Below are 72,089 nucleotides of genomic sequence, written 5' to 3' on the forward strand. Positions count from 1 at the left end.
AGACCGACCTAACACACCACCACTAGGGTCCGGCGCTGCGAGCGCCACGACACCACTGCCAACCCATACGTCTGACAAGTTGGCAACTACAGGTGTTTCAATTTTTCTTATCACCATCTGTACATATATACAGGGTGCGGAAAATGTCCCGGAACGAAATATACAGATCAGCAAAAGAAAAATAAGATGTTTGGATAGTTTCGAAAATGCTATCCAGTGATACCGATCACAATCCCTATCCCAACCCCCTTCGGGGGTACGAGGGGTAACTAAAATTTTAAATGGAAACCCCAATTTTTTATAGCACATTTAGATTCTCCAGAAAAGTGACAGCGATTAGACCCAAAATTAAAAACAGTGCCTTCGCGGATCGCACTTGAATCGACACACACAAAAAAAAGGGGGACTAAAAGCGTTATGAAAATGTAGCATCTCAGTATCGTACTGTGTGGCCATACGGTTACCATACTGGGCTGTGGAATCAGAGATGGTGAGTTCGATTCCCGCGCAGAGTAATCATTTTTCATGTGAATTTTTATACCCAAATAATGAATTCATACATTTTAAATTCGATAAAAATGATGTATTTGCCCATATTAACTAATTTGCAAAAAAATAGAAATCGCGACAAAAACTGTTTATTTTTGATATAAGTATTACCTGACCAGGATAGCAGTGCGATTTTGGGAGGATGGCGCTGTTGTTGTGTTTACATCAGTTTATTGTCAAGCGCGATGAGACAGGGGAGCGGAAAGTTTCACTCTGCAGTGTATCCAGCCGTTTTTAAAAGTTGCAGTTTAGGTGTTATGCATAGCCTAATCTCTTTCCGCCTAATAAAGAACGCCGTAAGTTATGTGATTGTAGTGAACCATTCCAGCAATAATAATGCAGATGTAATGTGAATAGTGATATATGAATGAAAATTACCAATTTAAGAACAACACAGCACAATTGACAATTCAGTGAGCTTCTACCGTGTATTAAAAAAATGTATAAAAGTTGATTACTATTTAATCGATGCCATTATACAACAGGAGCAACCAGGAAAAAGGCTGGTCTCGTTAGTTTGTTCGCAAGATAATATATATTGCAGAGAAGTTATATTTTATATTTTTTGTTGTTGATGTTTTTTGCTTGTTACTTAAGATGTTCTGCAAATAACTTCTATAACTTTTGAAACTGTTTGTCTTAACTTGAGCCAAGGGCGGATACAGGCTGAATATTTGGGGGGTAGTCGTTTGAAGTCAAATCAAGGTAAGAGTGTATTGAAAAAAAAAAAAAGTTAACAACTTTAGAAAAGGAGAAGTAGCTATTGTCAGCAATTTCTAGAACAGAAATGGTCACCTGCGATTTCGAAGGTGGACATTTTTTGAGCAAGAACGCCAATGTAAGTAATTTCTTGCAATTTATTATTTGACTTCTGCAACGTAAAACAAAAAAAGTAAGGCATATCTATTTTAGGTTTTATTTTACATTTATAATACAAACATGAAAATTCTTAGGTTTTATTTTTTTAAATAAAAAAATCCTATTCTGACGGCAATCGCCCTCTGGATCTGACCCTGACTTGAGCATATGCGTGAAGTGGTTTATTACATACAAGACAGAAAGAACTGTGATAGATTGATTACAAGAATCCGGTTAGAAACATTGCTGCTTGCATTTTAGTTCCGAAACCGGCCGCCCGCACTCGTTCGCTGGTGAGGTAATATCCCTATTACTAAGAACTACTTTATAAAGCTAGTCTGCAAAACAATTATCGAAATTTGTATTTTATGTAACTTCAAAAAAGCACTAATTAAAGTTAAAACGTATGGAATTTATTTGGGGAAATAAAATAATAAATATTGCCTGGAACGGGGATCGAACTCAGAACGTCTGACTCCGCCATTCAGTACGCTAACCGTACGACTACAGAGCACGGGACTGACAATTCGCATTTTCGTAACATTTAGCTGCACCACCTTTTATTGTGTCGATTCAAGCGCCATCTGCCAAGACATTTTAAATGTTGCATCATATCACTGTCACTTTTTTTTCGAGAATTCAAATGTGGTATGAGAAATAGGGCTTTCCATTTAAAATTTTAAAGTTACCCCCAGTACCCTCGAATGGGATGGGGATAGGGGGTTGTGTTTGGTATCGTTGGATAGCTTTTTCAAAACTATTTAACACGTGTTAGTTTTGTTTTGCTGATGTTTATACTTCGCGAGATATTGGACCATTCGAGAGTTTTTCCGCACCCTATATATATATATATATATATATATATATATATATATAATGCAATGAACTTCCTTCCGAAGGTGATTTCTAACATCGAAGTAACTAAAAGAAAAAAGTCCTATGGATATATAGCATATTCGGATTACTGAGAAAGTTAGCGAGGGCTGAAAGCGTAGGAACGGTAGCTTAGCGGTTGAAAACCCTAGAGATGGCAGTGTAAAGTCCAGACGTGGCGCTGGTGTTCAATACCTTATTACTCCGATAATACACACAGGTGGATCTTGTGTTCAAGACGCTATAGTAATGTAGTTCATTGTGCTTCAAGTGTTGAATATGACATGGAGCCGTGCTCGACTAAAGCACGGTGTGCTACTGAATCCGCACACATGCTGACATGCTATTCATGCAGTCATGCAAATGGAAACGGGAGTGAAGCAGCATGACTCTATCAGGCTAACAGACGCCAATCAAGATATAGGATGTATGTAGCAATGCAGCCCATGTGGATGCTGGTCGAACTCACCGTGTATGAACAAATGTTATTGAAGGAACGTGTTAGGTGCTGTGGACAATGAGCCAGGTACGAGTTAAGTTGATTTTGAGTTTAACGTCCCGTTCAGTAGCGAGGCTGTATGAGACGTGGACCTACTGATTAACGTGGAATCCGAACCGCATGACTTCCCGCCGGGAATGAGAACCCGGGTCTCCGATGCCAAAGGCACGTTCGCTAACCGCTTAGCCACGACGGAGTTCTGAGTCAGGTGAGAGTACGAGGGAGTTGTAAAATACATGTTAGTCACATATCTGTGTGCATTACTGGAATATGCTTTGTACCAATACTAAATGCAGAGGGTACAAAGACTGACAGAAGTGGATTTCCAAACACGTGAAACATTCTTCCCGTGTTTCTTTCAACAGATCGCTACCATCATACTGTTCTAGGCATTAGTACTGTTCACTGACGAGGCCACGTTTGGAAGGGATGGTATCGTCAACGTTCATAACACACATTTAGGTAATCAACATGTCCATGGTGCGAATACCACTCGTTATTATAACCAATTTAGACTCATGTATGGTGTCGTATTGACTAGGATCAACTGATCGACATATACATACTATCCCTTACATGTGGTAATGTATGATGGGCCTCCTGCTTACTTGCATGTTGCCGGGGTTTGAGCAACTTCCAAATATGTTAAAAAGGGGCGTGGTGGTCGTGTGCATTGACCTACCTGCTCTTCGGATTCATTTCACTAGATTTTTATCTGTGGGAATACATTAAGTGTGGCATATGCTATTCTTCTCAACAACCTGTAACAGCCTATCCACAATGCCTATGTAACTGTTCGCCATGACTCAGGCATCTTCGAAAGGGTTCCCCAATCCATGATCCGGCGTTCTCATGAATATATTTCTGTCCATGGCAGACGCTTTGAAATCTCCTGTGATGTGCCCGACGACGTACCTTTGTGTCTAAAAAATAATATGTTGTACGAGGAAGACTATGGGTGATATCAATAAAAATAAGTAACTACTCCTGAGAAATCCTGCTCGAGAATCGGAGTAACTACACCTGGAGTAATCTCCTCCCTCAATTTTGTATCAATAAAACAAGCCACTACTCAGATCTAGACTGCTCCAGATTTATGAACGTTCACTCGTGTTTCCTCTGCGCGTAGCAGTGAGTCGTATCAATAAAAGAAGTGATTACTCATTTCTCCCATCCGTCGCGAAGTCATTTCGTTGTTTTTAGCCTATGGCTTAGTATCCTAAACGCCACGGAAGGGGCAAGTAGCAACGACAGTTTCAATAAAAGTGCATTTGTGGATATTATAAAAGAGTTTCCAGTAGTACTTTCGAAGTCACAGTTACCAGAAAGTAAACGAAGGAAAGCCGAAGCTTTGAAGGCAATTACAGCGAAGTGTAACGAAATATCAAATATACCTACGACTGAGACACAAATTCAAAAGAGAATCTTTAATATTCGAGCGAGAATAAAACAAAAAGAAAAAACAAAGAAAGAAAAAAGAAAGAAAGGGAAACAAGAAAGTAACACTGAAACCATGAGAACGAACCTATTGGAGCTGATGGATGCTGATTTGAATCCAGCAATATCAAGATTAACACGACAAGCGCATATCACGTGTTGTCCAAGGTCTTTGTAGATTGTTTGGCTTTAAGAACGATATCAGACACTTGGCCCCTTTGTTTTCTTTTTTAAAAAAAAGTTACACCAGTCACATCATAAAGCACGTCCATCCGATTGTATTTTCCACACCATACGTGTCCCCTTTCACCTTGGCATAAAAAGATATATTCTCATGTATACACCCTTGCAATCAACGTTGAGTTCATTTTGAGTTTAACGTCCTTTTCAGTAGCGAGGCTATATGAGACGGGATCCACTGATTAACGTGGAATCCAAACCACATGAGCTCCCGTCGAGAATCGAACGCGGGTCTCTCATGCCAAAGGCATGTACGATAACCGCTTAGCCACGAAGGAGCTCTTCCTATTAGCGTATTGGTCTCCAAAATACTAGGTTACTTTATTGCCACGTGTGTATAGTCAAGTGCTCCGATAGCACCCGGAAATGTATATTGTTCTTGCCACTCTGCCTTTGCTGTTTGCATATTACGTACACTTCCGGAAACAATCAATTTTCAGATTTCGCAGTAATCTTATCCATTACACTTGTAGTAGTCATAGACACAGTATTTTGAGCCATACCAGAATCCCCTGACATTCCGACCTGGAATCCCGGATTACTCACGTAACGCAAGAAAACCCGCATCTTTTTGTCATTACGTAGTGCACCACCCCAAATTTAGGTTGATTCTCTTTAAAAAAATGTTGTGCTAACCACTCTACATTTTCTTTCATGAACCTATAATGTTTTTGTAATCTCCATTTGCAACATTTCTATGCAATTTATAAGTTTTTCTACGTAGCAAAACAATCATATACTCTGCCATATTTCGCACGGAGTCGCCTATTTAGCTTGCTCCACAAATTTGAAGAAGTTACTAGCATCACAGAGGAGTCTTTGATTTTTATTGATATCAAACGCGGAGTAGTTGCTCGGCTCGAGAATAGAGGTGTGGTTACTTCAAAAGGGCGGGGCTCCTCCGAGGTCAGCCGAGACGAGTAGTGCTCAGTTCTCTTTTTAATTGATACCAATGTGAGTAAGTACTACAAAATTGGGAATAATGAGTAACTTCTCCGTTTTATTGATATCACCCTGTGTCGCGACTTCAAGAATAGTTTCCTTCATGGGCGTAACAATGAATAAAAGAATGAAATGAAATGAATGTAATTTAGATTGGGATTATTTTTATCAACCACTGTACTCCACCCTCGTCAGCTCATTGCTAACCTTAGACAAGTCTCTCATAATAATCTTTCTTTTTCTTCAAAAGATGGTATGTGGATTCGCTTCCCTTGGTGATGTGGTCGTGAACACACTGACTTCCCTTAAAGGAGCCACTGCAAGTATATGCGTTTTCGTTTTTTCAAGCAACCGACAAAACCATAGATGATCAAATAGTATCTATTTCCTGCCTTGGGCATACCTTGAATGATGTTTTATTGTGTGCGAAAGTAGTTCCTAAAAGTTCGGAAAATATCGGAGTGAAGACAGGCAAATATTGAAAACTAACACAAGACTGCTAATCAATATTTAATTGTGTTCATTGTAACCAATGAACATCATATTCTGTATAAATTTTCTTTCGCCTCCCGCTAGGACTTTACAGAATTTTTGTTATATGCAGAAGGAAATCAGCAATATGTTTCTGCGTGATTCAGCCGGATTAACACAAAAAAGCGCCAAGTACTGCGCGCCCTGAAGTCAGAAGACACAACAGCTCTTATTCCTATTTCCATGTAAAAATGTAGAAAGTTGTGAAAAAACGAAATGCTTCGTCCCAAAGCTTGTGACCATTAACTGGTTATTAAAAACTGGGGAAAGAATTTTTGGAAATTATTCAATTTCAAGTTAACGTAAGTTGCGCTTCTTTCTTTCGTTGGTACGCACCGTGACATCCTTATAAGACGGTCAACTATTAGTTCCTTCGTAACTGCGCAATATAAATTCAAGAAAATAAAAATCTAGAATGGTCATATAAAAATTCACTATACATGATTTGCAGTTTATGACATTTTTCTGCATTCAACTTTTTTTTTTTTTTTTTTTTTTTGTCATGGCGTAAAAGTGTGTTCTGTGTTCACATAAATAAGTTGTTTACGTTAGAAAAAATTTACGTCATCAAATAAAATTTACCACCTTAAAGTGCTTTTGGTTATTTCTAATATGCTATGAAAAGCAGTGAATATTTTGCGTTTATATGTGTCAATGTCCATGCTAAGATACATAAATTTTAGCATTTATGCACTCGCATTTTACTTCCAGCACCAGTCAAACAAAATTCTATTTACTCAATTCTAATCAAAGTGGACTCAGTTATTTAAACAATTTAATAAATTAATATTAGGAATCCAACAATTTAATCTTAAATCTATATTTAAATAATTAAAAGCAACTCATGGCAAAATTTAGGATAATGGTCATTTTGTATAATTATGTATCAGCCGCTCGTCCTTTAACAATCCGAAGTTTTAAATATAAATCCATAATGCATTTCCGAAATTACCAATACTCCTTCTCTGTCCTTAGGCAATCACTTATTTTGATTGATGAAATAAACAGGTTCCGGATAAGCAATGGCGTGTGAATCGAGCAGTTTCTTTCTTCCTTCCTGTAACCAACATGTGTAAAGGGATTCATACTAAATTTGAGAAAATTCCTGAATATATCACGCCACCACATACGTCAGCAATGACGGGTTTCGGTAGAATAAAGTGAAAAAATCCCAAGCTTCGTGTGTGCAGTGCAGTTCGGTGTAGTTCAGTGAGAGTCGAGTGCTACACATTGAAGCGTACATCAAATTTCGCAAGGAGCCTGCAGTCAAGTTCTCAAGCAAATATATTTATGTTTCTATTTTAAATTACTTCTTGGTTTTGCAAGGCAGCCTCGGAGGAAAATCAAAATAGCAATAAAGTAGTGAAGAACTCTCTATACTAACTCACTTCAGTCTGCTCAGTGGTATAAAGCGATCACCTCTGGTGTTTGGGGTCCCGGATACAAAACCTGCTCCCGTCAAGTGAACTTTGTGGTGGACAAACACCGTGTGAGTGGGTTTTCTCGGGGTTCTCCCGTTTCCTCCCACTTCTTTCATTCCATAATTTCATTCATCTCTCATCATCACCGTCTCCTTTAACCTAACCGGCATAAACGTGGGACGTAAAACTCAAAAATTTCATTTCATTTTTTCAGTTGTCCGTTGCAAAGATCACCGTGCAGGATCAAGTTTACGTCAATCTCTTACGTCCAGAAAAGCTAAATTACAAAACCACAATACAAAGTCCAGTAAGTTAAACCTCTAGCAGAAATAAGCAAGAAACTTTGTGCATTTTTTCTACATTGGTAAAATACTAAAACTCTATTTGAGTTGAGTTGATTTTGAGTTTATGGTCCCTTTCAGCAGCGAGGTTGTATGAGACGTGGACCTACAGCTTAACGTGGAATCCGAACATGGCCTTCCGCCGGGAATCGAACCAGGGTCTCCTACGCTAAACGCACGCTACACTAACCCCTTAGCAACGAAGGACCTCTAAAACTATTACTATAGGGAACTAATTGTGAGGATAAAATCTACAATAAAAGATGTAATGTATCTGTGATAGGTAAGACTTGCTATATATAGATGTTTATTAACCCAAGACGATGACATCGGAAGACGGATCAGTACATTTTAATCAATGTATAGTTTCAGATTTAAATATTGATTTATGTCTAATAATCACCTGTTTAGCAGAAAGATTTTCCACAGTTTCTCCCATGAATATGATCGTACACCTGTATATGCTAGAAACATTGTACTTTTTATATTTTAGAATAAAAGTTTTACCAGAAATTTCGTACGGATGTACAATCTAATGCGTGTTACCTCATGCTGCATTTTTCAGTGATTTCCTTCCCACAAACTACTTAAGAATTAAGTCTTTCACCTGTATGATTTAATGTGTGATTTTTCAAAATTGATTTGCGAGTGAATGTCTTACCACAATGCTGACAAGAATGTGGTCTTTCCCCTGTATGTGATAACAAATGTTGCTTTAGACTTGATTTTAGAGTGAATGTTTTCCCACACTGCTGACATGAGCGCCCTTCATCACTTGTATGCGCTAAAACGTGTTTCCTCAAACCATACTTATGAGTGAATCCCTTTCCACACACATGGCAGCAAAACGATCTTTCATTCTTATGCAACAATGAATGCAACCTCATATTACCCTTTTGAGTAAATATTTTGCCACACTCTTTGCATGAATGTGGCTTCTGCCCTGTGTGTACTAATGTGTGTTGCTTCAATGCTGAACTTCTAGCGAATGTTTTTCCACACTCCCTACATGAATATGGTTTCTCTCCTGTATGTAGTAAAGTATGCTTCGTCAAAGACGTTTTATGTCTAAATGCCCAACCACAATAATGGCATACATGTGGCCTCTCACCCGAATGTATTACGGAGTGCTTTTTTAAAGTTGATTTATTAGGAAATGTCTTTTTGCAGTCCGGACATGAGTGTTGTGTTTTAACTTTATGAGTTAATGAATGTTTCTTAAATGCGGATTTCTCAGTGAACATCACGCCACACTCATGGCAAGATTGAATATCTGTCCTGAAAAAATTAACAAGTTTACAATTAATATTACATTATCATGAGTTGTACAAAAGTCACAATATCAACATATTTACATACATAAATTATTGTATGAATGGTAGCCACAAATGAAATGCTTCTCCTTTAAACTGCTTTTGGTTTTATCGTAGGTCAGATGAATTCACGCTAGATTTTTTTTTAATATTACGCATTCTACGTAAAATTTAAAAAAAGTTCTGACCAAAGCAAAGAACTAAAAATAGATAACGGTCGATTAGTAATGATTGGTAACTGTAACAGCCTACTTTCGTGAATGTTATTTTTATATACAAAATTTTCGGTCTATAAAATGAATTCGACAGCAAAATACCAAATGTTGTATCTAAGAAAAATGGGCAGATTTCGATGTTTCAAAATCGTAAATAATGGTCGTATAAATATGCAATGAAAATTTGTTACTTAAAGAATAATGACGTACTTTCAAGTACGCAGGATCTTGCGTGTCAATGCTACTTCTTTTATGATGTGTGACCGCACTGAATTTGACGGAGAACCATACAAACATTTTTTCTCTTTTGTGGCTGAGTACGTATATAAGTGATCCCCTAATGGGGAAAATTCTTAATTCTCACACTGGTTCTTTCTCATATAAACTTTCAGGATGAAACTCGGATAATTTTCTATATATGCTATATTTTCTGTCTTCAGGCGTATACCTAATTTAGGAATACTTACGTTGTGAAAGTAATATATCTTGTCATTTAAATACTATATACGACATACGTGCTTATCGAATAAAACGTTTAGTGGTTTATATGAGTATTATCATCTCTGAAATCAAAAACAAATTGTAAAATAATAATAATAATAACGGTTTCATTGGGTAGAAAAATAACATATAAAAGAAAAAATACAATTTTGTAGGCAGAAGGGCACTTTCTCTTCAGGTTTTTATTTAATGAGACTAACCGAAAATGAACGAATAATGGATAATTTAATAACATGGAGGATATTAAATGCAATAACTAATTACCTTGCACAAATCTTGCCCAAAGTTACTGCATTCAAAAAAATGGAACCGAATGAACTATAAAGGATAGCGAATTACGTAGGAGAGTCCAATATCTTCCTCCTCGCTAATTATTCTACTCAGTTCTTTATTTCCTAGCAGGGGAAAAGCTCAAGCCGTTGCTACAATATCTGTCTATATATAATGATGTTTGTATGTGTAGGTAGGTGTGTAAGCATGTTCCACCTTAACTTCGAAAGTCATCGAGTTGTTTCAACCAAACTTCATACACGAATGATTTGCCGTGGAGTAGGACAATCGAAGTGCTACAGAAGGCTGTTTCAGCCTTATGGTAGTGAAGTACAGACCCGTGCTCTAGAGTGTAAAACCCCGTTTCCACCAGCGATCATGTTCGATGTGAGAGCCCGTTGGTGAACGATTGCACGACACCTTAGTTTCCACTGAAGAAGACCTCTATTGAGCACTGCCAGATCAAATTTCACCCACTCCTCCTTGCACACTTTCCAAAGGCCACCAAGTGTGGTCGGACGACGCTTATTGATGTTCCGTTTGAGGAGGCCGAAAGCACAGAAGTCCATAAGGGATGCATCTGGTGACTTAACGCAGATGTCTCGAAATGGGATAGCCTTTACACCTGTCTCCTGTTCCATACGGGTCATGAAGGCCACCGTTCGTTTGGCAATATGGCTGCTGGCCTTGTCCTAGTGGATGAACACTTTGTCAGTGTCATTGCCATACAAAGCTGGGGCATGTTGGCGATAGATGGATTCCAGTACATGCTCGATATAATACGCTGCATTCACCTTGACATTTGATAACACCCGGTGTATCGGAAGCTTTCCTACGTACAGAAACTCGTCACTACCATAAATCCCTTTGGAAAACTCTCCTTGCAGGAGCGAACCCACTTTGCATGATCGGTTCCATTACTACGGCGGTAGTAAATTGGACGCATCTGCTGGGATCCTGTCAAACAGACCCATGCTTCATCTAAGGTGATCACAACGCCATTTGTCACCTGCCAGGTAACCTTCATACAGCCTTTTACATGCCACCCGCCGTTCTGCGATGTGCGTTGGCTTCAGAACATGGACCCGCCGCTTGTGTGCACTTCTGAGTCCCAAATTGTCGCATATGATTCGGTATACAGTTGCAGTTGACCGTCCAACACGCCTCGCTGTCACGTTGGGTGGGTAGATTCTCTTGGGTCAAAAACCGGCGGACCTTGGCAACGACGTCTTGACTGCGTTGTGGAGCCGGTTGCTTCTTTTGCCCCTTTTGACGACGCATGGCAATGGTTTGCTCTGGGTTTGCATTGCGATGGATGGCTGCATTAATTCTCTTATCAGACACTGTGAAACCTTTCTTCTTGGACTGTGTTCTTATTCGGCTATAGCTATTCGTATCAGACATTTCATTTCATAACGGTTGGTGTGTTCTTCCTTCCTTTCTGGGTCATTAACCATAAATAAACAAACACACTTGCTATGTTTTTTTTCTTTTTTCTATTACCTACTATTTTATAGAAAGAACGGTTTTAACCAATATGACATACAAATGCTTTTGCTTATCGCAGGCTTTACCATACTTTGCTGTTCAAAAAAAAAAAAGGTTTTTTTTTTTCATACGTTCGTATCAACCTAATTCCAGTCCGACTAGTAAAAAAAAAAGATTTTTTTCTCCAAAACTCATAACTCTAAAACTAATGCACTCATTTTCTTTTCAATATGCACCTGCTTCGAGGTCCCGAAGATGTCACTTCAAGATGCCAGTTTATTCTCCAGATCCCACCTACCAACGGAGACACCACCTTCCTGTGGGACACCACCTTCCTACCTTTCCATATGCAATTTCCAGCAATACTCCCAGCTGTTCCAGTTTGATGCAGAATCCAAGAAAGACGATGCAGCCTGTAGAACTACCAGCAGTTCCAGTTTTCTGCAGAATCTAAGGACGAGATGCAGCAGTCCTGCTTCCAGTTGTTCCAATTCCTGCAGAAGCCCAAAGAAAGATGCAGCAATCCTGCTTCCAGTTGTTCCAGTTCCTGCAGAAACCCAAAGAAAGATGCAGCTGTCCTGCTTCCAGTTGTTCCAGTACCTGCAGAAACCCAAACAAAAAGATGCAGCTGTCCTGTTTCCAGTTGTTCCAGTACCTGCAGAAACCCGAAGATGCAGCCATCCTGCTTTCAGTTGTTCCAGTTCCATTTGGTGTACACTCCTGAATGGTATGCGGTCGGCACTTCTTCCAATCATTCCACTTTGCCGTCTCTCTGGACTTTCATATGGATTCCCTTTGTGTATCAGTGCAATTTCCCCAAAGTGACCACACCTATTAGTACTTTTTATGTGTGTTAGTGTTTTTTTATATTAAAATTAACTACGTCACTGGTTCAAAGGAACAGATGACGAAAAGACTTTTTTGAGCCGAGGAATAAGACATTCTTTTATTTTGTGATATTAAAAACTGAAGTATTTTCTTAATCTTCCGGAGAAACCAAACAATAAACAAGTAAAAATGAAATATTTTAAACAATGTATTGAAAAACATCCTGGTAAAAATAGTGAAAGTTAAAAACAAATATTATAAACACGGAAGACTTTCACAAGGGAAAATAAACAATCCTATTTTCTAAAATCCGAAATAGAAAATGAAAGTATGGAAATGAGTATATAAACTCTAGAAATCTTACAAAAATCATCACTACTTCACTTCGCATTCACATTCACAGCCTTCAACGTTAACTCAGAAGTTCGGATTCTCTTCGTTCAGAGCTTCAATATGAAGTCTCTGAGTAGCGGTCGTCAGGACATTAAGTATAAACTTAGAAAGAAGTATAACTAATCTATGGTATTGTATGACAAGTTAAATCATCTATTAGTAATTCACGTATTTTGTAGTTAGTGTTTGTTTCTTTCTTTTAGTAATATACTTGTGTATCTGACTTATAAGTAATTGTTTCTTTTATTCTTAATATTGGTCAATTACATTATGCGTTAGTATCATTTTCTTCAATTTCATTACAATCTGTCTCATCTGAATAAAGCGTCATGACCATTTGGGTAAGGTCTCCATGTGACAGGCAATTCTCCTTGTGACAGATAATTCTCCTCATAACAAGCAATATAGTCAATGCAATATACTATAATTCCACTATACTACCTGTTCCATTCTTGTGGTACACTAATTCACTTTCACCTCAAACACACAGCACAGAATCAATTTCAATTTATATATATATATATATATATATATATATATATATATATATATTAAAACGAAGTAAAATATATTTCGAACAAGCGAAACTTCCGACAAAATTTATACGAAACATTTTTGTAAGACAAGTTTAGACATTGGAATAACTTGAAGTCATAATACATATATACGAATGGAGACCAAAACTTTAAAGTTTGTAAGGAGTTCCAATTTCATTATTGTAACGATATGGAGTAAATCATACCTACGTATAAACTAAAATCAAAGCAGCGCAAATTAAGTTAACCCAAATAGTACAGGACGCTCTCCTAATCCTAATGTTATTGTTTGTTGAGGTTTAGAATCCTATTTTCATCACTTCAGGCTTATAACACGTAGACTTACAGTTTAAGGTGGAATCCGAATAATCGTAAAGCATTCAATTCTCTCACAAGGGGACGCATTCCCAAATTTCGTTAAATAACACATTAAACTCCAAACGGGTTCCAGAATACATCCATCATGTAATGGTCTGCCGAAGCACCGAAGATGTCATACCACAAACTAATTCCTATTGAAAGCATCAAGGAGTCACAGATACAGTACAATAAATATTTCATGCGTCTCCAAAAATATCGCAAACATAAACGAGGAGATTCTTTACTTACGTAATTAGACTAACCACCAACACGACAGCTAAAATATATTTATATTATTTCTAATTTTCAAATATTCGTGAACAATTGAACAGAGTAATAGTAAATGTGTAATGCCACTTTATACACTTCGGCTAACAACGCACCTTAGAGCGAGAGGAGTAAAATTACATCATCAAAATTAAGAAAACGACAATAATACGAAAAGAAACTATAGTTCTTACGTTAGAGAATAGGCTAAAATATGTTGAGACAATAACAAGGAATGAACGCTGTATTTCAAGAAGTATACAATAATAGAAAACGTTGAAACAAGCAAGAAGAAAGAAAAGATATATTACTTGTATTGCGCTGGCCGAAAAATTCGTTCGGTTCTTGTGTTAATTAATCAGTTTCATTTTCACAATGTTTCCAATCTCTCAAGTAACTTCATAATTTTTTAATATTCTCTACATTTTTAACGTATTTCAACTTTCATTGATTCATCTTTATGAATTAAAACCTGCAATGACTAAAATACAGGATAAACCATTTATCTTGATACGCCCATATAACATTTAATCTAGTATAAAATGATGAAATTTCGAACCATGGAAATATCAACCGGAGGACGTACTTTACAATACAACTAGATTAACAGTGTTGCCAACCAAGGAGATTATATTTTTTCCAATCGCAATACGTTTGATTATTTGAAAATTGAAATCTACATACCAAACAATAAAACAGACTATGCAAACTAACAAGCTACAGTATCAGGAACACAGAAAAGGAACAAAATCTTGGAGATTTCCAGAACAGTTATAACGTATTGAGACGGACGAGGAAATGCATATCCAAAGTACTTGATGCCGAATACAACGGTTATTATATTACATACTTGAAACAATTAGGAACAAAGCTAAAAGGAACTGAAAATTTGAGTTTCTTCGAAAGATTTTACTTCAACAACGTCCTTACATAAGTATCACATTCAATTACGTAGATGGTTATGGATAGACATAAAGATAATAATGCCGCTTACAACAATTTGATATTGCAAACAGTTCCGGAGATATGCAAAAATGGTAAAAATCTCTGTTTTGCTTGAAATAGTGTATCTTAGAAAACCTTTTAAAATGAATGCTTCTTTCTTTTCCTTTTATAATAGTGCGATATTAGTTTTCCGTAGGTGTAATTACAGTTCTCAGAATTACATAATATCAAGCAGTTTTGAAAACTTTACCAGTGTTTACGATAACTCCAGAAAGGTTTGAGATAACAAATTGCAATAATCAGAATTAAGTTCTTTACCTATATTCAAAACTATCTCTGTGATTGGATCCGGTACTCAACTAAGCAGTTTTCTTTTCAAATAAAATCTTTATGAATTTCGAATTTTCAATCTCTTGTTATATTGTTCCTCTTCATTCGAAATCATATCATGTTCATAGTGTTAGATATTACATTACTTTAGATGTGCACTGATCCATCCGTTTCACTTGCGTTATTATGACTAGAGGTCAATACATTGTATGTTTGTGATACTGTATTGTTCCTAGTTTACAACACTAAATAACAAGTGATACTGTACGTTTCGTTTGAAATATGTAATAGCTTGATGTAGTACCCTTTGAAAACGTATAACTTTATGATAGGTTGGGAAGAGTGCTAATCTGGTTGTATCGCAGAGTATGGTAAACAATATCTCAGTGTCCATATTGTCATGGTACTAAACTTTACAATTTTTTGCATATTAATTGAAAACTTACAAGAGCGTATTAAAACCAATGGTCCACTCTGTACATGTAAATTAAACATAAATACTATGGATAAATCAGTTCCTCCCATAGTTTGGCAAGGTCAACACACACAATAAACTTGCGTCTGATGTAACACATATGTGTCAGTTTTGTACTTCTAGACACTTTCATCTAAATACTGCTTTCGGTTGGTCTAAGGATACTAGTGGTTGGAATGAATCACTCGATTTTCCAATAGACTGTAACATAATATATCCTTTAATTTATAACATAGGTTAACTCTTAGATGTTAATACTCAGAATTCATATTGCTTCTCTCATAATCTCTTATCTTTCTTAATTTTTTGCAGCATCAGCTGTTCGTCCATTACAATCTTTCAAGGCTGGGTACTTATCACATGATAGTAGATATGTTTGATCTATTATAGTAATTTCTCTACCATAAAAATTCTTTAATACTTTTTCAGCTTCCTAATACTATAAACGTTACGTTTAAAAATCTAATTCTTTTCTTCTCTCTTGAGCAGTAAATTAACTACACAAAACAGCGCCCGGTTGGACGAGCTTATTTTAATTTACACACTGATTCGGCAAGTATAAAAATACAAATTAATAAAATATTTCGTCTTAAATTATATTAAGCAAGCGCCATGAGACTTGTTATGGAAAACCAAATGAACTTACTTGCCAACCGAATACACATCCTTACTCAAATAGCCAGTACAGAAATTTTCTAGAAACAGCTTTTTCTTTTTTCTTTTTTTAGATATTTTTCTTAGAAAAGCGACAACACTATCAGCCACAATCCGTTCCAGCCTTCGCAAAAGTTCCTAGGCAAAACACGCCAAAATTAATTATAACTATGATGCCTATATTCCAAATTAAAACGCAAATTATGTATTGCGTTGATGTAAACTACTAAGAAATGAGTCTTTATGGAGTCTAGAAATAATATAAAATTTGCAAAATACCTTTGAACGTCAGCCCCAGCTTCGCCAACCAAATTATATCCTGTTCTGTTATTTGATGACTCACATGATTCTGAATAAGTATCAATAGCACAAGACTCGTGTTCGTTTATTTTAAGTTTTGAGTTGGAAGTCGAATCGCAGGTTACAGTGTCACTAACTTCCGGATTGCCTTCAGCGACGAGTTGTAAATTTGATGGTTTAATTTCTACAAACACTATATCCGTTGGTTCAGGCGGTTCCTCTTTAATATCACACTCGTAGTTTTCAGCTTTGGTAAAAATTTCACATTCTGTAGAAGATACCTCACATTCTGTTTTATTTTCGTCTCCCATCGTAACGTAAATATATATATATATATTATATTAGTACGCAAAGTAGTTTCCACTAGTTATTTACATTTGAACATGACTTTCGAACTCAAATTCTCCAAACAGCGAGTCACTCCTTGTTTCTTTGAAGACTCTTCAACTCAGAAGGATCTGAAAACAGAAAATTTGAATTAACAAACCATCCACATAACGTTTCGCAACGAAGGGAATACTAAGAATGAAAAAAAAAACTAATTATAATATGACTTGAATATCAAAGTGGGAACTAGTTCACAGTAAATATTATTATCTAGTACTAAATATAAAACTGTCTTCGGCTCATGATGTGATTAAGAAAACTAATGAACTCAATTAAATAAAACATTATTACGAGGGCCACAACCTTGTTTCTCAATAGCTAGAAACTATCATTTTAATTACTTACATAGTTCTATAGGTAAAACAAATAATTTTATGTATCAGATACATCAAGCTGGATTACGATTTGGCTGACTTTCATTTTTTTTTTCTCAAAGTACTGCTTGCGTGAAATCTTTTACCAAAGCTTGGTAAAAGTACATATTTGTGAAGAATAAAACGCATGAGAGCACGTAAGTTTCACGTTTACGATATATATAGATTTTAGTGGCTACAACAAGTAGAGAAACAATTACAAACTCTCTTATTAACTAATAATTATGTAAACCAAATGGCAGTACTGTATTTCACGCACTAATCATCTTCGCCAGTTTCATATTTAAGTACTAATAAAAGAAAAATAGGTGTCTATGTTAATGTACAATAGGAAAAACTTAAGAACCCAGCTACGTTTTCTACTTTTGACTGCATCGAAAAGAAATTACGGCGCTGTAATTAACAGGCTAAGGAAAAGCCCCAAAACTTTAAAGATCAGTATTTAAGCCATTCAAAGAAAAAATACTTTAAAACTTGTAATTCAAGAATGTTATCACATATTTCAGTAGTTTTCCGAAATTTTGCTCAATTTAAGTTGAAGCTTGCAGTGCTAATGTTATTCCATTTTCTTGAATTATGGAAGTGAAGTAAAAACCAGGATGGCTGAAATTAACCATTCATTTTAATTTCACATGGTTACGTAAAATTTTTAGAAAGAGATCTTTTTTCTTACATGTGCAAAAGATAAAATATAAACACGAAGATGGAAAATGAAGATTAACTTCCTTTACGGAAGAGAAAAGGAACAAAAAAATCAAAACATATCTAGGATGTAAGGACTCCCTGCTTACAAATATTAATTGCATGGAAATTATTGAAATTATTGCCAGAGAACAGCGGTTTGCGGGATCTAAAAAGCAACTCAAACACTTTTTAGTTGTTGATTGTTAATTGTTCTTTTTGTTGCAAATGTTCAGTAATAAAGTTTATATGAATTTTTATTTGTTGCAGGTGTTCAGGAACAAAGATGACAACAGTACAAGAGAGAGCGTGGTGTGTGGTGTGGTTGGCTGAGGTTGAATCACCAAATATCATGCAAAGGAACTTCAGACGAAACTACGAAAGACACCCACCAGACGTCAAGACCATTAAAACATGGTTTGAGAAGTTTTTAGCCACGGGAGTGTCAACTGACAGCCTGGCTCTGGCAAAGCACGAACGTCTGAGGAAACTGTGGATAAGTTCAGGTAGGCCTTCTTCAGAAGCCGAACAAAGTAAGTTCGCAGAGCATCACGCGAGCTGAACATCCCAAGTTCAACCGTGCGTAAGGTGCTCCAAAAAAGACTGCGTTTGTATGCACATAAGGTGCAAATCATTCTGGCGCTACAGCCCGATGACCTACCAAATCGAACCAGGTTTGCAGTGAAGACTCTGGAAGGATGCTCCCGATTACTTCGGGAGGGTGATTTTCAGTGGTGAAGCAACCTTCAACACATCACAAAGGATGAATTGTCACAATGTGCGCATTTGAGGTTCCGAACCCCCATACGTTGTTCGTGAATATGTCATAGATAGCGAGAAAGTGAATTTGTGCTTTGAGATGTGACAGAATTATCGGACCATTTTTCTTCATGGAGCACAGAATAACTGGTTCAGTTTCTTTGGACATGCTTGAACACTGCTTTTTCACAGCTACTCCCTTTGCAACCAAATGTTATATTCCAAAAGGATGGTGCCCCACCCCACTGGTGTTTAATTTTTCGTAGGGTTTTAGAACAAACGTTTCCACAGCGATGGATTGCACGTGATGGACCCACTCCTTGGCCATTGCGATCTCAAGTTCTATAGATATATATAGATCAAGATCTATAGATATCTTCCTATGGGGCTATGTTTAAGATAGAAAAAATGAAATGAAATCTTTGACTTTTACGTCCCACGGTTATGCCGGTTAGGCTAAAGGAGACGGTGGTGATGGGAAATGAACGAAATAGTGGAATGAAGAAAGTGGGAGAGTACGGGAAAACCCCGAGAAAACCCACGCATATGGTGTTTGTCCACCACAAAGTTCACTTGGCGGGAGCAGGGTTTGAACCAGGGACCCTATGCACCAGAGATGAACGCTCTACCACTGAGCCACCGCGGGCTCCCTGTTTAAGATAGAGTCTACGCCCCACCTGTAATATTCATGCTCTTCGTCAGAAAATTCAAAATTGAAGAATCCACAAACTCGATCACACCGGAGATGCTACACAATATATGGCGGGAGATTGGAAATCGATTGGACATTCCTAGAGCTACTAACGGGGCCCACATAGAAATGTATAAATAAACCAAAACTGTTTGAGTTGTTCTTCAAGACGCCGCAAACCGTTATTCTCTGGCACTAATAGTTTCCATGTAATTAATATTTGTAATCACGGAGGTTTTATGTGGACACCTTGTATGATAAAGTTTTTTAGTCAGCTTCAATAGTACAGGAAAATAAGACTTCTGGTGAGTCGAACTAGAAATAAAAAAAACACAAACGAAACTTGTTGGAATACGTATACTATTCACAGTATTTGCAAAGTATTGCTCACAAAACTTCTAAAGAATCCAATAACATATTTAAGAGAATGACGTCATTATGACAGGTGTCAGAATCCACAGGATCATCTTTAATCCAATAGAACTTATAGAGCGGGGACAGAAACATTATTTTTCCTCCATACTCAAGGGAAATAATTCCAAAAGTCAGAAAATTCGCTGCTATACTCATACTGATATATGTTTTTCGATATACTATCAGCAAATAGAGAAAAGGCTCATTTCATTTTTTTTTTTAGTATTTGAGTATGAATATTCCAGTAATTAAAAAAATACTATTACACGTTTTGATTTTATGATGGTAGCTCCTTTCAAGAACTTTAAAATGCTATTATAATAATTTTAATATCACTAAATATGAAAGTTACAATATTTTTTTTTTAAGTGAAATATATGGACTTTCTTACGACAGATTTCTTACGTCCATAGGCATTGCTAACACCAGCAATAGAATAGAATATTTTTTATTGTCATTAAGCCTATGATTAGGCAGTGAACAACATCAAAGGATTGTACACTCGGCAGCGAAAAACCTGCAACATGAGCATGAAAGTTTATTGTGAAACCACAGTCTTTTGCTCCAAAATAAGTGTGAAGGGGAGGACGCCGATGACTTCCTGGCGTGATTCGTGCCAGTTAGACGTTATGTTGATTCCCTGCGCTGTTACGCGTAGTTTCACAATAAACTTACATTGTCATGTTGTAGGTTTTTTGCTGCGGACTGCACATGGCATGCTTTAAAACACTAAACTAGCTACTTTCATACTTTACAATGGATAAATTTCATATTCAAAGATATCACCAGTGGACAAATAATTTTTTCGCTTCAAAAAATTCATTAATACTATAAAAAGGCAAAGCCACTAGACCTTTATATATCTTAGCTTTAAATTTTCCAATAGGCAAATAATGCATATAAATTGGTAACATATTCATAAATATTATGCCAGCAATAATATAACTTTAGATAATCTACTATAAGGTGTATCAATTAGTTTGCTCGATTTTGTATTATGTGTATGTATATCTTATCTAAATAACATCGTTTTGTGTAGATCAATACTACATAAATGTAAAGATTAATTACAGTCATTATTTTTAGTTGAAGAATGGTAGCTTACAATGTTCATTGAAATATATACCAGTAATTATTCTAACAGCCTTATTTTGTAATAGTAACACATCATTAATATAAATACTGTTAACCCAAAATATTGAACCATACGCCCTTATACTATGGAAAAATGCAAAATATGCAGTTCGTAGATAAATATCTGGCACTGTAATTAAGGATCGCAAGAAACATATTGTATATATGGTTCCAAGGTTAACTTACTATCTAACATAATGCCAAAAAATTTTATGTTGTCCATACTAATATTAGTGTAATCTTCAAGTGTAAATGTTATCTGTTTAGTCTTATTTTCGTTAAGTAGGAAACCATTATTTCCAAACCATTCCGTCGCTTGCATCAGTGTAACCCTACCTTGCTCGTCTAGGTTAGTCAAATTATCAGCTGCGTTCATAAAAGTTGTATCATCAGCGTACAGAACAGAAATAGCTTCAATACTTAATATACACCATTCGCTGCTAGTATTTTGAATTTAGCGTTCAGCGTTTATGTCGAGGAGGAGACGGTGATGCTCAGACGGATGATGATCACGGCATGATAAAGATAGGAAAATCCCGACAAAACAAATGTACACGGTGTCCGTCCATCAAAAAACACCTTATCAGTACGATTGTTGGAATTATCACGTCCAAGAAACTAGTAATTTCTCTTTGGGTAAAACCCGTATTTAAACTGGCAAAACCCTATAAACCCATCTCTAATAAATATATGCCGAAAACTTAGAACAATGTTATCACAATTCGTTTCTTCATTCGTGTTTCTCAGGACACTTTTATAACTTCAAAATTGCCTTAAAATATGTTTTTATGAAGACGAGATCTCCACAAAAAAAAATACTACTGAAAAAAAAATACATTTGAGGACCTTACATAACGATTCTTGTTCACGATTAATATAATTGGCTGTAACGAAGTTCAATTCTAATCTGGGGCAGAAAGCAATATGACAACGTTCTCTTTGCCTTTGTAGTACATTCTCATGTCTTTCTCGATATGTCAGTTAATTGAAATCGGAAACGGTTCACTTAAAAAAGGATTTCTCAACACTACATTTGGATAATTACACACATTCTGGCGAAAAATTAGTTGAAAAAAGGGCAATATAATCTAATCTTATGAGGACTACAAATGCACAAATCAAAACTTTCTTGTCTGTTGTATTTAATATTTTAATTTGAATCCAAGACACAAGAAACACTTCATTTATAAAAGGGAATTACCAACGATCTTGTGATAAACACACACACATGAACGAAATATGGCACCTAGGAAACAGGAGACTAGGAACATTCTAAATTCTTCTTGTGTATATGGTGCAGCATGAGCAAACCTTTATTATAAACAGAAAATTATTATTTAAGTTATGCATTTTCTGAGGAAAATGTTGAATTTGTGTAGCTACTGCTCCAGACAACTTATTTGAATATCATGGTTGATGAGTCATTTCCTTCAGAATGAAACGAGCTTTCAAACAGAATCATAACCATGTCTGCACGATGTATGAAAGAAGGGGAATGTAGTGTAAAATACGGAAATATCTTCCAGAAAAATCCCTGGCGAAGCCTCTACCCAGGTATAATAACATAATCTACCTTGAAAATTGGGTTATAGTTAGCTTTCCACAAATAAGTTACCGTTAATTTTAAAGAGATTTATATCAATTTCGAAAAGGATTCCTAATAATTCTAAAAGAGATTAACGCTCTGACATTTTTTGTGTCACGCTCAGTGCTATCAAACTATAGGATAGATATATCATTGCTACCTTGCAATATTTAAAAAATAACCTTACCGTTTTGTATTCGAATGACTAAAACCATATTTCAGCATAATCTGTAACTGTTCCACAAAAATAAAGCGTATTTTTCTCTTAAAGTTCAACACAATTAAACTTAAGTTTATTTCTTACACTACTTACAAGTATAATGCAAAAACAAGATTCCTTCCACTTGTCATTTAGATTTGTGGAATATTCCAAACATATCAGAAAAGTTTACAAGAGAGTAGAAAAACACTAAAGTGTAGAATTTTCGAATTGGCAGTCACCGTGTCTAATCTAGCCCTTGCATTTTTTTCTTCTTACTAGCTTGACAATTTGAAAAATAACTGACCTATTATTTTCGTCTGGTTACAGCAAAGATAGCAACCAGGGCCTAGAGCTAAATGGTATTGGTCAGGACATATCTTATGCTAATAATAAAATATGATAGGAGCTTATAAGAGAATGATAGAAAAAAATGCAGAGGCCTTAATGAATGCTTGCAGCGACATTGCTATAGAAATGCAGGGAAAACACACAACATGGAAATTCACCGGAATCGTAAAATTGCAAATTATAGAAGTCTCAAAATACCAAACAGAACTTTTAACAAAGGGGATACTTTCAAATATCTAGAATAAATATTAACAAACCAAAATTATATCCACGAAGAAATTAAATATCCACTGAAAGCAGAAAATTCTTATCAGCTTAGTTCAAAATCTTTGTCGGCGCTAATTCTGTCCAGGAATTTGAAGCTTTATAAAATGATAATCATCCTGTTGTTCTATATGGTTGCGAAATATAGTCGCTTACTCTGAGGGAAGAACGTAGACTGAGAAAATTTGAGAATAATATCATGAGACCAGCATTCGGATCCAAGAGGAACGTGAATAGTGAATGGCGGAAACTTAATAACGAGGAACTGCTTAATGTATACTGTTTACTAAACATTTTAACTGTCATCAAGTCTAGGAGGTTGAGGTGAGTAGGTCATGTTGCTAAAGTAGAATAAAAAGGCCTTCAAAGTTTTAACTGGAAGTCCAATCGGAAAATGACGATAGGTAAGTACTTGGCGCAGATAGAAGAACAACATTAAGACAGTTCCCGCAGAAATAGGAATACAAGATAGAAACTGGATCCAGTTGGCTAAGGATAAAAGTCAATGGAGAACTTTTTCGAACGCAACATTCAACATCCAGTTTCCATAGCCCAAAGATATACTTAGTGAGATCACAGCACAATTAAATTTCTTAACTGCATTATTTTTAGATAGTGTCTTCTACTCGGAAATTTGTCAAATTTAATTCCATGTGAATTCTTTTCTAGAAAACGAATAAACTCTTAAACAAAGAATATACACAAGATCGAGAGTAATTGGAACATCCAGTTCAAATCTGATGTAAGGAAGTGTTAGTGGGAAAGTTATCAAAAAAATCACATATTCCACTGCAAACATTTACGCAACACCCTTATAATCGTTGATATTGAAATGATTTTGGTGCATTTTTAATGCTCTTGAAGCGATCTACAATCAAAACGTTATATCAGTTGAGAGCAATTCACAATCTCCGAGACATTTACACTTAAAGTTAAAAAAAAGCCAAAAAAAAAAACTACCTTCTTTTTCCGTTAACGTGTCTCATACCATGTCCCGGTATGAATAAATAGTCAATCCTTTACACCATGTAAGTAATTTCTTGAGTTTCATGCAAAAATTACGTTTCAGCTCATATAGTGTCAGCTGTTATATTTGTTTAATTATTGCCAACAAATTCTGACAGCTACCATATTGGTGACATTGTATCGCAAGTTCGTATATGGATCCTTTGGGAATTACCTTGGACATTGTGAAAAAAATATTTAACTTTTTTTTACAAAAAAAAAAATTAGGAAATATAAATTTTGGGCAACATTTACATGATTTCAACGTACGAAAGCAATTTTACAATAGAACTTTGACAAAATAGACGCCTTTAACATATATTTCTTGGTACGATGAGCACTGACTAAAAGTTTGCCTTAAAATTCAATGGATTTCAGGGAATGTACTCTTTCTGGATTTGAGAAAAGTCATTCCATATGAAATCACCAAATTTCAAACTGATATGTGGCTCATATGTTTTAAATTTTCTTAAAATTTTGCACATTTGCTGTGCTACTCAAACGTAACATATCTGTAAAATTTTACAACTCTACCTCAAAGGGACTGCTCTAGGAGGAATTCAAAATTTCGGGGTTTGGTCTAAACACCTAAGTTCGCTTTGGACTTAAAGTACTGAAACCGCTAGATTTCTGGAGGTATTAAAGCTATTTGAAAATGGTTTTCAATAAAACAATCTTAGAATTTACAGCATTTAAAACATTGTACTAATAAACTTTTCAAGTGGGGTTAAGCATATGAATTTCACCATCAAGGAGGGAAAAAAAAGATGTCAAAATTTGGCGATTATTTCTGAAAAAGGCCCACGTAACATCAACCTCAAATTTTCATATAAAGTAGCTCTGGCTTTCCTCTTTAGCACATAAAGAAAAATAGAAGGGTTTTTTTTTTCTTTTCGTTTTTTTTTTTCTGTATGTTTAAGAAAAATTATGACAATTTAAGCTGAGGGCAGATTTAGGCACATTATGCACAAAAACCCAAAATTTCCAATGAATATTTCCATTTTTCATGTTCAAAATGGTTATGGTTGTCAAGACTGTGGTGATTGAATAAATGAATTGTGCCAGAAATCTGAAACTTCAAGGATCATTGCTGAAAGGACTCAGATTGTGTCATTAGTTACAAAATCATGGACAACCATGAAAACTATTGAAACATTTTACCCGAGTATCTCGTTCGTGCAATAAAAGAAATGGCTCATCCAGAATATATAAGTACAAACAATGGATTCAAACTGACAGAACTCGAATGGAAACAATGATTAAAGATACAGGTGACTTCATTGAGATTTTGGTAGGGAAAAAATGACAAATTAGCAAAGTATCACTTCATAGCCAAATCTCAGAGCGATTACTTCAAATACACACAATAGAGACTTTGGATGACAAATCATGCTTAATTGTAGTTGATTTTGCTGAAAACTTCTCCTGTATTATTCAAGATGAAGTTTAAGAGTAGCACTGGACCAACATTCTATTCAACTGTGCAACATTCTAATCTTTTTAAATGCAAAATCCTAAGAGATCCTGTAACTTCTGTTATCAAATGTTTAATTATGTTGTATTAGTGACATGTTAAAGCACGATACAGTTACATTTATGCTAGCCAAGTTATTATTTTGAAGTACGTTAACGATGTTTTTCTTCAGATTAAACACGTTATCTACCTTGGAGATGGTAAGCAACTTGATATAAAGACTATAAAAAAAAAAAAAAAAAAAAAAAAAAAACTTTGTCAACTTATGCCTTCATGAGTCAGTTTCGACTTACTTCTGAGTGGAACTATTTTGCCAAAAGCCACGGCAAATGTGTTAGCGATTGCATGGGTGAGACGCTGAAATGTCTAGCGAGACATGCTAGTTTACAGAGGCCACTAGATGACCGGGTTGTTATTGTTGGCGATTTTTTCGAATTTTGCCAAACTATAACCAAGGTCAAACTATAACCAATTATAACCAAACGTATTTTTTATGCTGGAACTGATTGGGAAACCGTCATCCAATGCTTCAAAAGAGACTGGAAAAGACATAACGTTGCAAGAGACGCGTGAAATTCATCATTATGAACACATCAGCCTGTTGAAACTTGAAGTCAGTCGTGTATCTTCTTCCAAGACAATACTTGAACAGAATCGAAATACATTAACCTTTCATATGACCAATTTATTGCGTGCATCTGAAGAGAAATGGTGAACTGGAAAGATAGTTAAGAATTCACAGGAATATCATGACTAATGTGAATTTCCTTCAGCCCTTCATTATTTTTAATAAAAATGTTATTAAAAATAATTAAAAGGTATATTTCAACCCAAATTTCTTCCTTAGAATACGTAATGCATTTCTCAAACAAAATAAAATGAGGAAACACCCTGCTCGAAACAAGTGCCACGGTTCAACAGTTTCTACTTGTATAGATAAATTTGCATGGATATAAAATCAGTACGTAGTTAGTGAGCACACGCCAAAAAATATCACATAAGGGATAGTATGCTATCAATAAAGAGATGTACTATGATGACTAATGATCATATAATGATATATGATTATTTGGGTTAAGTTTAGAATTACCCCTCCGCTATTTATAAAAATCAGGAAAATTTACAGGAGGAATGAGGTAAGAAATGATAATTTGAATCTTTTATTTGATGTTTAGGAATGTAAGTTCGGCAGGAGAGTTATGTTTAATACAAGGAAAGATATGTGGAAGTTAGTACTATTTGCCGGATGCGGAAGGTTTCAGCAGCATGGTAGTTGTAAAATATGGCGAATATGGCGAACAGGTTAAACGGATGCGCAAAAATAATGAAGATTACCTTTTAAATTTTTGTGAAACCCAAGGAGTACTGACGTTAAGTGAAATGTAACAATTTTTAATACTTTAAGCACTGTCTTTTGTATGTTGCAAAGTCCAAGGGCACCTTCAGACTGGAGGGGCAACTCTAAACTTAAGCCGATTATTTTTTTCTATTATACCGATTGGCCAATATTTAGTGAAAGGGGGCTAGCTTTTTTTCTTTTTCTTCGAAAAAAGATAACTTAGATTAGTTTTGGTATTTTCAATGAGCAAGGTTTCTACAGCTAAACATTAAACTACATATATTTTCTTTCTCTACTACTTACAATCTACCGTACAGATTACATTTATCGCGCAAGATGAGAAACTAGAAGACATATTACAGTAATATCTATTAACTCCCTGGATCTATCTTGAGACCAGGTTCACTACACAAAGGACTATATACTATATCATTTCCATAGAGATGATTATCTCCAACGTCTTAAGAATTACCGATAACTTAAACGGTTATCTATTAAGTGGCTTTTTACTTAAAAGTACGGGATTAATAGTAGGATTTAGTATTTTCTTCGGCTAATCTTCTCCAAATGCCGGTTTGAAATGGGGTTAAGTGCTGTAACGCCGAACCAATTTTTGGAAATTTACAGGGTGAATTGGAGAATTTCTTTTGGTTTGTGACGAAGTGTGAGCGAAAGTCAGGAGAGGGGAATAGTTCAAGTTACGAAAATGTTTTTTTGTGGAATTTTGTAATTGGCACTTTAAGTGGAGACAGAAGAGACTATTCGGCATAGAGGTACCGTACACTTCTTATGATTTAGTAGCGGGAAAGGCAGTGTGGAAATGTCATGTATGTGTCAAAATTGTGTCATCGTGTTTGCATCTTATAGAATTATACAAAAATAACAAAGTCAATTGTTTAAATTGTGTGAAACGCACGATGTACTCTTTACCAGTGAAGTGTCATTAGTATGAAATCATGACAAATGCTACTGGAATTAACATCACTACCTAAATAAAATTCTCAATACCGTAGTTCACGCGCTTGACCTCCGTCGCTGACGTGCCTGTTCCCTTCGGACGTACTACCTTCAGCTCGTGCTGGCTCGGTTAAGTAGAACAGGTACTTTTCTATGGTCAGCTAGTACAGGTTGGTTTGTTTTGCACTGTATTTTTTGAGTCATACATCCGGAAGCCATATTTATAGGCAAATATTAATTCTCTCTTCCAAATTCTAAAAGTTTACACGCCTTTGCTGTGAATGTAACCGAATTGAATCAAACCTAATGTAACCTAACGTAATTAAAACAAATGTAGTGCATTTTTGTACTTTTTGAAAACTTTTCCCGTGGTCCGGCGTACAGCACAAATGGTTTTCCAAACTGATCATATTCCGTAACGTCTTCACAATTACCGGTAACAAACTTTACCTATCAAGTGGCCATTTACTTAAAACTACAGGATAAATGATAGAATTTGATCTTTCACTCCTGTTCCGAACGAAAACAAAATCTAACCAAAAACCCAACAGCTCCTCACTTATCTAACACGGAATAGACATATTTCTTGCTTGTAACAGTAACCTAGCAGAGATTGACCAGTCTTCTTGTGTACATCCCCGTCAGTTCCCACCTACTCCGTACGGACGTACCTTTGCAATACGTTTCGATGAAGAAAATAGGAAAAGAAAGTGCAGGTTGATGCGATTTAGGTTTTTTTTTTTTTTTTTTTTTTTTTTTTTTTTTTTTTTTTTTTTTTTTTACAGCACATCAGTTCGCAAGTATATTATTGATCTATATGCAGATTTCACGAATGTGCCAGGAAAACAATAGTAGACAGAGAATCCTTTAAACCAAACTTTTTTGCAGAGTATTGTACAGCTGCACGGAAATTAATTATGTCCAATTAGGTGACAATGTAAATGGTGCATGTGTAAATGTGTTGTTATCGCTCACTCAAAACCTTAAAATAAGAATTATTACGCATACTATTTTAACTTAAATCTTCTACAGATGCATTGATGTAATTCGCATTCGGAATTTTCGGATCCCGTGGGCACATGTTTACATTGAAATCGCATCGTTTCGTCTGGAAGCAGTGTCACCACCCACCAAAAATATTTTGTACTAACCTCAGTGTTGCCAACCAATTTTTCGAAAAATCAGGAAAATTCTTATCCAAAATCCAGGAAAAATCCAGGAGATATAACTGAATATCTAAAGATGTTAATTATTATTATTATTATTATTTTGCAAGGCAATCAGTGAACCCATCAATGATTATACTTATCAATAAAAGGCTAATCATCTTTAACTGCGTCCATGTCAACATTGACTCTGCTGGTCAGAGAGCGATTCACAGGGGATCCTAGCATGAGTTGTTAGAAGGGAGACTTCTTGTGCAGCAATCCTTGCAAAGTTTGGCTATCAAGTCTGTCTGTTTCGCTTTCATCAAATTTACGTTTGAAAACACTTTTTTTTTTTTTTTTTTTTTTACAGTCACACTTGAGGAAGGCAGAGCAAAGACAACGAATGTGGATAAATTCGGAAAAAAATAACTGGTTAGACTATCTACGTTTTTTTACTAACAAGCATCAGAGACGTCATTTAGGGAGGGCGGGGAGTGGCAATTGCCCTCCCTGAATTGGAGATTTATATTGATTTTAACAATAGAATAGTAGTGAATCAATGAAATGTGCGAAATTTTACTTATCAAAGGGTCTAATCCCCCTAAGCAAAAACTGAAATGACGCTCCTGACAAGCATCCAAAAATCTTGAACAGAAATATCATTTTCAGTTTACAAATCTGTGTTTCGCAATAACCGTCATTCTGTGTCTACTTGTTGCAATTTACTCTATTCTATATCATTAGGAAAGTCAGTTACGAGAGGAGCAATTGATTGTGCCGATTTCTTTATCTCATTTGATTGGCTAATCATCTCCAAATGTTTCATGACGGTATTATGAAGCGTATCTCTCTCTCGAGTTGAGTTGAGTTGCGTTCAAAGTACATTTCAACAGCAAGGCTATGTGAGAGGTGGATCTACTAATTAACGTAGAATCCGAACCACATAAGGTCCCACCGGGAATTGAACCCTGTTATTCCACGCCAAAATCGTGTACGCTAACCGCTTAGCCACGGGGGAGCTCATATCTCTTTCGAAAAATGAAATTAAATGAAATCTTAAGTTTTACGTCCCACGGTTATGCCGGTTATGCTAAAGGAGACGGTGATGATGAGAGATGAGTGAAATGGTGGAATGAAGAAAGTGGGAGGAAACGGGAGAACCCCGAGAAAACCCACGAGCACGGTGTTTGTCCACCACGAAGTCCACACGGCGCGAGCTGGGATCGAATCAGGGACCCCAAGCACCGGAGGTGAACGCTATACCACTGAACTACCGCGCCCCCGTATCTCTTTCGAATTTGATTTACTGCTTCAATATATAATTCAAGACACCTGAGTTTAAAATCTTGCAGTCCATAATTTGGGAGATTTCTTGATGCCATCGCCATGGATAGGGAAACTTTTGCTGCAAAGTACATTTCATCTGCAGATAAGAACTCCTTTTGGTTTCTGAACTCTACATTTTCTAAGAGCTTTCGGATCATGCGCAAAACCAGGAGTTTTCAACATTTTTTAAAGAAAAATCAGTAGACCAGGAGATAACTTAAAAAACCAGGAAATCTCCTGGAATATCAGGAGACCTGGCAACACTGACTAACCTATGCAGAAAAAAAGTACTAGATCTGGGGGAAAAGTACTAAAATTTTATCTGCTCCTATTTCACCCTATTTATGACATTTTACGATATTAATATATTATTAGATTTTCAGCAGCTCCCCTCCCCTCTGGGTAAGGAAGTGACCCCACAGTCTTGAAAGAACCCCCAACTTTAATTTTATTACAGTCTAAATTCGATACAAACCGTGCAACTCACTTACAACCTCCCAATTTTGACTTTACACCCCCAAACTAAAATTCCTGGCGGAATCCCTGCTTAATTATCGTATTAGAACTCACTGTAAAACCTCTAAAGTAACACAAGTATGGCAAATATAGAGTGTGTCTTGAGAAAACAAGAAATATCACAAAATGGGCGTATTAAGGAAATCGAGTTTTAATTCCCGCTCTTTGAAATACAACTGTTGCAAAAGGTAAAGGAAGAAAAAAGTTACCAGGAACAGTGAAATTTCTGTACATTGCCAAATTTTCATGGCATTTATTTTTCTCTCCCAAATGTATTTATGAGAAAGGAAGATGAGGAAAAAAGTACTAGATTTATTGGTGAACGTACTAGAACACTAATAATATTATAAAAGGTACTAGATCTAGTACAACAGTACTAGCGGTGGTCACACTGTCTGGAAGATCTTCTGTTATAATTCCGATACGGATTAACAAGAGCCGATTACTGAACGTAGAAGCAAGCGTTAGTCTCATTCCGCACGAATCAACACTGGTAATTTAGCACTCATAAAAGTGTGCGGATCCGAGTCAACCCACGCTGGAGCCCCAGTACAACAGCTCCTAGCATGTTTTGTTATGCAATGGCGAAAGTGCCGTAAAAAACTGGGTGGGTAGGTAGGAAGATAGATAGATAGATAGATAGATAGATAGATAGATAGATAGATAGATAGATAGATAGATAGATAGATAGATAGATAGATAGATAGATAGATAGATAGATAGATAGATAGATAGATAGATAGATAGATAATGCCCCCATGTCCCCCATTTCTTGCAAATGTGGTACTATTCGGGAATTTATACTTGTGAAAAAAACATACTATACACCAAATTTAACTAATTATGAAACTAATTTGCAAAGAATATTGAAAACTCAAACATTAACACAGTACTACATTTATGAATTATCAAAAATCATCTTGTTTGAAGCAGTGATTAGTGTATTTTCTACATCAATATCCTTTATTCAATACGAAATATCAGAACTAAAGATGGAAGTAAAAAAGCAATACCTTACACCACAGTCTTATAAATTTGCTCCATATCCTGTTCTTCATTTCGGCAAAAATATTAATAGTTCTTTCTTTGAATTCAGGTATCCTACAATGCTTTCCCACAAGTTCTTTATTGTAAGCTCCCATAATTCAGGAAGTCTTTTTTCACTTTTTTCAGTGCTCATTGAGTGTTCATAAGAAACTGAAGTTGATGAAATACTCAATACCATATTTAGCAGCTTTGAAGTTCATTACTGAGAATACATTTCAAGAATTCAGGAAGAGAAATTCAGGATCCAATAATTCAGTTTCTTACTATCGAAATATAAGTTCATTCTTAAACTGATCTGAGCAAGGAGTAGACCCTATTAGGAAAGGTGGACATCAAATTATTCAGTTTATTCTGTGGGAAAATTTGTTGATACATACCAAATTTTCTGTAATTTATTAGTCCTACAATGGCCAGACATTTATATTTTCCAAATCTATTTTTCGTCTGCACAATTATTGAGGGAAGAATTATAAATAAAATTCTTTTGATTTTGAGATAACAGATGTTCCTGTGCAAAGAGCAGTAAACCTCACTGTAGTGCATTTTGATTGTCTGTACAGTTCGTGATTGATAGTTCCACAGTGTAGAAGCTGGATAAGTAGTTGGAAACTTTAACACTTCATTTTTTTTTAATCTTCAGTGTAATTTATACACAATGAAGATTTGTTTTCGCCGCATGAAGAATTAAATTAAGTTAATGAGCATAGCTAAAATAGCAAATGGGTAAGATTTTTGAATAATTGCTCCACCCTCCGTGTATGACCGGACATTACACTCCAGCCGTCATATGTTTGACAGATAAGTTTTGACCTCGACATGTTCCAATCTCTTAATAGAGTACTAATTAGAGAAGCTAAGGCATTATTAGCTGCTTCGGCGCACATCCAGAAATGCTTGCTGGGAGGTGTCCAAGTATTTTCAGGAGGATCCAACACGTCAATATAATATTGCACTGGTCTTATTCTGCATCCGTAGCGACAATAAGTAATTCTGAATTACTGCATTCTATAACTTTACGGAAAACGAATGAGAGAGTGTTGGAAGTTGTGGGTGAGAAAAGAACACTTTTAGATATTATTAGGAAGAGGAAGAGAAACTGGTTGAGACATTGCCTAAGAAGAGATTGTATCATGAGGGACATCCTAGAAGGTATGGTGGCGGGAAAGAGACGGAGATGGCGAAGAAGGCTACAATTAATGGATTATATAAAAACAGAAAGATCATACGCGAAGACAAAGAAGTTAGCGGAGGACCGTGGAGCATGGAAGCTTCTCAGCTGCGGCAAGTGACCTGCCAATAAAGGCAGAATACCTATGATAATGATGATGATAATTTTAGAAAAAAATATGGAACTAGATTATTTTTATAAGAAAAGAAAAAATACGGATGAGATGTAAAATAAAATCTTTAGGCTACACCAATAATTTCTCTGTTAACCAAGAATAGTTTTGTTAAGAAAATCTATAGAAGTTAGTGGAGTTACGAAATTTTGGGGATCTGGACCAGTGATGCCAATTTGACCTATTTTTGGCTAAATCTAGCATATTTGAAGAGAAATTTAGCCATACAAATCTACAAAATGCTTATAGACTTAAATAAAGCTTAATTTGTGAATCACTTTTGCCATTTTTATTAATCGTTAAATAAATTATCAAAATACTTTTTTTATTTGGAAATAATGTGTAAACTTAAAAAATGAGTATCTGTCATTATATACATTTGTATTAATTGATTTCTTAAGACAGACAATATTTTATCACATATCAAACCTTCGTTTGTTTAATTCTCTCTCCTCATTTCACAGATTTACAGCTAATCAATAATACTCGACAACTCAGAGAGAATTTTACGCTCCCGTAACGGCTCAATTTGCTACTTTTTAATTATTTTAATTTCGCATTTCATTGTAGGAATGAGAATTTTTCAAGGTTGGACTCGACGACAATGTCTCCACTAGTAAAGTGACGCTGATGGAAAAGGGTTTTTCAAGGTTGGACTCAACGACAATGTCTCCACTAATAAAGTGACGCTCATTGAAAAGCGTTTTTCAAGGTTGGACTCAACGACAATGTCTCCACTAGTAAAGTGACGCTGATGGAAAAGCGTTTTTCAAGATTGGACTCAACGACAATGTCTTTACTAGTAAAGTGACGCTCATTGAAAAGCGTTTTTCAAGGTTGGACTCAACGACAATGTGTTTACTAGTAAAGTGACGCTCATGGAAAAGCGTTTTTCAAGGTTGGACTCAACGACAATGTCTCCACTAATAAAGTGACGCTGATGGAAAAGCGTTTTTCAAGGTTGGACTCAACGACAATGTCTCCACTAGTAAAGTGACGCTGATGGTAAAGCGTTTTTCAAGATTGGACTCAACGACAATGTGTTTACTAGTAAAGTGACGCTCATGGAAAAGCGTTTTTCATGGTTGGACTCGACAATGTCTCCACTAATAAAGTGACGCTCATGGAAAAGCGTTTTTCAAGGTTGGACTCAACGACAATGTCTCCACTAATAAAGTGACGCTCATGGAAAAGCGTTTTTCAAGGTTGGACTCAACGACAATGTCTCCACTAATAAAGTGACGCTCATGGAAAAGCGTTTTTCAAGGTTGGACTCAACGACAATGTCTCCACTAATAAAGTGACGCTCATGGAAAAGTGTTTTTCAAGGTTGGACTCAACGACAATGTGTTTACTAGTAAAGTGACGCTCATGGAAAAGCGTTTTTCAAGGTTGGACTCAACGACAATGTCTCCACTAATAAAGTGACGCTCATGGAAAAGCGTTTTTCAAGGTTGGACTCAACGACAATGTCTCCACTAGTAAAGTGACGCTGATGGTAAAGCGTTTTTCAAGATTGGACTCAACGACAATGTCTCCACTAGTAAAGTGACGCTCATGGAAAAGCGTTTTTCAAGGTTGGACTCAACGACAATGTCTCCACTAATAAAGTGACGCTCATGGAAAAGTGTTTTTCAAGGTTGGACTCAACGACAATGTCTCCACTAGTAAAGTGACGCTCATGGAAAAGCGTTTTTTAAGGTTGGACTCAACGACAATGTCTCCACTAATAAAGTTACGCTCATGGAAAAGCGTTTTTCAAGGTTGGACTCGACAATGTCTCCACTAGTAAAGTGACGCTGATGGTAAAGTGTTTTTCAAGGTTGGACTCAACGACAATGTCTCCACTAGTAAAGTGACGCTGATGGAAAAGCGTTTTTCAAGATTGGACTCAACGACAATGTCTCCACTAGTAAAGTGACGCTCATGGAAAAGCGTTTTTCAAGGTTGGACTCAACGACAATGTCTCCACTAATGAAGTGACGCTCATGGAAAAGCGTTTTTCAACGTTGGACTCAACGACAATGTCTCCATTAGTAAAGTGACTCTCATGGAAAAGCGTTTTTCAAGGTTGGGCACACAATGATAAAGTCGAGGAGAGCGTGGAAGCAAATATATTGAACATGTCCTGACAAATTGTGGCACTTATGAAGTTCAAAAGTGAATACATTAAATACTAGTTGTACCAAGTGTATACGTGTATTTTACGTTACTACTGTTCTATGGAAGTGTTCAAATGAATGTTCATATAATTTCACATTACAGTATGGAATTCGAGTCTTTTATCTGTTTTCTTCCAAATTTTGCGTTTCCATAATAATTTTGGACAACACTACACATTTAGTGCTTAAATTCAGGGAAGCTCAAAGGGGACTGATTCCTTGCAGCAATTAGATATATAGATAGAACCCTAACTATCACATCAAATTGCTCAGTTAAAATTAAAAACTATCGATTTCAAAACACACAAAACTACATATTTTGAAAATAATACACTTATGAGAGGAAAGTAGTGTTGTAAAAAAACGGTTTTTTTCTGTGAATTTTTTTTTCAATAAAAAACATCGTTCTTTTTCATGTTTTTTTTCAAATGTCTGTTTTTTTTCTGGCAAGTATTATTTATTGATTTATGTTGCAGATTATTGAAATAATCAACAGAACTTGAGTCGAAGCCCTCGTAACTTACAAATCGTTTGTTTCTTTGTAACCTATACGAGCAAAATTGTGTAATTATTCCTTTCGGACCCAGGTCATTTTTGGCGTTTTCCTACATTTTCAGTTAGTGACTTATTGCTCAAAAGCCGTTCATTCGATTGATATGGTTAAGACCTTGTTTTTAGAAAATGGATGTGGCTATTTGTTGGTGTAAGTTGCATTGCAGTGTTACCAACGGGTGAGAAATTATTGATGCATATATAGGGGTGAAATTTACAATAAAAATTCCCTAACTGAATTTCAAATTTTTTGTATCTAGCACCACTGCTGCTACATGGGTTCAAGTCGCCTATATATATATATATATATATATATATATATATATATTTTTTTTTTTGGCTTGTTGACAAGTTACAGTGAAATCCTGAAGTCGCTTGCTTCCATTCAAAGGGGGAAAGAAAAAATCTCTGTTATCATACACATGAAATTTTGACACTTTTTACGCCTCACAAGCAAAAATCAACAGATATGCCGGGGGTACAGCTTCTCTAATTATCCTATTGAAACCTTTTATGGTGCGTTCTGTAGGGCAAAGAGGAAGCTTTCAGGTAGTGGTACGTTTATTTCAATGTAGCCAGCAAGAGGGTAATAATAGAGGGGAAAAGGGAAATTTTCCAAATTTCTCACCTAAAATCGGGAATTAATTGTTTTGGGTGGAAATACTGCCATCAGACAGACTAAAACTATCTGAAAATAAACCTTGGTACTCCAAGAATATATCCTACAAGTATCATGGCGATATCTAACAAAGTAAGCATGAAATTTTAAAAAATATCTCATTCTACCTCAGAAATTCACCATTTTCTTACCATTTCCACAACATGGTTTGTTATAAACCTCAACTGTACTTCTCCTAATTATTCTAGTGAAACTTTTTATGGTGCGCTGTGTAGGATAAGGACGAAGCATTTAGATACTGGTACGTTTGTTCGAGTGTAGCCAACAAGAGGGAAATAATAGAAACAAAAAGGGATTTTTTGCCCCTAAAATCTGGAATTAAAATTTTCTGTAGCTGGCAACACTGGTATCAGACACACACAAACTATCTGAAAATAAACTTTAGTATCCCTCTAATATATCCTACAAGTATTGTGACGATATCTAATAAAGTAAGCATGTCAATAAAAATATCTCATTCACCTTTAAAAAATCACAGTTATCTTTCCAATTAGAGAACAAGGTCTAATGTAAACCTTAACTATACTTCCCGTAATTATCTTATTGAAACTTTCTATAGTGCATTGTGTAGGGCAAAGAAGAGACTTCTAGATACTGGTACATTTAGTCCGATGTAGCCAACAAGAGGGAAATAATAAAGACAAAACAGATAATTTTCCCAAAATTTCCCCCTAAAACCCGGAATTAAAATTTTCTGTACCTAGCAACACTGCTACCAGACAGGCGCAAACTATCTTAAATTAAACATTGGTACACCACTAACATATCCTACAAGTATTATGGCTATATTTAAGGAACAAAGCTTCTAATTACCAAAAATATATTACGGTAAACATAAAAGGGAAAAACTAGAAAAATCAAGGGTTAGAACCTAAATACGAATTTTTTGTGCGCCCCCTAATTACCCCATTGTAATGGGTTGTACTTGCGTTTGTTAAGTAAGGACAAATGTTCGATTGGCGTAAATTGACTTGCACTCGGACGTATAGGTACGGGTTTATAAGCAAAAATCTCGAATTTTTTGCCCAAATTTAGGCAAGTTTTAATTTCCCTAATTGGCAACACTACGCGCAGGCCTGTCCGATTGATGTTAATAGTTAGGTATCCATCCGAGGTATCTATCTGGCAAGTCTTAAGGAGGTCTTTCTACAACGAAGGAAGCTACAAGGAAAAAAGAAGTAAAGGAAATTTGAAATTAAAAAATTCTCGAATTTTTGACTGGGGTGAAATTTGAGAAGGAAATTCGACACCAGAAGAAACAGAAATTAATATGATAAACTATGGTCCAACCATATTGTTATATGACTAAAGCATTTTGGTGAAGGGCGATTAATATTTTATTGATTTTGGCTTCAATATTTTGTAAACCTTGTTATATTAAATGTAAATAAAGTGCAATTCCCAGTCTGGTGCTGTAGGTCATTCACACATGCAAAGAAATCAAGGAAGTCTCATAATAATTTAAAACTATATATGTCTAGTTAAAACATTCTTCTAAATAGGAAATATAAAAATATGTTACGTAACAATGTATCAAGGAAATAATAACACTTCCCACTTCACGTTATGAAGTAAGTCTAAAAATGTAATGGTAAGCGGAAGAAATGACGCTACCAAAACTAGGAAGAAAAGGTAGGTGGACTAAAAGAGTAGGGAACTCAAGGAGAGTTCTGAAGTGACCGTCTGACTAGAAGGATCGACATCTCTAAAATCTTCACTCGTCAAAGTCTGGGTGAGTACAATGCTGGTTATTAATTGATATCACACTTTATTATTCGACCTTGTCTCAAAATTCGTTTAATTCTTATCCTATCTTCAAAATTCATATGACAGCTATTATAAATTTTAACATAATGCCTTAGCACCAGATTTGGGTAATATTCTAATCTGATATCTCTACTTTTATTTCTACAATCTAATTCACCCATCTTAACTAATTATTTGCTCTACCTAAAATTTAATGGTTAAATTTATTATGAGAAAACTCTTCAAATTGCCCCCATGCTAATATGGTTATTAATACATTGAGTTATTATGTTATAATGCTGGTGTGTGTTATATTATAATGTATATTATGTTATAATGTGTGGATAAAATTGTATATGTCAACGTCCGGATTTCGGTCCAATATGTTGGCATACGTTAATATTTTGCAAGAATAATATCCCGATATTTTAATTAGTGTCCACACAGGAGCGGATTTAAAAAGTGACACACCCGTGTGTGCCACTTTGGCCACCTGGGCCAACTAGTGTATATTTGATTACATGTTTTGACTACTAACCCATGTTGTTGTTGAATTTACAGTCTCGACTAATAATAATATCGTTGTTGTAAACAATAATTTTATAAGTAAAATTTTCACTCCTTTCTACATCTTAGTTCCAACACTGTTGGTGAGAAATGCAGGGTGTTTCAAAATGAATATCGGGGTTTTAAGTCTTCGTAGTACTTATTACAGCGATAGGCGAGAAAGGCTCATAAACTTTTCGCCATATGGCACAAAACACATTCAATTTAGGGGAGTGTCGTTTCAACTGTACCATCTCCTGAAGATTTGCTGACGGCCATATGCAAACATTATGAATGTTCACATTAGCTCTTAGGTGAAATGTCGATTTATCACTGAAGACGACACGATCCAGAAAATCTTCATTGTTATGCAGCAATATTTCACTTGCGAAATTGACACGTAAACCGTAGTCTGTAGGCTTTAGACCTCTAGCAACTGCAAACGATAAGGACGTAATTGCAAGCGTCTCCTTAATATTCTTCACACAGACGGTTGCACTGTAACTACAGATTCAGTCTTTATTAAAATACAAAAAGCTTTCTGCTCTCTAGTCTCCATCTTTGCTACTTGCTCTTTCTAACGGCAGACAGAAGAAACAATGCACGTACATGCGAACGTACAAAACTAAGTTGCTCTTTCATTTGATATAATATTTATAATTGTAAGTTAATTCTAATAGATACTACAAAGTTTCAAAACCGTAATATTAATTTTGAAACACTCTGCATTACTTCAAATTGTGTCATGTTATATTCATATCTTGTATATACATATCATCAGGGATGGCCCTAGGCAATTTGTTGCCCCGTGCAATGGCATAATTTGCCGCCTCCCTCTTTCTCCAGAAAGAACATAACTTAAAAGTCATGATTTTAAGTATGCTATTCCAGCATGAACAACGAAGGGCAGGGTAAGTACAGTCGCACTCAGAAACGCTTAAATACTTACTAAAAATACAATCTCGTTGTGTCTGTTTTTTCTTTAAATATTAATCTATTATGTTAGTGAAAAGATAAAGCAAACACACCTACAGAGAAAAGATGGTAATCCTTTCTATAGAATTCAATATTGAGCTTCAATCTCAATATATCAGTTTGCAATTATAGTGCAACTAGCTCTTTTATCTTTATTTCTTGATTTTTCTTCTACATCTGTTAACTTTTTTTAAAAAAAAACTTGTTTCTATCTTCAATGATAAGGAACTTGTTTCTGACTAAAACAAGACTAGTTGTCATATCAAAACTGTGATAACTTACTAAATGAAACAGATATTCGCTACTATTCGAGAATTGAATTCTTGCATTTGAAAACAATCAAGCAATTTGTGCTCGGATTGATTCGACCATTTGCTTTAGCATTGTCCATGTGACAAACTAATGCAACCTAAACATAATTTATGAATGTAGTATTCAAATAGGTCAGCTTAGTAAATGTACCATCATCATGAAGTCTGTATCCAACAAGAAATATTTAATTTAAATAATATACTTATAACTAGAGACCGAATGTTAGGCAAAATGCCTATTCTTTAATGCTAAGGATATGATCAAAAATAACGTTTTAAAGTTTATATCGGGGATTATAGTTTCGATTTAAGCCAACTTTATTTTGCCTATTTCGCCCCTCACTGCCTAAATAATTGCTTTAGCGCCTAATGTTGCGTATTCTATGCATTTTCTTTGAAATAAGATTTAACTAATGATTTAATATTAATTATTTAATTGAATTAATGATTTAATATAATATGAAATACATATCAAGCTTCGTTTTTTACATATAGAATGAAAGAAGACAGGTATGTTGCTATATTCTTTGAACACTATTTATGACGAATCTATTTTATAATTGTATTGAGTATTTATCTTCATTGTTTGGAGTTAATTTTAGTGCCTATTTTACTGCTTATTTTTTAAATTTTAAGTGCCTATTTGCCTGCTTATTTTCCAAGTTTTTAACGCCCAAACATCCGGTTTCTACTTATAACAGATTTTGCCGGACCCTCCAAACTTGCCGCTCCATGCAAACGCACGTGTTACAGATATGGTAGAGCCGGCTCTGCATATCATATATATCTAGTCGACAAATTATTTATATATGATATTTAGAGAAATACTATTAGGCAAATTAGTATTAGTTTTTACCTTTAGACAAGTTATTTGAATTTTATACAGTTCGTGACATTTTCGTACATATTGAAGGCCTGCTTTCACGAAAAAACAAAATTTCATTTCTACTTGTTGATATTGATGAAAACTGCTGAAACCCGAATTGTTAATAGGTATGGTATTCATGTGAATTGTAAAATATTTGTAACGTATCAGTATCTAGCGTTTAATTTATGTTGCATTTAACGGTGATTACACCTACATAAAAATATTTCATACTTAAATAGACGTAAGATGCATTACAAATGACTATTTAAAAAAAACGAAATTTAAAAAAAAAACGAGAGGCAATGTTTCTTTTTCTAAAAAAACGTCATTTCTGAAAAAATACGAACGGTTTTTTTTTCTATTTACAACATTAGAGGAAAGTCACTTTGTTAGTTCTTTAACTTCTTTTGTTCTGTTCAGTATGTCCCATATACGAAGGGAACTAGATAAGTTTCTGGCCGCGGAGTGAAAACTTGTGCCAGGTACACGATGATAGCATTTTATCAATAGCGGTTCGTGGTCTGTAGAAGCACCGATTGCAATATCAAAGATATGTAGGTACGCGCAAGTGTTCCCCTTCCCCAGCGTTCTTGAGTTTTATCCAAAAATGATTCAGGAAATATGAAGAGAAAACTCTTTTTAAGCTATATTTGTATATTTATTGATTACAGTGTATTCTCTAATATTGATTTAATATATGGGCTACTTTCTTTTTTCAAACAACCACTATCAATGGACGTTTATACACTATTTATGTACGAAACCTCTTCACTCATGTTCTTGAACAAGAGATAAATCGAATATATAGCATGTACTGTAAGCCATGAATGATGGCGTTAACCCAAAAAGAAGAAAAAAGCAAGAAAATTGCATATATTCATGCACGCAGTTAAACAAAAATTATTTAATTAAATATACTATGCATTATTTTAAAATGGAAAGTCTTTCTTCGTTCTTTTCGAGCTTCATTTTTTTCTTTGACTTCATTGAAATCTAAAATGCTGCTCGAAGTTTTTCTGAATAAAACGCATTGCCACCGCAAATATTTTCCGCTTTATTTTCTTTAGGATACAGAAACAACTCTCTCCTCCGACAACATGCATTTTGTTAGCATTTCTTTGCATGAATGTAAGGTACAAAAAATTCATTTTCAGTAATCACGTATTTTTGTCTGTTGTTTTACTATAAAAAAGCATGAAATCTAAGATGTTTTCCTTCGAAAATAATAATAAAAAACTAGTTTAACATTCCAGCAGATTAGGCTAATGAGGACAGATTATTATTGAAAGTGAATGATTTGAGATTATTTTTTATGCTCTCCGCCGGAAATCGAACACTGGATCATGGGCATAAGTCAAAGAGCTAGAAATTAGACCAGTAGTAGGACTTTTTCTCCTTCGAGACATGATTTACTAAATGTTAATATTTTGAATGATTTGTCAGTTTTCAATCAATGGGAATTAACCGTGAATTCGAAATCACTCAATTTGATGCTGAAAATACCTTGAATATAGGAATTTCTCTTCTGGGAATGATGGGTATATATTTTAAAGTAGGGAAAAAGAACTGCGATTGCTAGCACTAGATATTTCTGTTATTATCAATATTGGTTTGATTTGATTTGGCTTACCATCCTTTCTGTACATCATATTACATGTATGTTTGACTATTGAGTCTTCTTATACTAAGTTCTTAACTGTAACGATGTTCTAAATTGGAGAAATTTTGTCAAAACAAAATCAAGCAACCTCTTAAACACAAAAAGAATGTGTATACTTCTGTGCATAGTAAGATTATTATTCTTTCAGTGTCAAATTATTTCCTATATTCTAAATTACTTGGGGTTCGATCCCAGGTCGCGTCAAGTGGGCTTCGTGTTGAACGAACACCGTGTACGCGTGTTTCCTCCCACTTTCTTCATTCATTCTCATCATCTCCTTTTGCATATGGCCATTAAAAAGTATTGATGAGAGATTAATTATAAATTACTTATCATAAATACAGTATTAAGTCCCGTTGACTGCATTTATACTTCAGTTTTTTTATTAGACATACTTCCTGGTGTTTCATGTTGGAATCTCTTGATTTCATGGTTGGTAATATTCCCCCCCCCCAAAGAAAAGGAAAACATCTTGCTTGAAAGAGAACCGATACTAGACAGTTCTTGAGGCAATAAACATTCTTAGAAACTGCACTGATACGAGCACGAAATTAAAATACATAGTTATTTTATATTTTGATAATTCCTCTGTTTTAATTATAATGAATATTTAGGACTACAAACAGCCAACTTCGGGAGGGCAAAACTCCCCCGATATTATGCCTGTAAGAAACACTACTACCACTAGACGCGTATTTGTTCTTTGCGAGTTTGTGTTTTGTGAATAACTTCTTTCTTCCAAGCGTATTCACGCGCTGCCAAGCGGAGGAATTAGTAACTATTACAGAAGCTGACTATATACAAGTTGCGGAACAAGCTGCAACTGCAAGCGGGCAATGCGGGAAGATAGCACCGATGCAAGAATAAATCCACTTCCCCATGTTAAAAGATAGGAGCTCGCTACCATACGCTCAATGTTGCTGCTTCCAGAGGCAACGCTCGCTGCAACTGGAAATAAATCTCTCTCTTTCTTTCAGTTTCCTTTTAAATTGGATTTTTTAAGAAAGCATCAATACTGTTTTGCGCTCAAGAGTAAAACATTTATTTTTTTTACTGATACACTACTTTAATACTTAAAAATATCTTTAGTATTAAAAAAATATCTGGTTGCACAACCGTGTAACATATAGTATCAACCGCCACTGCATTTTATTCAATGTATCTGCCTTGTAGGTTGACACACATAATATAACGATCCTGCAGAAATTCTGTCCTATGATAATAAAACATTCTGCCCTGTGCTGTAAACCATGCCTCTGCAGTTGTTATGGCGTTATTAGTGTCTCTAAATTCAGCTCCTTTCAGATGCATATTAAGTTTTGGGTAGAGATAATAGTCTGAGTGGGCCAGATCTGGAGAGTAGTAGAAAAATGATCGATCTGGGCCAGACCTGGAACAGCGTTTAACAACTCACAAGCCCCTGGGAAAATGACCACCGTGCACCGTGAGCCCACGGTCTTTTACGACCTCCATTTTAGGGGTGAATTCGTTCCCTTTTATGAACACTTTTTAGGGGGTGAACTCATTCCCTTTTATGAGCATATTTTTCAACCCCTATGAACAAACAGCAGAACATCAGACTACGTACCATAACGAACATACAGAAGAGCAAATTGAACTCGTTCCCTTTTTCAACCCCTATTTTAACATAACAGAAATTACATAGCACAGCTAATAAAAGAACATGGTTTATTTCAGAAATTACACTGAGACTACGTTACACACAACATCCTCCATTTTAAGGGGTGTACTCATTCTCCAACCCTTACGAACACACAGCAGAACAGATAACAGATAAGAATATGAAACATAGAAGGGGTGAATTCATTCTCTTTTATGAGCATATTTTTCAACCCCTACGAACACATAACATAACAAGGGTATACTCGTTTTCAACCCCTATTTTAACATAGCAGAACTAGTAAAAGAGTATGACTTATTTTTCAACCTTAATTGAAGACAGCAGAGAATAGATAATATTCAACCCCTATTGGAACATAGCAGTGAATACATAAAACATAAAAGAAGTTACATAAGACTGCGGGGGTGTATTCCACCCGTATTTGACCATAATGAACATAGCAGAGAATGGGGGTATATTCGTTTTGGATTCCACCCTATTTGAACTTCGTTACCTCTTACGAGCATATTTTAGGGGTGTACTCGTTTTAATGTAACATAGCAGTGGGCCTATTTTTCCACCCTTATTTGAGCATAGTCCATTTTTAGGGTGAACTCGTTTTCCAACCCTTATTTTAACATAGCAGATAGCACAGCTAATAAAAGAGCATGGCATATTTTTCAACCCCTATTTCAACATAACAGAAATGACGTAAGAATACGTAACATAGCAGGGTGAACTCGTTCCCTTTTCCAACCCTTATTTTAACATAACAGAGAATACACTGAGACTATGAACACACAGCACAACAGATAATACATAGCACAGCTAATAAAAGAACATGGCTTATTTTCCAGCAACACATAGCAGACATAAGACTACGGAGGGAGGGTGTACTCGTTTTCCAACCCTTATTTTAACATAGCAGAGAATACATTCGAACCCTATAGCAAAGATTCTTTTAAGGAGTGAACTTGTTCTAACCTATATTTGAACATAGCAGAGATGATTATTTAAAGAATGCGAAACTTCCGTGTTTTGTTATCAGTTACATAATAACTTCCGCCATATGTAGATAATTCTCATTACGTCATTCATCCGGATTTTAAAAAACATTGACCTAGTTTTCTCTTTAACAGACAATAACTTGTCATTCAACGATAGGAATCCCTGAACGTAATGTAATCAATCACAAAGGTATAAACAAAAAAGAGGGGAATTCCCGAGGATGACTCATACTATTGCACAATATTACGCAATGCGGTCAGACAGGTATAAAAGACTGACCGACATGTTTTTTTTGTAATCACTTCATGTTTACCGTGTGAAGCGTAAAGTTCAGATATTTTTGTGTGTGTGCGTTTATATTATTAGTGTGGTTTATTAATAGTGTGGTTTTGTTTTCTTTTGTAAGTAAGACATTTTATAATAATAATATTAATATATTATAAAAACTCAGTTCAAAATTATTATAGTAACTTTGAAGAGTTAGTTTAAAAAAATGGCAACAAAAAAGGTCAAATTAAATACTATCAATTCTGATACTCTATTTAATAATAATTTAAAAAATTTTATTTTAAAATGTGATACTGATTTAAATGAGGATAGTGGATGTTTTTTAAAGAATAAAAGAAAAGACTGTTTAGATATATTAAAACAGGAACAAGATAATTCAGCATTTAAAGTAAATTTTTCGTTGGCTACAACTTTTGTAAAACCAGTAGATTTAGAAACATGTCGATTCTTTGTAAATAGTGGTAACGAAATTATTTTACCGAGTACAGATGTGAATTCTATAATATATAGAAAAACTATTTAATAAAATTTTAGTTGAACAAGAAAATAGGGCAATTAAGAAATCAGGGTGGTCTTTATGTTCTGAACCAAACCATCACTTAGAAATTAAAATCAGTAAATATGATCCTCTTTCCGCTTCTTCTTTTATAAAATTACCTCAATGGATTTTATCCAAAAAGAATTGTGTTCTAAATATTCAAAATAATGATAATAGATGTTTTATGTACTGCATTCTAGCTGCGTTGCATCCCGCAAAAGATAATCCATATCGTGTGAATAATTACATACAATATAGTAATACTTTATTACCATTATTTGAAAAAACGAATATAAAATTTCCCGTCGAAATAGAACACATAAGCAAATTTGAACATATGTATAATTCTGTATTTCCTAAGGAACAAATTTCTATTAATATATATGGCATTAATTATGATCATGAAACTATTTTCCCGTTACGTATAAGCGAAAACACGTGTAGATAAACGTATAGATTTACTGTATTGTGAAGAAAATTGCAACACTCATTATTGTTTAATAAAAAATCTCAATGCGTTATTGAAGAGTCATAAAGAGAAAACATGTAAAATTGCCTCAATGGATTTTATCCACAAAATGTGTTTTAAATATTCAAAATAACGATAATAGAAGTTTTATGTATAGTATTCTAGCTACGTTGCATCCCACAAAAGATAATCCACATCGTGTGAATAATTACATACAATATAGTAATACTTTATTACCATTATTTGAAAAAACGAATATAAAATTTCCCGTCGAAATAGAACACATAAGCAAATTTGAACATATGTATAATTCTGTATTTCCTAAGGAACAAATTTCCATTAATATATATGGCATTAACTATGATCATGAAACTATTTTCCCGTTACGTATAAGCGAAAACACATGTGTAGATAAACGTATAGATTTACTGTATTGTGAAGAAAATTGCAACACTCATTATTGTTTAATAAAAAATCTCAATGCGTTATTGAAGAGTCATATAAAATTGCCTCAATGGATTTTATCCACAAAATGTGTTTTAAATATTCAAAATAACGATAATAGAAGTTTTATGTATAGTATTCTAGCTGCGTTGCATCCCGCAAAAGAACATCCACATCGTGTGAATAATTACATACAATATATTAATACTTTATTACCGTTATTTGAAAAATTTCCCGTCGAAGTAGAAAACATAAGCAAATTTGAACATATGTATAATTCTGTATTTCCTAAGGAACAAATTTCCATTAATATATATGGCATTAACTATGATCATGAAACTATTTTCCCGTTACGTATAAGCGAAAATACAGGTGTATTTAAACATATTGATTTATTATATTTAAACTCTCATTATTGTTTAATTACAAATTTAAATGGGTTAGTCAGACATCAGTTAGGTACTCATCAAACATTTATTTGTAGACGATGTTTAGTATCTTTTTATAACAAATCAAAATTAGATGAACATGACAAATTATGTAAAGAACACACTCCAACCAAAATTAACATGCCGAAACAAGGAGAAGTTTTAAAATTTCGAAAATTGAAATTGTTATTACAGAATGATGTGATAATAATTGCAGATATGGAAAGTTTATTAAAACCTATAAATAAACAAAGTGGATCTCATACAATACAAATTCACCAACATATACCATGCAGTTTTGGTTATATTGTATGTTGGAGTAACAACTATATGAAATCAGATTTAGTTATTTATCGGGGAGAAAATGTATCGATGAAGTTTATGTCTGCTATGGAGAATGAATTAAGAAAAATCATAAACATATTAGATCAAGAAAAACCATTAATACCATTAAATAGTTCTCAGTTACAGGAGTTTAACCTATCCACTGAATGCTCGGTTTGCGATAGTAAATATACGAGTAACAATAGAAAAGTTAAACATCATAACCATTTAACTGGTCAATTTATTGCCACGGTGTGCAACAAGTGTAATTTACAAATTAAGCGTCAAAGTAATTTTATCCCTGTCTTCTTCCATAATTTGTCTGGGTATGATGCACATTTATTTGTGAAAGAATTAGGTTGCACCCCTGGAAATATTTTTGTAATTGCTGAAAGCACTGAGAAATACATAACATTCTCTAAGCACTTTAATTTTAATGGTAGACCTATCGAGTTACGTTTTGTAGACTTATTTAAATTCCTACCGTATAGTCTCGAAAATTTGGTGTCAAAATTAAAACCTAAGCAATTTGTCTATACAAAGCAATATTTTTCTGATGAAAAGTTTCCTTTAATTCTCCGTAAGGGAATTTATTTTTATGAATACATAACAAATTTAGATACATTTAAAGAAACTGAATTTCCTGGAAGAGAGGCGTTTAGTAGCAAATTGAATGGAACACAAATTTCCGAGACTGATTATCAATATGCAAAACTGATTTGGCGTGTGTTTAAATGTGAAAATTTAGGGGACTACCACGATCTATATTTAAAATGTGATGTACTTCTCACAGCAGATGTGTTGGAGAATTTTAGAAAGACATGTTTAAATGCTTTTTGTATTGATCCAATTAATTGTTTTACTGCACCTGGGTTGGCATGGCAAGCCATGTTATATAGAACAAAAATTGAACTTGAACTTTTATCAGATATCAATATGTATATGTTTGTAGAAAAATCGATTCGCGGAGGTATTACTCAAGCTGTGTTAAGGTATGCCAAAGCTAATAATCCTTACGTACATGATTTTGATGCGGAAAAAGAAAAATCTTATTTACTGTATATTGACATGAACAATCTGTACGGACTATCAATGATTGACTATTTACCATATGGTGGTTTTCGGTGGGAGGATAAAATTGACAATTGGCAAGACAAACATAAAATTATCAATTGGCCCACGGATAGTGAATGGGGATTTTTTCTAGAAGTGGACTTAGAGTATCCAAATTATTTACACGAATACCATTCTGATTTTCCGTGTGCTCCAACTAATGAAGTTCCACCGAATGGTAAATACTCAAAATTACTATTGACACTTAAATCGAAATCGAATTATATCTTGCATTATAGAGTATTACAATTTTATCTAAAACAAGGTTTAATATTGGTAAAAGTACATAAAATATTATGGTTTCGTCAATCTAAATGGCTTGCATCTTATATTCAAGAAAATACTCAACGCCGTGCACATGCTACAATTGAATTTGAAAAAGATTTCTATAAGTTATTAAATAATTCTGTATACGGAAAGACAATGGAGAATGTACGAAAACGAATTGATATAAAATTAATTAACAATGAAAAAAGTGTAAAAAATTAGTAGCGCAAAATCAGTTTGAAAATTGGGTAAAATTGGCTGATAATTTGGCATTGTTTCATATGGTAAAAAAATCGGTAACCCTTAATAAACCAATTTACGTAGGAGCGACAGTTTTAGAATTATCAAAATTAGCTATATATAACTTCCATTATAATATAATGAAACCGCGATATGGAGATAAAATTAGAATTGCATATATGGATACTGACTCTTTCATTTACCAAATTAAAACTAACAATATTTATAACGATATAAAAGATATGAATGAGTATTTTGACACCTCAAATTATCCTGAAAATAATTCTTTATATAGCACAAAAAATAAACACGTTTTGGGTAAAATGAAAGACGAATTAGGTGGAGTTCCTATGATTGAATATGTTGGGTTACGAGCAAAAAATTATGCTATAAAAACTGGTGAAAATAAAGAATTGAAAAAATGTAAAGGGATCAAGAAAAATATAGTTAAAGAACAAATTACGTTTAACGATTATAAATCATGTATATTTAAAAACGAAACGATCTATAAAACACAATTTGAAATTAAAAGTAAATACCATAATTTAACAACAAATCAGGTAAGAAAATTAGCATTAGATCCGTATGATGACAAAAGAAAAATTTTAAATTGTAATATACACACTGTTCCTTGGGGGTATTATAATAATAAAAATGTAAAATGTACGATTTGTATATTGTAAATACGATATAATTTTTTTGGATATATTAGTATTAAAAAATATGTCACAATCAGTTCGAGAACAAATAGTTGCAGAATTACATAAAAGTGCAAGACGAAACTATCCTCGAATACCCGTTATAACGAAAGGGATTCATGATTTATGGCAAGCTGATTTAGTTGAAATGAATAGTGGAAAATTGAAAGGTCTAGCAAAAATTAATCGAAATTTCAAATATTTATTAACTGTGATAGATACATTCTCTAAATATGCTTGGGCTATTCCTGTGAAAAATAAAACTGGGAAAGAAATTACACAAGCATTTATAACAGTGCTGAGAGAAGCAAACAAAAGCCCTAAATTTTTACAAACTGACAGGGGTCGAGAATTTTATAACTCAGAGTTTCAGAAGGCGATGAACCAAAATAACATTAAACATTATTCCACGTACAGTGATGTGAAAGCAAGTATTATTGAAAGATTTAATAGATCATTACGTAATTTAATGTGGAGAAAATTTACACTGCAGGGAAATTATAAATGGATTGGCATTCTGCCGGAATTACTACATAATTATAATAATACTATTCATTCCACCATTAAAATGAAACCTATCGATGCTGTTAAAAAAGAAAATGAAAAACATCTATTGACAAACATCTATTGCAAAAAGTTTTCTGTGATAAAAAGAAAAAGTAAATTTAAGATAGGTGAATATGTAAGAAATAGTAAACTTAAGCGTCCTGGTTTTGATAGAGGTTTTACACGCAATTGGAGTACAGAAATTTTTCGAATTGCTAAAGTTTTCTTCACTAATCCTCCGACATATCACTTAGTAGACTCAAATAATAAGCCTATTGAAGGAAGATTTTACGGACACGAATTACAATTAACGAAATTTCCAAACACATATTTAATTGAAAAAGTGTTGCGAAAGAAAAATAATAAGGCCTATGTGAAATGGTTAGGTCTGCCAAAAAGTGAAAATTCTTGGATTGATTTAAAACATACTATATTGTAAAAAAAAGAGAAGTCAAGAATTTATAGGTGAAGCATGTCGTCACAAGTATTTCTTGTAGATTTTATAATTTCAAAAGGTGAATTTTATATTTTAAATTCTAGCAACACTGGAAATTTTCGTTGCTTAGTTAAATTGTCATCATCATCATCATCACGAGGTCTATCAGTATCACAAGTAAAAAGTATATTGAATCAAATTTGTTCTTCCACAAACGCTGTTTTTTTATGTAAAGGAGAAAAGAAAGCAAAATATTTAAAAACGCTATTTAAAATAAATTCAATATATCTGTAATAGAGATGGAATGGAAAATTCCTTTTACATGTATGGTAGCAGGTCCTACAGGCTGTGGAAAATCATATTTTGTTAAAACATTTCTTGACCATTATAGCAAGTTATTTAAAAATATTGTATGGTGTTATGGTGAATGGCAACCGTTGTATGATACTCTTTCAAACTGTACGTTTAAAGAAGGTTTACCTCAAAATAATGAATTTCAAGCACATGAGGGTCCACATCTTGTCATTATAGATGATTTAATGCGTGAATGTGACCATCGGATTGTAGATATATTTACTAAGGGTAGCCATCATAGAAATATAAGTGTAATATTTATCACACAGAATATTTTCCATCAACAAAAAGGAATGCGGGATATTTCGTTAAATTGTCATTATATTGTTTGTTTTAAAAATCCTAGAGACCAAGCTCAAATTAATTATCTCGCACGACAATTGTATCCAGGTAATACAAAATTTATTCAAGAATCATATCAAGATGCAACTCGAATTGCACATGGTTATTTACTCTTTGATTTAAAACAAAATACTCCTGATGAGCAGCGAGTTCGAACAAATATCTTTCCAACAGATTCTTTTAATTATGTTTATGTACCTGTAAAAAAATAATAATTGTAATATGGTTTATATTCTAACAACTATTTGTGCTTTAATAGCCGTAAAAAATGATTAGTAAGGAAAATGCACATATGTTAAAACTTTTAGCAAAGTCAAAACCGAAAGCACGTAAGGCAATTTTACAAAATGCAGATCCTGATTTAATTCGCTCTATTTGTGAATGTTCCTATAACGTATTACAGGGAATGTTCCATTAAATAAAACAGAGATAAATAAGCTAAAAAAATATAAAAAGGAACTGAGATATTTGGTGAAAAAAGGTCCGTCATTAAAACAAAAGAAAAAACGAATAATTATACAAAAAGGTGGTTTTCTTACTGCTTTGCTTGCACCTATTATTGGAGGTATACTATCTAGTTTAATTAAATAATTATGCAAAACGCACAAAAACTTATTTTAATCACACCAGAAAAATTACATCATTATCAAACGATATTTAATCTTGATGATGAAATGAAAGAAATTTTAAATAATAAAAGTTTAAATGTAGAAGAAAAATGGACAAAATATAGAGAAGTCTTACAAAAATATTTAAATATAATTCAAAAACCGGCAGCAGTTACAACAACAGCAACAACTACTACGGAGGAAGAAGAACAAGAGGACGAGGAGGAGGAGGAGGATGAAATAATATCTACTCTCCCTGAAATTTGTAAACGTAAAGCGAAACCTTTATTACGTAAATTGAAACAAAACCCAAATATTCAATGGGACGATAATGGAAATGTGAATATTAATAATAAATTAATTCCAGGTGCAAATATAGTGGATTTGATATCCGATTTTGTTAGATGTCGTAAGAAAAATATTTCAGTTGCTGGCTGGAAACCTTTTGCTACATTATTAGCAAAAGCCAATATACCTTTAGAGTACATTGGTAATCCTCAACGAATAGATTATCTTAGAAAACTAACAGAAGACGAAGAAGACGAAGAGGATGGTCCTCCACCCCGTAAACGCAAATGGTGTACTTATAAGCAATAATAATAATAATATTCTATTGTTATCTATTGATATTTTTAAGTATATAGAAAGAAAGAAAGATGAATGAGCCCTACCTTAATTATTACATATATCAAGCAGGAGGTAATTATAACGTGTATAGAGGTACACCATATCAAGAAGGTTATGGCATTGGTAGTTTTCTAGGAGGTTTATTTCGTACTGTATTTCCTTTATTAAAACAAGGTGCAAAAACTGTTGGTAAAGAATTGATACGTACAGGAATTAATGTAGCAGGAGATGTACTAGATAATAATAGACCTATTGAAGAGTCTTTGCATGATCGATGGCAAGAAGCTAAAACAAATTTAAAAAATAAAGCTCAAAATAAATTAAATCAGGTGTTGGAAGGATCTGGAAGAAGAAAAAGAAAGAAAGTTCATTTTAGTGGTGCTGGTGTGAAACGGATAAAAAGATCCAAAGATATTTTTGATTAATTATGGAGCAAAGTGATAGTTTTTATCTCACACTTCCTAGCAATAGTTCTATGAAATATTTTCCTCAAAATACTCTTGCTTGTTATACTACTAAATTATATCAACCTATTGTACTGGAGAAAGGAGTGTGGGAAACAGCTGTTGTTGAAGTGCATTATACAAGTTCATTTCAGAATGTTTCCAAATATACAAATAATATTTATTACCGTCTCATGAATACAAAAAACTGGAACATAACTCAAATCTTACCAGGCCACTATTATCATGTTGATGATATTCTATCTCAAATTAATCATAAAAGTGATATATTAAATTTACAATTAAAAGTCAAAGCATCAGTGAAACGAATTGAGGTTAATAGAGTAATAAAAGATCAAGAGAAGCATATACAAGTACGCCTATCTCCTGAACTAGCCAGAATACTAGGTTTTGATCATATACAGCAGGAAGATATTGCACTTGTTCATCATGCTCGTTATCCACCTGATTTACAAAAAGCGCTACCTACACTTATGTATATTTACAGTGATATTGTAGAACCACAAATGGTGGGTGACACCGTAGCTCCATTGTTACGTATTATAAATACAAATATTACAGAGCATGGTATTAATAATGTACATATTTTTGATAATCCTCATTATGTCACTGTGCAACGTAAACAATTTGATCAAATTATTATTGATTTAAGAGATAGTACAGGTAATCCACTTCCTTTCCAATATGGCAGTGTATGTGTAAAATTACATTTTCGTAGACGTAATATGGTATTGTAAATTTTACCATGTGTGAATATTAATAGTAAGAAAAAAGACAAAAATGCAGTGTGAGTGTATGAAATCAGAATTAGATTTATTTGCTGGTTTACCCACTCAAACCAGTATTATAGGTAATAAAATAGTTCCATATAAACCTGTGGCTTCAATAGCTGATAATGCACCAATAGAATTTGTAGTCCCCGGTCATGGGGATGACTATATTGACTTACCGCACACAATGTTATATGTTAAAGGTAAAATTACTAAATCAGATGGTTCTAATTTAACTTCTGCCGATAAGAAAATCGGCCCTGTAAATGATTTTCTCAATGCAATGTTCAGTGAATTGCAATTATATTTAAATAATCAACTTATTTCCTACTCTTCACATACATATCCATATCGATCGTATATTGAAAAACTACTAAATTATAATGCTGAAGCTAAATCAACGCATCTTCAAACATCAATGTGGTTTAAAGATACTGCAGGGCATATGGACAGTGTGGCCGATGCTAATGTAGGATTTAAACAACGTTTTGTTCTCACTGCTTTAAGTCAGTCATTTGAATTATTGGGTTATATTCATGCTGATATTTTCAATCAGGAGAAATTTTTACTGAATGGTGTACAATTGCGTATTAAACTAATTCCAGCTAAACCTACATTTTGTCTAATGGGTGACGCAGATGCTGATGGAAAAGTTGTAATTACAGATGCAACATTGCTTGTGAAAAAGGTTGATGTATCACCAGCAGTTAAAATAGCACAAAATAAAGTATTACAAAATCCTAAATTTAGAGTAAAATATCCTATATCAAAAGTGCAAGTGAAGACTGAAACGCTGCCACAAGGAATTATGGATAGTACACTTCCAGATCTATTTTCAGGCCTAGTGCCTAAACGTATTATTATTGGTTTTGTTAGTAATACTGCTTTTAATGGTAATTATCAAACAAATCCATTCAATTTTCAACATTTTAGTATGTCATTTTTTACATTGTATGTTGATGGAAATCCAATACCCTTCAAACCTTTACAGCCAGATTTTGATAATAAGCTATATGTACAAGCATATTCTACGTTATTTACAGGTTCAGGTATTTATTATTCTAATCAAGGTAATGATATTTCACTCGCTGAATATCCTAATGGTTATACTCTACTGGTGTTTGATTTAACTCCTGATTCAAGCGCAAGTGCTGCATTTCATACTAGTCCGCAACGGCAAGGAAGTGTACGTTTAGAGGTTCATTTTAAAGAAGCACTGCCATCTCCTGTAACAACAATTACTCGTATTTATGGTGAATTCTCTTCAGAATTAGAAATTGATTTTCAGAGAAAAATATATATTAATTAAAGATGTTAAATACAATTGAACTTTATGAAGCATTACAACAAAATTTGCCTAAAGATCATTTTATTGGTGTGTATGCTGCTGATGAGTTACCTTTGTTTATTCATACATTTCCAGCCGCCATAATTATAAACACTGATTCTAGTGATAAGCCTGGTGAACATTGGGTTGCTGTTTATATATCTAATATGTGTGTGGGAGAGTATTTCGATAGCTATGGTATACCTCCCTATATACAACATCATATAAGGTTTTTAAAACGAAACTGTCTGTATTATACATGGAATAATAGACGTATTCAAGGTGATTTATCTCAATTTTGTGGACATTACTGTTTCCTATATTTAGCATGTCGTGCATCTGGTTATTCGATGCAGGATTTTTTTAAACAAATTCTCACTCACTACTATTGATGCTAATGATATTATGCTTTATTCATTTATGAGAGTATGATGATGTTATTTTTTTAAACTCCGCCATTGCCGGTCCCAAGCCCTGGATGAGAAAGGAGGAGGGTTTGGGGTGTTCCTACCCCCGTAAAAGAAAATAATGTTGGGTTGGAAACGAGTACACTTCTATTCTCTGCTATGTTCAAATAAGGGTGGAATCCAAAACGAATACACCCCCATTCTCTGCTATGTTAAAATAGGGGTTGGAAAATATGCTCGTAAAAGAGAACGAGTACACCCTTAAAATGGAGGATGTTGTGTTTATTATCTGCTCTGCTATGTGTTCGTAATCTCAGTGTAATTTCTGCTATGTTAAAATAGGGGTTGGAAAACGAATACATCCCTTCTATGTTATGTGTTATCTTCTCTTCTCTGTGTTCGTAATTTCTGCTATGTTAAAATAGGGGTTGAAAAATACGCCATGCTCTTTTATTAGCTGTGCTATCTGCTATGTTAAAATAGGGGTTGAAAAAGGGAACGAGTTCAATTTGCTCTTCTGTATGTTCGTTATGGTACGTAGTCTAATGTTCTGCTGTTTGTTCATAGGGGTTGAAAAATATGCTCATAAAAGGGAATGAGTTCACCCCCTAAAAAGTGTTCATAAAAGGGAACGAATTCACCCCTAAAATGGAGGTCGTAAAAGACCGTGGGTTCACGGTGCACGGTGGTCAATTTCCCAGGGGCTCCTGAGTTGGCTAATGTTGGCCCAGGTCTGAGCCAGATCGATCCATTTTCTACTACTCTGGAGAATAGATGGCCAACGACATCGAACTTCAGTTCAGATAGTTTGTGCATTGCGATGGCTGCTTTGTGGCAAGAAGGATTGTGTTGCAAGAAGGCGATACGCTTGGATGGTTTTCCTCGCTTATTTTCCTTTAATGCGGTATGCAATTTTTCCAGTGGGTTCACATATCTTTCAGCATTCAATGTAGTACCTTTTTTTTTTTTTTAGATATTTCCAAGTATTACCCTCACATAATCCAAAAAAAAAAATGACACCCATCACGTTTTCAGCGGATTTTTCTCTACATTTTTTCAGCCTTCAAGACCCACTATGGAATCACTGCATAGACTGAGTTTTTGTCTCGGGATCATATACATATAATTGCAGTTCATCAACAGTAATAATTTGTTTAATAAATTTGAAAGTGCTCACTGAAAAACGGCGCATCACACTCCGTGCACAGTTCCGTCTTGTCCGCTTCTGATTAGCTATGAAGAATTGGGGCATCCACTTTGCCAACAATTTTTTTCATACCAAGTTCTTCATGCACGTTATAATGCATACGCTCCACAGTGATCCCTAGGGTCTCTGCAATACGTGATAGACCTGTTTGCCTGTCTCCAAGGATAATGTCGTGCATACGATCCACAGTTTCCACGGTCACCATTATTTTGGATCTTTCACACCTCTCCTTGTCTTCGGTGGTTCCCCTGCCCCTCCTGAACACTGCTACCCACGATTTTACTGTTATATGAAGAAATGTCATTGACCGTTGTCTGTGTCAATTAATGAAAACTGTCCTTCGCCTCTCATATTCTTTGAGAAGATGTACTTGATGACTACTCTCTCCTCACATTTGGTAAAAGTCACAATTGTTCCGCCATGGTCACTTCAAACCTTCAACAAATGAGAAGTATTTGAAATATATTTACGATTTTTTTTGCAAAACATCATCTAAAATATACTTATATAACATACTATAAGTATTTTGAAATATGAGTTCGTTTACTATGTTAGGACTGAAACTTATCTAACTCCCTCCTCAAATACAGTTTTCACCTAATATTTAAGATCAATTGCTGTGAAAATTCTACATGATTTGAGCCAGTGTTGCCACAGTCCAAGCTCTGGAGTGGGCTGAAAAATAGTACCAAATTGAAGCAAAAGGGGCTGAATTCATTATCCTATACTAGTGTAGTACATAGCTCTATAACACGAAACTAAAAGAGGTAAAATTATAGAACACTCGCTCCCTCTTCCAAGAGTTCAAATAAGAAAGTGTTCTTTTTAAACATTACATTTAAAAATATCCAAGAGGATCCCGAACAACCGTGGAAGTAGATGAAACTTTTCCCACACGTAGAAAATATAACAGAGAACGCAAATTAAAGGAGAAAACAATTATCATCTTCGGTATGTATTGTAAGGAAACCAAACGCGCCTCTATTTCAAAGTGATCAATACACCAAAATCGTGTATGAAAAAATACATAAAAGTAGGAACAAATCAATCATCTCCGAGTTCGTGTGTAAACAGTACATTATAATAAAATATTAAAATATAAATTATTGCACTTATTCTCTCTTATTTCACAACCGAAGGAGGACAGAATGTAAGAAGAATATAAGGTAAGTAAACTGACATTTATAAAAAAAATGTAAAACCAGTCCAGGGTCCTAGAACCTTCCCTGAAAGACATCACAAGAAAGAGATGTAGGAACAGTCTTACTGGCATTTTTCAAAATGTGACAAATATTTGTTAAATGGTGCTGAACTGGGTAGAATTGTACCAACTTTTTCACAAAAGGGGCTGAAAATACCAGCGTGGTACCAACGGGCCGTTGAATGACAAAAAGGGCTGAATTTGGTACAATTGTACCAAGTGTGGCAACAGTGATTTGAGCTATATGATCTCAGTCGAGAGAGCATTAATTTCAGGGACCTCTATCACTGACATTTGAATTTAATCCTTGTATTTATTATAGAAATCATTGAGATCATCCAATGAAATGTCTCAACAAATTAGAAAAGGGTGTCGTAATTTTTTCTGAATAAATGAAATATAATTTCTTGTTGTTTATGAGTTTACATTGAACAAATAAAATGTAGTTTCAAAAACCATTTCCAATCTTTCATTTGAACTTCTTTTTATGAAAGAGGGCGTGGAAGCTAAGCCTGTCAGTTACTTTCACATAGTTCAAAATCTCCAATAGCTATTATGTTTGTTTCACCTTCTACTCTACTGACAGCTTGTTACGTAAATCAAATTTGATATATTTAATGCGCCGCTTTCATATGTAAAGTGCTTTAGAGATTTTATTCATTTTAAAATGTAAACAATACAAGAATTTCTACTGTTTTATCAGTTATTGCTTTCACTAGCCAGAGCATCCGCCTATAATCTTATAATTGTATTAGCACACATTGACGGTTTTAAAGTAGATATAAACGAATATATCATTGCATAAATACACTAACCAGCACATGTACTAATTGCTTATTCTAATCTTGTTTTGAGTGGAAGAAAATATGATACTCAAGATGAAAACAAATGTTAAGCACAATACTGTGATCTCACGATATCTGCCTTTGTATTACCTATCAAGACTAATGGGATTAATGCCATATAAGATCGTTCCAAATGATGATAACTCCGTACTTTTCAATAGAAGTCTTGTATCCATATCATATTCGTTATTTCTGCTGGTCACATTCATAATCTCCGGTTCCTATTATATTTTCCTAAGAACTAATCAGCCAGTACCAGATGTTCATGGTATCTTTGCAAACGGAACTGTTCTTCTTGTGCAAGTAATAGATCCATTAATTTGTTCTATTTCTGCATGGATTTCACTGCTGATCTTTTTGTGGAAAACTGAACACATTGGAATAATACTTCAAGCACTATTAAAGGTAGACAGAGCCATCAAATATTCTAGTGAATCTTGTAGAGATAGCTTATTCATTATCATTCAAATCTCTGTCATAGCAATGCTGTTCGTAACAGGTTCATTGTATGATACTTTTGGATGGCGGAGAATTGCAACAATAGGTATTAATATTAGTGCAATTGTTAATTGTTTGCAACATGTAATGATGTTTCTACAAATAACAGTTATGATCACCTTTGCATTCTTTGTGGTTTTAATACGCAATTTTTTCACGAAGATCAACCGATGCCTTTCTTCAGAACTGAAAAATTCCATAGTAGTACATCACAGCGTAACACAACAGACTATCAACAACGTTGACCACAGAATGCAAGTGAAAGGTGTTAACGAAGGAAAATTATTCTCGAATTTTGACGTCGCCAGCAGAGGTACACACATCGATTTCATACGTAGTATCCAATTAGCACGAACGAATTATAGGGAACTGGTTGACATTGCACAGACTCTTAACGATATGTTTGATATTCCGCTATTGTTCATTTTTACTAGAGCATTTGTCTCTCTTCTTGTGTATGTGTTTCTCATATGTGAAGAACTCGGAGTGCATCCAAAAGGAAAGCTCTTTAGCAATCCAGCTGCAATTCCTGTTCTTTCACTGTGGCTCATTCTCAACATCGGAAAAATCATCCTCGTGATATGGGCATGCAGCTCTACATACAAGGAAGTAAGTGCTGTAAAAACGTTTTCACTTCTACATTCACAATTATTTATTATCTGCACCTTTTTTTCTATCTTACTTATTTCTTTCATTTATGCTGTTGCGTCATTGCTTCGTTCGTAATAACGCGACTCCTGGGACGCAATATTAGCTTCATAGAGAAAACCCAGTAGTTTAAGAAAATCTAGATAAGTAGAACAGAAGTGGTACAAGGGTAGATTCAGTAACAATGGTTTAGAATGATTGCAGAGAAAGGTTAGCAGAAAGTGAAATGGGTTAGATAAAATTTGAGAGGAACCCAAAAGTAGACATAACAACCTTTCCATTTTTTTAGGTCGTTGCCCGAATTATTCAAAATTTTCACACATTACCCCTTTTGAGTTCAGCGTTCCCACATGATAGTGGAGTGCACAAATGTTTTGTGGGTTACCAGACGCACTTCTATGGGGGCCCAAACAAACTTGTGACTGGTTAAACTTGCAATGCATTTGGGCACACTTCAATCCAGGGCAGGGAAGGTGAGCGTCATACAAATACACAAGTCAGATGCAGGTGCACAAGTCAGAGATCACATGTTCTTTTATTTATTTATTTGGGTAACGTACTTTAAACTTTCTAGTTTAGGGACGTTACACATGAATTGAATATTAGCAGATTTTAAAATTATTGAAATTCAGTGGAACAAAAATAAATTACGTACTTTCGCAAAAAAAAAAAAAAAAATAGGTTTGCTTTTGCATTTGCTTCGCTTTGCAGTAAATTGTACATTAGTCATATCATTTGATAAAATTAATGTGATATATAAAAGACGGTGTGAAACTATGTTATCAATTTGATTCTGTACAAATATGGGAGGAGCTGAATTACTTATCGTACCCCTTGTTCACGAATCCTATAACGTCACTGTGCTCGATGCTGCTTAAGTCATAATTCAACTCCTATAGACACGTAGGATGAAATACCCGTACCACCCTTAGAGTGAGGTTGCGAAAGGGATGATATGAAAAAATAATCAAAAACGATCAATATTAGTGTCGAATACGTTGCTTTTCTTGGTCGTTCAGATGAATGGTGACACTCCAAATACCGGTTAAGTCCAAGTCCATCCCTCGTCGGTATTAGGGATAAGAATAGATTAAAAACAAATGTTCAAAATGACCGAGATTATTGTCGAATCCATAGTTTCCGAGATCACAAAGTTGATTGGTGATATATCCAATGACATAAGCCCAAATTAAGTTTAATAGCACGATAAGCTATCAGGTGTTCTTAAGCTTTCAAAAAATTTTGCTTTTAATGGAGGATGGCATCAATTTCTGTAATTACCTTCACCGCATTAAAATCGGCGTTAGCTGTTGTTTGTGATCGCATCACAGAAAAATGGCTGAACTGTTTAAAATAAATGTTGGAAAATAGTACCTATAATGAGTTCATTGAACAGAAGTGCAGTTCGACAAATTTCTTTCAAGTTCTCACGCTGATTTTTACAACGGCGTCCCTTCCCCCCTCCATCCCTCTTTTGAGTGCAATTGCAGGGTTGCAACGTTTGAACACCCACTGTGCCTGTCTTTTCTTCCCAATACTATGGCTAATATGAAACATATCAGGCAATGTAAGAACAAGGAAACTGGTCTTGGGAACAGGGAATCGAGGACTTAAAGTACAGCGTTTGGAATTGTGACAACTAAGAGTCTACGTGGAGTTGACGAGCGATTATCAATTGTTTAAAATGAGGGTTCTGGTTGACCATTTAGTTGTCGGTGGTGTTTTCCGCAAGATCCCTCAGACGATTACTTATTTTTGGCACGAGTCACCACACGTAGAGGCAGTATTCTTTATATACAAACTGCACTTCAGTTCCAGAAACGAACTGTACCTTAAGCTGAGATTTTACAATGTGACTTTGATTGAAGGTAACTTCTGGGGTTTTATCATTCCAATTTCATTGAAATGTGTATCCAAAAGGGCCAAAGGACTTTGCATATTTTCCATAACCTATTTTCTCTTTGCACAGAACGGTCATTTCACCTAGTTACTCAAAAGGCATGAGCATCTTTGCTCAGAACGAAAAGGTGAAGTGCATCTTTCTTAAGCCACCTTAACTAAACACCTAGATAACAAGTAATGCTTTTCTATCGTTTCTACTTCGCATATTAATATAGCTTTAAAGGCGGAGGGAAATATATTCTTGAACATATGATGTAAGAATCTTTTGGTATGTTTATGTGATTATTCTTAGCTTTCAACCGAGCAACATTGTGAGACATAAATCCGGAATCACTTAGAGACAACTTGGGGTTCGGTAGCCCTGATCCACAGCAAATATGTTTCTGGCCACCAGACCCAACTGGGACCTAAACGATCAATAATCCTACTGAATATACATATCATAAGCTTTTGTTTGAGGTACTACTGATCTACTATTTTCATTTTAAATTCTTTAGTTCCAATGGCTCCCTGGACCCCCGGGGTCCTAGAACTTACTATTTCCTCCTGAAAAGTAGTTCATTTGCGTTAATATATACAGAGGTTGTTCAGCCTACGTTTCGTTCCTTCCCCCTCCCGAGCAGAATGGACTCACCCGATCTGGCTCATAGCGTCCTGCAGCAGTGTTGCCACACTTGGTACAATTGTACCAAATTCAGCCCTTGTTGTCATTCATCGGCCCGTTGGTACCACGCTGGCATTTTCAGCCCCTTTTGTGAAAAAGTTGGTACAATTCTACCCAATTCAGCACCATTTAACAATTACTTGTCACATTGTCTTTCAGGGAAGGTTCTAGGACCCTGAACCGGTTTTACATTTTTTTTTACAAATGTCAGTTTACTTACCTTATATTCTTGTTACAGTTTATTATCCTTCTTTGGTCGTGAAATGAGCAAGAATAAGGTTCAATAATTTATATTTTAATATTTTATTATAATGCACTGTTTACACACGAACTCGGAGATGATTGATTTGTTCCTCGTTTTATATATTTTTCAAATATGGCGATAATACCGTTTTGGTTTATTGGTCACTTTGAAATAGAGACGCATTTGGTTTCCATACAATACATACCAAAGATGATAACTGTTTTCCGTTTTAATTTGCAGCCTCTGTTATACTTCCTAACTGCGAGAAAAGTTTCATCTACTTCCACGGTTATTCGGGGCTTTCCTATTTGGATGTTTTTAAAAAGTAATTTTTTAAAAGAGTACTTTCTTCATTTGAACTCTTGAAGGAAGGGGGAGGTGTTCTAGAACTCTACCTCTTTTAGTTTCGTATTATAGAGTCATGTATTACACCGGTATTAAATAATGAATTCAGCCCTTTTTGTTTCAATTTGGTACTATTTTTCAGCCCACTCTAGAGCAAGGACTGTGGCAACCCTGTCCTGCAGTGTTGTGCAGTGGCTTCCTGGGAACGGAATTGTTTTTCCGCACGGACGATAATAACGCACAAAACAGGACCATTGTTATGAGTGTTGTGTTAAATTTGTTTCCAATTGTGTGGGCTTCCGCTCTGTGACCAAAATTCCGCCCAAACTAAGCCGGTTTTGGGAACGCTATGTTGCGGGTCTTTATGCCGCCCACTTTAGTGTTTCTGTCATTAGAAAACAGTGCAAGAAGAATGGTTGCAACATCAGTTTAAGTGGAATAAAAAATGTTATTAAAAAGTACAAGGGCAACGGACCTCCACCATTTGGATCACCAACGAAGCTGCCTAGGAAGCGGGAACGCACCAAGGCCACCTCCACCATACAGAGGAAACTTCGAAAAATGGCAATGCAAGAAAATCTGCCAACACAAAGGTGTATGGCTAATCATCTTGACGTATATTTGGGGAATGTGAGCCGGACATTACACCATCAACTCAAGCTGGAAAAAGTCATGAAAGTTCGCGGCCACCTTCTCACGGATTACCAGCAAAAGGAACGAAATTGTAACGTCCGGAAGCTGTACGAGCGGCATCTGGCAAAACAAAGGTGGATGTACGTCGTAACGCTCGATGAAGCATGGATTTACCTTTGCGACTGGGGCAAACCGAGAGACATCATGTACCGAGAGAAAGGCCCAAAAACTTCAGAAGGTCGGTCCGTGTCTGTAAAGAATCCTTCCCAAAAGGGTTCATGGTCGTTATTGGCTACTGTTACCGAGGTAAACTGAAAATTCTTAGGCTGGCGAAGAACTGCAAAAAAAATTCGTAGTATTTTCAGGAGCAGATCAGGCAGCCGATCTACGAGCATGCGATTCCAACAATGTACGGAAATGACGCCAATCTGGTGCGCATTCACATGGACAAGGTCTCATCACATACCTCACGATCGTCCCTCACATTGTACAGGGAGATGGAGGAGGCATGTGGTATACAGGTGATATCTTTCAATGAGGTACCTGTTAAATCTCCAGATGCAAGCCCTATGGACTATTGTGGATTTGGATTGCTGAAGCGGGCTTTGGGACAACGGCGTGTGACTTTGGAAAGCTGTGCAAAGGGAATGGGACAAGATTCTCCTCCCAGTTCTTCAGAGAAGCCTATTACAGTGTAAATTACGCTGTAGGGCTATTGTTAGGAACCAAGGGAAATACATCGAACACTTACGGTCCTGGCGCCATGGATTCTTCTGAATTTTTAGGTAAGTCGAAATTGGCCAAATGTAGGCTGAACAACCTCTGTATTGGCGAATAATTTCAGATTCTATTGTTGTTCTTGTACATACAATAGCTTTATAACATTCAAATTGAATCACCCTGTCAATAATTCGGATCATCGTACATGGATTAACAATAAATTAGAATAGATAGTCCTAATTGCTTTTACAATTAAGTTAATTCAACGTGAACTAAGTCAATGTGAGGTTTATTCTTGTAATATATATTGAATTTAATAAATAAAAAGTAATTTCAAACATTTTCTACAATATGAATTCCAATTCTTATATTTCACGTAGACTTGTTTATAAAAAAGGGCGTTGCATCTAAACCTGTCACTCAATTTGACACAATTCAATATCTAAAATAGTTATTGTGTTTATCTTTCTTCTGCTCTCCTGATATGTTAAAACAGACAAATCAAATATTGTATATTTATTGCATTATTTCATCACCAATGTCTTTTATAAGTAGTTCCATATTTTAAGATGCAAGCAACACAAGAAATTTCATCATATAATCGGTTATTGAGTACAGTACGAAATGTGGCCGACCTCTCTTCCTATAAATATATAGTTCAGTTCGTTCTCATATACATCGACGTTTCATCTAGTAGACATAAACGAGTATATAATTGGATAAACATAGTATTCAATTCTTGTAATCTTCTATTTTGAGCAAGAAAAAAATATGATTCTCAAGATTAAAACAAGTGTCCGGAACAAGAGTTTGGTATCATGTTATCTCCCTTTATATTACCTCTCAAAACTTATGGGATTAATGCCATTTAAGATCGTTCCAGGCGGTGAGAACTCTGTGATTTTCAACAGAAGTCTTGTATCCATTACATACTCGTTACTTCTCTTGGGTATATGCCTCATCTCTGGTTGCTATTACATTTTTCTAAGAAGTACTGAGTTAATATCAGGAACTCATGGTATTTTCGCAAATGGAACTGTGTTCCTCGTGAAGGTGATAGATCCGTTAATTTGTTCTATTCCCGCGTGGATTTCATTCCTGACCTCTTTCTGGAAAACTAAACACATTAGAACAGTTCTTAACACACTATTAAAGATAGATAGAGTTATCAAATATCCTACCGAATGTTATAAAAGAGATAGCTTGTTTATCATAATTCAAATCTCAGTTGTAGTAGCATTGTTCGTAACAGGTTCGTTGTATGATACTTTCGGATGGTGGGGAAGTAAAAAATTAGGTATTAGCATGGTTGTTAATTCGATTCAACACATAATGATGTTTCTACAAATAACAGTTATGATTAACTTCGCACTCTTTCTATTTTTGATTCGGAACCGTTTCAGGCAGATCAACAGCTATCTGAAAGATTCTGTAATATTGAATCACAATATAGTAGAAACAAAGCAATCTCCGATCAACGATGTTGACCACAAAATGCAAATGAAGGATGTTAATGATAAAAAACTGTTCTGTAATCCTGATGACTCCAGGATAGGTACAAACATTGATGTAACACTTAGTATCAGATTAGCACGAACGAATCATAGGAAACTGGTTGATATTGCACAGACTCTTAACGATATATTTGATATCCCGCTATTATTCATTTTTACCAGTGCATTTGTTTCGCTTCTTGTGTATGCGTTTCTCATATGTCAAGAAATCGGAGTGAATCCAAAAGGAACGCCCTGTGACAATCCAGCTGCAATTCCTGTTCTTTCACTGTGGCTCATTCTCGACATCACAAAAATCGTTCTTGTGTTACGGGCATGCAGCTCTACGAACAAGGAAGTAAGTGCTGTAAAAATTTAGACTTCTACATTCAGAATTATTATCTGCAACTTTTTAATTATAAGTTACTGTTTCCTTCCAGTGATGTTTGTTGGGAAGGAACGTTACCTGCAAAAGTAAAATTAATAATAATTGACGACTCGTAAAAAAAAAAAAAAAAAAAAAAAAAAAAAAAAAAAAATTAAGCGCCAAACACAGTAGTTACTGTAACAGTAGAGACAAAAGATAGTAAATTGTGCCCAAGCGTTAAAAAAAAAACAGGAAATACTACTGCTTAGAAATACAACTTATAAATATGCCACATTGACTTGATCCCTAGTCTTTCGTTGCAAGCGTTGCTATCGGCTGAAGGATTTCCACTCGCTTTCTCTCGCTTAGCAACAGCTGAACCATTATTGGCTCAACGCGTGGGTGTGCGAGGGTGTCAGTGTTAGTTCGCATTTTTGCCACGGCTCAAGACATTTTGGCAGCACAATAGCATATAACCAAGTATGAAAATCTAACTAAGGCTTAAACGTATTTTAAAATATAAAATAAATGAAACAATTTCAAGATGACACTTACATTGTTTTCTACAGCGACTCTTCAATTCTTTTAACTTTTTAAAAATTTATTCCTTAATATACATAAATAAAATGAATGTAAGTTTCTGTTTGGATGCATCATGCAGTAACCACTAAAGCAATTGAAATTATATTTGGCATGATTAATTTTTAGAACTTACAATGTTAAATTTATGGAAAGCATATCGAACGTTGGAGCATAATTTATGAAAAAAATTGAGTATCTCGCAAGTCTGCCAAGTTAAGAAGATGAAAATACATCAAATAATTTCTTCATTTAAAATAAACAAAGTATCCCAGTGTTTTTGAAACTAATAGTTTTAAGGGGAAGCAAAATTATAGTAATTAATGCGACAAATTGAGAGATGACAGGTAAAAATAACACTGTTCTACATTTTTTTTTCTTGTAATTGGAAATGTGTCTTATGTAATTTCGTGTGTTGAATGCGGATAGGACATCAGAAATTGGGTGTCAGGGATAGCTGTCGGATTATGGCAATAAATGTCGAACGTCAACCTGGGATGGCCGATCTACATTTATTTGTTTGTCTGTCTCCCACGCTACAGGACATATTTTTCAGATTTTTCACTTAAAAGTTTTAGGATAGCCTCGCGAGACACACGAAATTTACTATGATCCGACAGAAAATTGCAAAATGGCGTCCAGTTGTCCTCCAGATCTGACTCTCTAATCATTTATAATTAAGCTCATCTTAATAACTTAGTCCGTGACCTGGGTTTATCTAAATACAACACAGAACTTGTCGCATGAAGTCTGCAGGAACGCAATCTACTACAACCATATACAAATATAACCAGCTTCAGACAGAGAACAAGCATTTCTTCAATTTTTCATCTCCGGTAAACAATTGTCCTTCTGCAACGACATAAACAGTTTAATAGCAGCTCTAACCATACACTACGACCCAAAGGACTCGTGACTCTTCATTGATGTATGCAAGATTAGTATGAATTGGGTGCTTCTCCATAATGACAACATTTTTCCTTCAATTCTAGTTGCATATGCTTCGATGGGGAAAGAATCATATGATCTTTCTACGGTACCGGTATATTACTTTCCATCCAATGTAATACTCATATATGGAAGATTTGTTGTGACTTAAAGGTTGTGGCAATTATTTCGGGAATGCAACAAGGAAACATCAAATATGCTTGTTTTCTTTATGAACGGGATAGTCGTCAACGAGATGCCCATTACATAAGAAAGGAATGGCCTGAAAGGAAGTGGACAGTTGAAGAAAAAAATGTGCAGCGCGAAAATCTAGTTGCTCATGAAGATATCCTCATTCTCCACTTCATATTAAATTAGGACTGTTTAAACAGTTGTGAAGGCGATGAATAAAAATGGCGAGAGTTTTGAATATCTGCTCTCCAAATTTCCCAAGTTATCGTGCAGCGAAGATAAAGGAAGCTGGGTCCACAAATACGTGACCTTGTGTTCGAAGTCAGATCAAGGGACAAAGAAAAACTTTCATTGATTGGTTTCAAGATCGTTACATGCAACTTCCTGAGCAATGAACGGGCACACAATTACAGATACTTAGGAACAAAAATGACCAACGGATATCAATCATTACGGTGCAACATGTCCGTGAAAATACACTTTATTCAGTCACATCTGAAATTCTTCCCAGTTAATTACACTGACTTTTCGGATGAACATGGTGAGAGGTTCCATAAGGACATACAAACATTAGATAAACGTTATGCCGGGAAGTAGGTGCCTTCACTTCTGGATGACTATTGCTGGACGATTGCCTGTACTGCAAACATACCACACACAAACGGCTATCTTAAGTCACTTCCTGAATTACAGTTATTTTCACTTTGAAATCAGTAAACAACATGTCTGTATTGTTTTCATGGTGATTATATTTGTTTATAGTACTTTGTGTATTAATTTAATATGCAATAATTCAATGGTATTTTCTATTAGCCTATCAGATGTAATATAACTTTTACTACAGTACAGATAGTAAAACATATATCACAAAATATTTCGAAAACTTTTTCTGACAAAGAAAAACAAATTGCAGATTTGCATTTAGAAGGTCCGTTGACATAAAAATCAGCTATTGCAATCCCAGAAAAAAAAGAAAAAAAAAAGGTTGAATTTTGTCGAACAGTGTAAACAAGAGTGACCGATATTAGTTTCTAATCCACAGTTTTCCCCGGTGTACGAATTAAGTTATTGATATTAGAAAGAATAAAATAAGGCCCATCAGATCACAGAGGTCTGAAAAGTATAGAGAATCAAAATGAGACAAAATGTTTTATTCGTTTTCAGAGGAGTTGTTACTTTTCTTACTTATATATAATCTCATACATCAACAAAACTAACTAAATAAGAAAGGAAAGCTGTTTCCAATTGCAGCCTGAATCTCTTTACTTTCGCTTTTGCTCATTCTTTAAATCTCACACTATGAGTATCTAATTCATTATATGTCGTAGAAAGTGTTCTGAAGGATCCTACAATTAAGACAGATTGGTAATTATTAATAGAGGCAACTTCTTTATTTTATTATCTACTAGTACTTTCATTTGTGCCTTGTTGTAACTTTGTTTCCAATAACCAGGGGCGGATCCAGGACCGACTTCTGGGGGGAGCGGTGGGTTGTCATACTGCTACTTTTAAGGACGCCAAACTTTGGGATGGGTTTTATTTATATATATAAAATAAGAAAGTTTCCTCTTCTGGAGGGGCGATTGCCCCCCGCTGGATCCGCCCCTGCCAATAACACATGTTTTAATATAATGTTAAACTTAAAAATTTTTATTTTTACTGAATGAAAAATCTGAAAACTAAAAGAACAAAACAAATTTTATAAAATTTCAACTTTGTTAGATGAGCCCTTATCTTAATCAAGTCTTCATGTGACACTAAAGTAAGATAATACATTAATTACTAGGTAGCTACTTGCATCAGCGCAAACTTGTCTTCAACATTTGGGAGGACGGGTAAGACCGGTCCTATAACTCTTTTTTTTAAGCGATGTTCAAAATATTTATGAACTTGAAAAACAATGCTGTGGAGCAGTGGCGTAGCGAAGGGGGGGTACAGAGTGGCCTCCCCCTCCCAAAGAGGTCCGACAATGTACTTTGGTACTTTGATGTTTGTGATTTTTTTTTACATATTTTTATGTTTATATATTTTTTGTTTGTAATTTTTCTATATGTACCTATAACAGCATTCCCCCCCCCCCAAACATACATCCTGGCTACGCTACTGCTGTGGAGTATCAGGAAAGTAGAGTTGTCTTCAACATTGGGAGGTGGGCAGATTTGAGGCTTATTCTGAGGGGAGAGATGAGACTCATATCACATTCTCCCCATAAAAACACATTTCAAATCGGATTATTGGGGGAGGCAGTCACCTCGAGTTCCAAAATTGGGGGACATGTCCCCCTCATTTCCCCCAGGATTTGAATGAATCGAAAAATAAATGTTGAGCTACAGCATGAAAATATAAATTCAAAAATATAATATAGTAATATGTATTTCTACTATAACATGCAATTTAGGGATGGCCAGACGGATCCGGATCCTATAAGATCCGGACCCGGATCCTAGAAGATCCGGATCTTGGATCCGGATCCGGAATTTCGGATCTTGGATCCGGATATCCGGTTCCTGGATCCGGATCCGAAATTTCGGATCTTGGATCCGGATCCGAAGTTTCGGATCTTGGATCTGGATCCGGAATTTCGGATCTTGGATCCGGATCCGAAGTTTCGGATCTTGGATCCGGATCCGAAGTTTCGGATCTTGGATCCGGATCCGAAGTTTCGGATCTTGGATCCGGATCCGAAGTTTCGGATCTTGGATCCAGATCTGAAGTTTCGGATCTTGGATCCGGATCCGAAGTTTTGTATCTTGGATCCGGATCCGAAGTTTCGAAGTTCAGATTCGGACTCCTGTTTTGAATATTTTAGGTCTTAGATTGAGACACATAACTAAAATATCCATATGTATAAAATTTACTAGGTGAATTTTATCTAACTCAGTGGGAAGACAATTCAATTTAAATGACAAAAGATTACATCAAAATGTCATTTTCACATTTTTCGGGGTGTAGACCATTGTTGCGCACACCCCATCATTTAGTCTATAGTATATCTTTAAACGTACTACAAGTATGCCACTTTCATCTCAAGTCAGTAGTTGTATAGATCTGCCTTTTGTTATATATTAATCGAGTTAGGATTAAAATTCGATTGTTTGTGAGACCTATGATAATATTTTCAGAATGAGTTATAACGTTGAAAAACTGCATAGTAATGCTGCATATTTTCTTTGTGCCACATTGGAATTTAATGTAGTCTACCTTATACAGTCGGCTCTTATGATTAATTCAATGATCTGAACTCCTGCA

At 35.0% G+C, this 72,089-nt stretch overlaps 1 protein-coding gene and 1 long non-coding RNA gene across 3 annotated transcripts; both read right to left on the reverse strand.

The window, feature by feature from the left end:
* Positions 1-7,962: 7,962 nt before the first annotated feature.
* On the reverse strand, positions 7,963-29,322 carry LOC145683269 (uncharacterized). 2 transcript variants are annotated; one of them, XM_081754638.1, is made up of 3 exons: positions 29,189-29,322; positions 16,546-17,024; positions 7,963-8,969 (listed from the first exon to the last, which is right to left on the reverse strand). In XM_081754638.1, the coding sequence occupies exons 2-3, from the start codon at positions 16,875-16,877 to the stop codon at positions 8,279-8,281; spliced, it is 1,023 nt and encodes a 340-aa protein (XP_081610764.1). In that variant the 5' UTR covers positions 16,878-17,024; positions 29,189-29,322; the 3' UTR covers positions 7,963-8,278. The 2 variants fall into 2 exon arrangements, with proteins under 2 accessions (XP_081610764.1, XP_081610771.1); XM_081754645.1 differs by lacking the exon at positions 29,189-29,322 and adding an exon at positions 28,852-29,182.
* Positions 11,589-13,203, reverse strand: LOC145683287 (uncharacterized). The gene is made up of 2 exons (XR_014130999.1): positions 12,134-13,203; positions 11,589-12,078 (listed from the first exon to the last, which is right to left on the reverse strand). It is a non-coding gene; the product is annotated as an uncharacterized LOC145683287 (long non-coding RNA).
* Positions 29,323-72,089: the final 42,767 nt, after the last annotated feature.

This window comes from Thermobia domestica, chromosome 1 (genome assembly GCF_964235325.1).
Source record: "Thermobia domestica chromosome 1, izTheDome1.hap1.1, whole genome shotgun sequence".
Taxonomy (NCBI): Eukaryota; Metazoa; Arthropoda; class Insecta; order Zygentoma; family Lepismatidae; genus Thermobia; species Thermobia domestica.

Coding starts and splice junctions, on each gene's coding strand:
- LOC145683269 (XM_081754638.1), bottom strand. CDS start 16,877: ATGGGAGACGAAAATAAAACAGAATGTGAGGTATCTTCTACAGAATGT. Junction 8,970..16,545: donor GCTGGGGCTGACGTTCAAAG/GTATTTTGCAAA, acceptor TAATTTTTTCAG/GACAGATATTCAATCTTGCC.